A 72,089-nucleotide genomic window follows, 5' to 3' on the forward strand; every position below is an offset into this window, starting at 1 on the left:
ACCCGGTACGAGCTCCCAAATGGCTCAAATTTAAGAGTATAATACACGGTTTTCGAGATTCCAGAGTCCTAGAACAAAAAACGCCTGTCAATCATACAGACGGTTCATCGGGTCCGATAAAGTAGTCACACAAATTTTGAGAAGCAACAGAGGACATTTGAGGGTTCCGGTACACGATAAACGAGTCTCGGACGAAAATGAGATAATCCTTAAAAATAGATGAATACTGTTTAATTATGGTGAAAATCGAATACAGTGACTTATAAATCGACCCCTGACACGTGGTAGAAAAACTTGGAGGAAAAGAAACATGGCCAAATACGACCTTCGAAACGGCTTAAATATAATTGTATACACGGTTTCGGGATTTAAGAGTCCCGAAACAAAAATGTCTTTATATCATATGAATGGTTTTCTCGGGTTAGATAAAGTAGACACACACGTTTTAAAAAGCAACACGGGATATTTGATGGTGCATGTATTCGATAAACGAGTTTTGGAAGAAAATCAGGTATTTCTTAAAAATAGATGAATAGTTCTTATTTAGGGATGAAAATCGAATACGGTAACTCATGATCGACCCAGACACGTGGTGGAAAAACAGGGAGGAAAAGAAACATGACTCGGTTCGAGCTCCCAAACGGCTGAAATATATGTATATAATACACGTTTTTCGGGATTTCAAAGTCCCGGAACAAAAATGCCTGTAAATCATAGGATTGTTCCTCGAGTTAGATAAAGCGGTCACCCAAATTTTGAGAAGTTACAAAGGACATTTGAGGGTGCCGGTTCGCTATAAACGATTCTCGAACAAAATTGAGATACTCCCTAAAAATAGATGAATACTTCTTATTTAGGCCTGAAAATCGAATACGGTAACTCATGAAGCGACCCTAGACATGGGGTGGAAAAAACAAGGAGGAAAAGAAACATGGCCCGAGACGAGCTCCCAAAAGGCTCAAATCTAAGTGTATAATACACGATTTCTGGATTTTAGGGTCACAAAACAAAAATGTCCGTAAATCATAAGGATGGTTTCTAGGGTCAAATAAAGTAGCCACACAAGTTTTAAAAAGTAACAGAGGACATTTGAGGTTGCAAGTACGCGATAAACGAGTTTTGGAAGAAAATCAGGTATTTTCTAAAAATAGATGAATAGTTCTTATTTAGGGCTGAAAATCGAATACGGTAACTCATGAAGCGACCCAAACACGTGGTGTAAAAACAGGGAGGAAAAGAAACATGACTCAGTACGAGCTCCCAAACGGCTGAAATTTAAGTGTATAATACACGTTTTTCGGGATTTCAGAGTCCCGGAACAAAAATGTCTATAAATCATAGGATTGTTCATTGGGTCAGATAAAGCGGCCACATAAATTTTGAGAAGTAACAGAGGACATTTGAGGGTGCCGGTTCGCGATAAACGATTTTCTCGAACGAAATTGAGATACTCCTTAAAAATACATGAATACTTCTTATTTAGGGATGAAAATCGATTACGGTAACTCATAAAGCGACCCCAGACACGTGGTGGAAAAATAGGGAGGAAAAGAAACATGACCCGGTACGAGCTCCCAAACGGCTCAAATTTAAGTGTATAAAATACGGTTTTCGGGATTTCAGGGTCTTGGAACAAAACCATCTTAAATCATACGGAAGATCATCGGGTTAATAGCCACACAAATTTTGAGAAGCAACATAGAACATTTGAGGTTGCCGGTTTGAGATAAATGAGTTTTGGACGAAAATTAGGTACTCCTTAAAAATAGCTGATGTAACACCCTCATTTATTCAGGAGCCTTTAGCTAGACATCCCAAGTAAATGAGAGTGTTACCATCTCGGTTCTCGAGGTAGTGAATAACAAAGTCCAACTCACCAAAGTACTTTAAATTAAAACTTAACAATTACATGTTTATTACAACTTAACCAAACTAAACTTATTATAAATAAGATACAACTCGCAGCGAAAATAAATAAAGTAATCTATGTCGTCTAGACTTCTAGGTAGACTGGCCGAGTCCTCACACATCCCAAAAGCTCCCAAGTCAGCTAATATTTAGTACTTGTCAAATCTGCTCCCCATTATAGTTCATCACAGGTGTTCACGAATACACTGTCAACCACGAAGTTGAGTAGAAATAAACACTAACAATAAGAACATACGATAGGCAATCCAATTCAATTCACATTGCACAACTCCCTGAACAACGTGCTCCTTTCCATGACTTAGCACACCTTCCTTAACAACGTGCTCACATTATTTTGGTACCCCCCCCCCCCCCCCCCAACAATGTACCACCATTATGTAATAGTACCCCTCCCTCACAACGTACATATTACCATCACCCCAGAGTACAAACTCCCTCAATAATGTACATCTCACTGTAGCACAACTTATCACAATTCCCACATTCACAATCAACGATAACATCAATTAAATCCACCTCATCACAATTATTAATAATAACCAACACAATGCAATACAATTCTCCCTTCAAAACAATTATAATAATATCAGCGTATGAGCAATTCACTTCTTATTACATATGATCAATTCCACTTTAATATAAATTATCCATTATACCAAACATTAATGAACAAAAGTTGAGTAGGATTTATCCCTACTTGGTAAGCAATCCAATTAATGCAATCTACTAAAAGAATTCTTCAATAAATCCGTTCCACAAGTCCGTCACCCTTTATCCCTAATTGCTCCTTCCGTCTCTTAAATCTCCTTCTTCTTTCTTTGTGAATTATTTTTCAGATATCATGGTATTTATAGTCTAGAATTAGAGAGTATATTAGGCCAATTAGGAAACTATTGCCTTATTCTGATTATTATTAGGAATTACCATATTATTATTATACTTATTATACTATTATTAAATCCCGATACGAATCCCGACCAACACATACCTGGACAACAAAACCGACCTACTTAAATATAACACACGGCCCAAGGCCTTATTACTAGCTAAGCCCAATTCCAGACTTGCTTACTTACTTTATTATTTAATTAACGTCTTATTTGCATTTATTATTAGAAATGTCATTAATTAATTATTTAAATTAAATAAATTATTCTCATAAATTATTATTAAATTACGGGGTATTACAGCTGAATATTTCTTATTTATGGCTGATACTCATGAAGCGACCTAGACACGTGGTGGAAAAACAGGGAGGAAAAGAAACATGAATTGGGCAACCCAAAGGAGTAATAAACAACTTTATTATGGTTAAAACTTTGGTGAAATTCATACCCTAAAGATGGAGTCTAGTGGTTAAACTTTGGTGAAATTTCTAAAAGATTTAGGTTCAAGCTTCTACAAGAGTAATATGTGGAGTACTTATGGCTGAGTCAGGGCCGGCTGAATGGGTGTACAACCCGTGCGGTCGAACAGGGCCCCCAATTTAAGAGGGCCTAATAGTAGTCTGTGAGCTTGTTACATATAAATGTTAGCGAGATATAATGCCATAAAGTTGTTGGTGTCTTGGTGGTAATTGATCCAATTATTTCCACCAGAGACTCGAGTTCGACTCCTAGTAGAGTCCTTTTTTAACTTAAATTTTGCATTTATTTAAAATAAATAAATGAAAGGAACAATATCAGGAATCGAACCTGGGTTGTTTGTGAAAATGCAAATACTAACAATCAAGGCATTGTCATACACATGTTAATAGCAACAAACATTAATGTCTATATCTTTGGCTCAAATTGAAATCTTCTTTGATGCAGTGATGTGTTTTTTCATAGTTTTTTATTTTTAATTCTTGTAGGTAGCTTTACGGGGTAATTATATTATGGACAATTTTTTGAGTTAGTCTCTCTTTCCATGTCATTTTGGTCGGAAATAATAAAACGAAGTTTGATATTATTTTCTCATCAAATGTGAACACTTTTGAAAAACAAAATACAAAAAGTCAGAACACTAACTTGATCATTGTGATTACATTTGACCATAAAATAGTCACAAAATCTCGTCTTATTTATTTCAGGCGGACTAGATCGTCTAAAATAAGAATTTGCGCAAATTTGTCTGTTTTTGATAATTTATTTGTCGATCATGTGGTTTAACCATTACTCTTCAAACAATATTCCAAGTATTTTAGTAATGATTAAGGTCCCAATTTAATTTTTTTTTTTGTGTAATCGTGAAAAATATATATTCTTTTTTTTTTTAAAAAAAAGTAAGTATACGTATTAATAGTCGTATTAGTTAGGGCCCCTTTTCGGGGATTTCGCACAGGGCCACCGAAATCTCCCAGACGGCTCTGGGCTGAGTCTATGCCTTTTTTTTTTTGTTGGGAGAGTCTATGTCTTCTATATTTAGAGTTTATCACTCTCGAGTGACTTACATGATTTGGAGGCTAACACGTATACCTGAGGGTTTATTCAGCGAATCAAAACTAGCTAGCGACTGTGGATTCCTTGTTACCAAAAAAGAAAAACATAATCCACTATGAAACCGTCTTATGGTTTGGCGAATTTTATAAGAGAAAGTCCACTAAACGATAAATTTTATATTTGTGAGTTATTGAACTTAATTTTGATGATTCAATACATTAGAATGAAGACTGACATATTAAAATGTCGGGCGTTGTAAAACATGAGATCATCAAAATAAAATAAAATTTAATACTACTTATATACTCCATGTTTAGACTTATTGTTACAAGATTATTTTAATAATAAGACAGTCTTATATAACAATTTGTGAATATTAAATTATGTTAGTTTTCTGTGGCAGAATTTGAAATGAAAAATAGGGAGTCGGGATTTGAATACTTATTTTTGCATATGATTCCTACACTCAATTATCGAGCTGAGGTAGGCTAAAATAAAGATCATACTTATCCCCTAAAACGTAGTGTATGCATTTAAATGATGAGCAGGGGTTGGGTCCTTCCCCAATATAATCAAGGCCTAAATATTGATAATTGTTCAAAATTGTTTTATAATTCAGTTAATAACATTTTTTAAAAAAAATTCTTGTCTTGAGAGTACAAAATTCAATTTAAAATAGGGTTATTTCATAACAATAATTCATTCTATTGGTGGCATGCAATAATCACTCCATCCTATCAATAATCTCAATTAAATCCAACCTAAGCATCATACCTTCTAATAAGGAACTAGCTGGTATTTTTTATGTTCATGTGTATCAAATAAACTAAGTACTTGATTCATCACTTGAAAATATTACACATAAACATCACATATACCAACTAGGTTGTCCAAAAACTATCAAATCTTCCAACATAAACTTAAAAAAATATCAGTTGGTTCGTTATTAGAAGGTATGGTGCTAAGGTTAAATTTAATTGGGATTATTGATAGGATGGAGTAATTATTGCAAACCACCAATAGGATGGATTATTGTTATGAAATAACCCTTTAAAATATTCCTCTATTTTAGTATCCGATCCAAGAATTTATTTGGCTATTTTACGACAATAATAAGAATGTACAAATAAGTCTACAAGGATGAAGTCTAGTAATCGTCTCACGTTCAAGTCTCTTTAGGAGCAATCTTGTGGAGATAATTATGGCCTAAGACTATGTCATCAAAACTTCAAACCAGTCACCTTCGGGTGATTGACCTAAAACATGTGGTTTGCATGTTATTACGCATATTCAAAGATTTACTCGGTGCGAGTCAAATATCAATTAGTCTCACTTTAGACGGGTATATCCGTCTAAAGTGTAGACGGGTCAAATATGTCACCACTTACATAATAAGACAAAGTGGTGACATTCCACTTGTTGTTTGTCTTATTATGAAAGTGGTGTGATATTTGACCCGTCTACAACTTTAGACGGATAGTGTCCGTCTAAAGTGAGAATTTGTGCTCAAAGATAAATGAATGTGAGTTCACTCCGTCATCCAAATAAAATGTGTATTGTGCACGCAAAGTAAATAGGTAAACAACTTTTCAACGAGAGGGAGTAAGTATTACCGAGTCAATAAACCCGTGAAATCATATTAGTCGGATGGGTCATACATGCATGCACTAACAATGAAAACGACGAGTAAAAAGCAAATACATCACAGTCAAACAAAAACTTCTACTTTTTGGTAGAAGATATAGTTAAGTTCATTGCTCTTATTGGTTTTGAGTTTTGACATTAGTGGCGGAGCCAAAAATTGTATTTAGAGTCGGTGAAAAATTTCAACGAAACAAACAACTAAGGGTTTAAGTGAAACTCGAAAAAAGTTTGAAAATATTAAGTTATTAAGTAAGAACTTCGAAATTTCTGATTGTCAGTGGAGGCGAGCGTCCCTGTTAGCCCACCTAAATTCACCGTTGTTTAACATATTACGAAAGTGAGATATATATTTGGTCCCCTTTTGGGTCTAGAAGCCTTTTTCAGTCATAGTATATTTACGAAAAGTAAAGTCGCCTTTAAAAAAACAATTTTAGAAAAGGAGTAAAATTAAGCAGCCCGCCTTTCAAATTATTGCTTTCGTCATGTTAAACATTATTCCCTATTTCCCTTCAATTATATTTGTCTTTACCGAATTATCCTACCCATAATTACACACACAAAATTATAAAAAGGCCATGAACATATTAGCATTGAAATAATTCCCCGGTAAACAAATTAACAGAATAAAATAGATAGACAAATAATTAAAACTAAACCTGATAAACAGGCTTTGTCGTGTCATGTTTGTGTTGATGTCAACTTTAAATGAGTCATCATTACTGCATTTCAAAACCGATCCAATTACAAAAATAAGTCATTTGTTATGGTTGTAAACCTAACTTTTAATATAAAGAAATATATGATACGCATTTTAGGGTTGATTATCCAAAAATAATTGATTTTGAATGCATGTAACATATACTTTCTCTAAACGATTTTCCTAAATATCATCCTCCCCGACTCATCAAAGCATTTCTAAAATAAAAAGGTAAATATTGTACCAAATTGAATGGAAAAGATCAGTTCATCATAGCATTTCTAAAATAGAAAGATAAACAATTAACTAAGATAACCTAAAATGAAATAGGTAAACAAATGACCGGGACAAAGCGAGTATATATTAGGCAGACCTGGCAAAAACAACCCGACCCGAAATTGACCCGAACTACATCACCCGAATGTGACCCGAAACACGGATTGACCCGACCCGGCCCGAACATGACCGGGGCTTTCTTGACTCGAATTGAATTAACCGGATCCGAAAATGACCCGACAAAACATAAAAGACTTGAAATGACTTATCTCTTATTCGTTGATCCGAAAATGACCCGACCTGCTTGACCCGATCAACAAACCCGAAACCGATCCGAAATCGAAAATGACCCGACCAGGCTCAAATTAACCAGAAACCAATGAAAGACAAGACCTAACCCGGCCCGAATTGACCTGGCCTGCATCCAACCCGATTAACCTATTTACCAAATCTACCGGTAGCCACGTCTGTCCAACTATTATGGGAGATTCATGTACTTGAACTTGGATAACTCAACCTTTCGTTATCCATCTCAATTCTCTTACGAAAACAAGCAAGGCGCAATTGGTTATAATAAAATAATAAGTTATCCACTAACGTTGTCATTGCTAGAATCGGTGGTGAAGGGTCGCTTCCAATCTAGCATGTAAATTTTGACGATTTTGCATAAGGTAATTAACATTATCACTAACTTAGCTTGGCTGAGAATCTGAGATCCAGTTGATGTAATAATACTCCGTAATAGTTTTACTTCTTGTTTTGACCTAAAAGGGTAGCCATCTATCTAGAAAAACAGTAGATCGAATTTAATTCCTTAATTTTTTATTTTATTTTATAATGAGGGTCCGTAATCGCTAGTATGCAAACCATGTCAAGAAACCATCTCAAAATTAAATATACCCAAGTTATCATTGTATATAATTACTTAAATGATGATGTATAATGTATCGAAATACTTTGTATTAATATACGAGTCATGGGATGCTAGGTAGCACCGAAATGGATAGGAATACGTGATACGATAACCCATGAAATTTTGGAGGCAGGACACCTTATTTGAATATAATGAAATATATATTTTTTACTTATAAATGTACGATTTTATTTTTGTAAAAAACAATTGATATTAAATTTAAATAAGTGAAGGTAATATTTGATCTCGACCTTAACTATAACTCATTCTCATTACCCACCAAAATCCATCTTTTAATTAAGTTTTTTTGACATCTCATTCCTTGCATAAAGAACATCATTCACCCTCAACTCAACTCAACTCATTTCCGCACCAAGCACCACTATATAAACAACATAGACTATTCACCTTAAATTCAACTTGATACTATTTTAATGTATATCTAAAATGTGCCCAAATATCTTGGAGACATGTCCGAGACCGTATCCAAATATCATGGACACGTGCCAAAAAATGAAGGAGTAATACATTTAGGCGCGTGTTCCAGAGTGTCGGAGTCGAACATGGGTACGCTGGTTAAGAGGAGTGTCTGTGCTACCTAGATGAGATGTATTGATGTAATACCATTGTAAAACCGAGGATCTCAACCAAATATTTTTATAACACGTCTTGCTTGTGACAGCCCGTCTCCCAGTTGCCCTCTCAATTGTTCTCCCACTTGCTCCTTGTAAGTAGTCACAAGTTTATGACGGAATAATGTTGTTACAGAGAATAATTTGTGATATTTTTAAGTGCATGCATAATTTACCAAGCAAACAAATCACACAAGCTACCTCCAAAAAAAAAGCTTGAAAACAACATTTTACAAAAGCTACAAAGTGTAATTTTCCACATCCATAAAATGAAGAATTTTAGTCAAATACAAAATGCACGTTTGTGAACAAGTCACTTTGTAACCATTACTTTACTTAATCACATTATAATATTTTCACACTCTTCCAACTCATCAGTCAATACAAAAACAAAGCAGCCTCCCCCAATTCAAAACCCCCCAAACATGACCTCTCCACTCCCCTAATCTTCCTTAAATACACAAAAACATCAACTAACAAAAATATCATTTATGTTAAAATATATTTTTACAAAAATATGTTTACGTTCCAGGTCATCTGACTCGAGTGCTGGTTTAAGTTTCATATTAGAAGAAAGATATACAAAAAGTATATTTATATTTCAGGTCATCTGACTCGAGTGCAAAAAGTTTATTTCATTTCAGGTCATCTGACTCGAGTGCTGGTTTATGTTTATGTCATTGATGGGAATTCATAGTAATGGTGATATGGGTGAACAAAACGTGTCAAAAAGATGGGATACATATTTAGTATATGTATGTTCAATTTTAGTTAGTATAGTTGGAGGGGCACTTTTGGTATATTGGAGAATAAAATTTCATTCAAGAAATAAAGAGCTATGGATGGTTCCTTTTGGTTTAGTCATGTTTACTACTCCTATTCTTGTTTGGTTCATGTCCATTGCTGCTGATGTTTGTTGTCCTAAGGAAGAACAACCCGAAGACGGTTTTCGACACGGTCCTAGCTCGTCGACCCGTGACCCGGAACGACAATGATCATAGTTCATCATGTATGAAGTTGGTTGATTAGCAAATTGGTTTTGATCATGTGAGTTGTTCTATTGGTATATTAATATGTAGTTTTTGAATTTGTTACTTTTTTGGTGTAGTGTATATATCATTAAAAAAGTTTTTTGTTTTTCTTTCTTGTTTATATATATACACACAAAGAATTAACTTCTTTTCTATAATGAGTCGGAATTGTTGGTATCGTGATTTGAACGAAGTCAAACTTGAAACTTTTTTTTTTTTGGTGTTAAGGGAGTCACAAGGGCAATTTTGATGTTGATGGGTTTCGAACCCAGGTCATGAGTATTACCTCTCTTGACTTTACCAAATAAACTAGTTGATATCTGCTGTCAATTAGGCATTTTTTTATGGTAAGCTATTGAATTAAGACTAGGAGATTGCATCACTTGTGTTACAAAGAGTGTCTTGTTATAATTTGGTTAATGATGTTGAATCATTTAGTATTATAATATAAGGCTCATAGAAAACGTCAAAATGGTTGTTTTAGTATTTAGTAATGAAATTTACACAAACGGCCAATGTCTTGCAAGGAAGTGTTGCCATTATGTCAATGAACGTCATACATACGCATTGTACGTTAATTGGGTGGAATTTCAGCTTACAAGTGAGTCGGAAGTTGGTCGCTAAATCCAATTAGTCGTAAGTTGGTCGCTAAATCCAATTAGCGACCAATTTTTTGTCGTTTGCAACCAATTTAGTTGGTCGCTAAAGTCCAGATCACCATTTAAATCACCGTGATTTAATCGCTGAAGAGGACTTGCAATTGATCATCTCTAATTCATTCCGAAATGTGTCCATGGTGCCCCTATGCCCTGTTTTTCATCATTTTTTTTATTGCCAATTTGGCAAAGGGTTTCAAAAGAATACACAAATAACTAACCAAGCTTTAGTCTCTATTAACAAAAAGGAAAATGAAAGAGCGACATCGAGTGACACTCAATTTGGGCGCCGCCCTCTCACATGGGGTGAGTGGGGGCCCCTTCAATTAAAAATGCATGTGGGAGGGTTACGCTTAATTTAGGCGTTACCCAGTGACGCCTAATTACTATCCAAGGTGACGCCTAATCACTATCCAAAACGAAAAATCCCTCCAAAAAAGGAGAAAGTAGACTCCAAAAGAAAAGTAACGGCAAGTAGCCCAACTCAGTAGGGAACATTCATGGATTAAGGGACAAAAGAGGTGTTACTATCCCAGCCTTCCCCAGTAGAGTTATATCTAACTAATCTCAATCAGACGAAAACTACGTAATGAGACGTAGTATGATACGACCACATAAAAAGCAACCAGTCTATAATAAAAATGAACGTTTTATGTGAAAATGGTCACTTTTAACATACAGTTGTCACTATTTATTATAAATTGATTATTACGGCGATCGTAGACGATAATCCTCACAAAATTAATTAATTAAATTCACAAATTCTTGTTTGTGACGGCATATATCCGTCACTCTTGAGTGACGGATACCATTTTACCTCACAAAGTACCCACTTTTTCTCTCTCTGCAACACTATTCATGTGGTCCCCTTTCTCCACTAACCCATTTTGTTACCATTTTATCTCACAAAATATCCGCCACAAATGGTAACCCGTCACAAGGGAGACCAATTGAATTAAATTATAGGTTATAATCAATCTTTTAAGGGTCCCAAATTATGAGAGTGACACTAAAGACTGTGAAGACTGCAATTGTCAATTCTGGTAATTATGTAAAGCTATACTAATTCTGCATGTCTCACCCACCATTTTATCAACTAAGGTACAACTAGGGCAGCTTCATATAGTATACCTAGAGATTAGATTTTGATTTTTAGAATTGATATTTTTGTCGAATTATTGGTGGTGATCTAAGGCATGTGATATATAGGGAGTACCTATGCATAAGCGAAGCGACTACAGCCAAATCGTATTTGGTAGAGCCACGATATTAAACTCAACGGGTCAAAAATTCCAGCAAAAGCGAACAAGTACTAGTATAAGAAAAGGTCGGAAAAAAGCTTGAAAATTTCAACTAAAAGCATTGAAAATTTCATGCTCCAACAGGGCTAATAGGGTACTAGCCCTCTTCCAGCCCGAATCAATCAATAATCAATAAAATGTAACAATTTTACTTTATATTTAGAGGAACTAATAATCAAAATTAACATTACTTATTTACTTAACCACCGAAAATTAAATGAAATTAATACGAATTAGGTGGCACATGAACTAACACTCATGCTCGAAACTAGCAAGGTTAAACCTTGTACAAAAAGCTTACAACTACGAGTACAGTCAAATGTTATGGTGTCAAGCCAATAAGGACGCTCCTCCCAGAGAAAATAAGAATTTTTCTGACGGCCATATACATTAATTTTTTTTTTTGACAGCATACGGCCATATACATGATACATCTGTATTGTATAAGCCTCTTTTTTTTTTTTTCAAGAGAAGCTGTTGCAATCATTTTCTTCCTTTCATACGTGAGGAAAATGACTTGCAACCATTTTGTTTGCATGTTTTTATTTTTGGTGCACATATGACCACATAAGTACATATCTAGTTTTTATGTTATCGGATTTTGAAAATCGATTATGATTACGATACTTGAAATAAATTCAACATATATCGGAATAAAATTATGAGCATCATTTCTTGAATTTTAATGATAATGACTTTATCAGTTACGTAAGCTAACGACCTTCCTAAGCAACACGACGGCTTACATCTTCATTTGCAAGTTTTTCTTGACAAACTGGCATCTCAGAAATGAATCAAATGATCCAATATAGTATTATCAAGGATGTGAAATTAGACCTTCATTTTTTCGATGAAGTGATAATTAAACATTGCTTTCGTGAAGCCAATAAGGTTGCTGACTTTATGGCTTCTATTGGACATTCATGTCCAACTCTTTCGAGGTGGTTTGATAGCCGGTGGCTTCAACTTACCTCCCTCATTAGGTTGGTCCTACCCTAGAAGATCAACCTAGTTTTCTTTCCTAATAATAATAATAATAAAAAAAAAAAAAAAAAAAAAGATCCAATATAGTCTTCAGATCCAATGTGTCTTACCCACTCAAGTCATTCTCATAAACAAGGCAAACGTTGACTCTCAAGTTAGTTTACTTTGACTTTGACTTTACCATTGACTTAGTTTCTTTATACTTTTTGGTCTTTGAGTCAGGCTGGCATGGTAAAAGTGAAGACTGATAACAACAAAAGACAAGATTACAGGGAAGATCATGCATGTACTCACTCTGTTCGGATTATTTATTTACTTTTTATATTTTTGTCGAGATATTTTAACCAGTCCATATATGAACAAATGAGCGAGACAGATGGAGTAATGACTAATATCAAAGTTCAACCTCGAAGCTTGAAAAGATGAAAGAATAAAGTGAAGGAAGAAATCGAACTTTTCCTGATACGGAGTATAAGATAACAATCAATAAAATTACAGATTTTGGGGGAATATTACAAATTTCCTTGTAAAATATATAAACAGCTTCTACCGCCTAGCACAATTTACTTCAATTGTTTGTCAATTACAGATTTTGGAGTACTCTATAATATGGTACACTAGGAAACTTACCAATAGTTACGACTCTACATCATCACGCATCGGAAAATATGTGCCTTGCAATGAGTTTGAATTGTCTAAGTCATCCTTCGAGAGCAGTGGGAGAAACCACAACGCCTTTCTCGTGCCAAAAACCTGCAAATTTTTTAAACATCACCAGAAATCACATATTACCTTTTGCACAAGAAATAAGAAAACGATTTTAGACCACAGAAAACACACTACCCCACGTGCAAATGAATTTGGACCACACAAACCTTTCCAGAAAAGGAAAGAGGGAAGAAAAGCCGACTACCATGAAAAAGGAAAGAGGGAAGAAATGAGCGACTACGACAATTAAGTCGTTTTGCATGGGTCCTTCAGAAACTTGGAGTCGTGGAGTGTACAAATTTGACAATAAGGAGACAAGCGAAATGCATGCCGTACTGGGAGAAAAAAAATTGTTGGAACATATGGAATGATGGAAAGTGAAGCAAAACTGCTTTAATAAAATGAACGACGACTCAGCCAGTAGCGAACCTTGGAAACAATGATAAGGGGCCAAGTATTGAATGCTTCTCAAACCAAACAAAAACTAAGAAGGCGGAAACTCAAGGGTGTGTTGTCTAACCTGCTCGAAATTCCTTCTAAAACCCATGTCATACTTCGATCTGGCCGCTGTTTTATTTTTCTCCTTTCTCTTCACATAATGCTGTCAGTCAAATTATACCAAGTTACGCCATACAGCACACTTTTATTGGCTATCAAAGCAGGTTGACGTTTAGAATGATACGGAGTACATCATACAAGGTTAATTCAAATATTAAAAAAATATACGAAGTATTAAATTTGAAATCCGGATTTCATTAGAAAAATTATGGGGCAGTGAGTTACCTCTACAGAAGTTGTGTTGCTCCAGAGAAGAGTTGCATGCATAACAACGAAACAGAGGAGACTGAGGGCGAAGGCCAAATTAAGAACTGCACGAAGAAATGTGTGAGATAATCTGAAAGACAAGAGTGCACAACTCGGTAAACAATGACCAAATAGGCCATGATGAATGAGAAGAGAGTTACATACCAAATGCCAAAGCCATGACAGCGAGATTCCCTGGAGAGCCGGAATGCTTCTTTGCTTCTTTAAGCAGCGTAAGAATATTAGGAAGCAATACTAGAGTGTCCATAGTCGTCTCCAAGAATGTATAAAGCTGATAGCGATAAGCCGATAATAGGATTAGGCAATAGAGCGGGTTAATAGATCAATGATAATAGGATTGTACCATTGTTAGCCTTATGGTAAATTTCAAGATAACTTTCATTTTGCAACAGAGCCAGGTACTCACTATACTTTTGATTTGGAATCTATAGATACTGAGTAAAGCACAATGACCCGCTAAACTGTACGTGCCGCTTGTATTATGAGTTAGGAATCAACTCAATTTCTGATGCAACTTTAGTTATGGCCTATGGGACAATCGGAAATGGTCTCACAACTGAAGTAAGATTGGCTGTGTTTACCTTCTTGCCCCGCCATCAGTGAGAGGCTTAGAGGCACTGGTGTAATGGTGACGATGTTTTGTACTTTTGTTGTACCATAGTCAACCTTCACGAGATCAATTCTGATAAAGGCGCAAATTCATATTCCTTTTACAATTCTCCTATTTTCTGCTTTCTAACCCACCCATCTTAAGTAAATCACATGCTCTCGATAATGTAACTCAAGACAAAGCAGAACAGTTTTGGAAGAGTTTAAGCAAAGAGGGATAGTAGGATATACTACAGATCAGACATCCTGGAACTTAAGTATCCGTAGTTTCTTATTTTCATTGAAAGAAAGACCTAGAAACTCAGTTGGTAATTTCTGCATGCGCACCTTAGTTTGCTGAACACAGGTACAAGTTCTCATCGGTCTACAAAAATTTAAGGTTCACTGGCTGAAAATTAGTGGGAAATCGACATAGGAATACTATCGTCTAATTATTTCATAAATCATAATGCGTAACTCCCAACTATGAAAGTATCAAGTGTCTGATATCCCTCTAAATGTATTCTGCACCTACTCCTCCCTTTGCTTATAGTTTTAAGTGCAATACACTACTTCACCGTAGGGATACAGCATTAATACTGTGTTTCGAAAACATTAATAAGAATGTCAAGGAGATAGCACAGACTGTACCAGCCAACCTTTTCAAAATTGGGTTGTCTTTTAAGGAAATACATCGCCCTCCCACTCCCAACAGCTCAAAAGGCACTGTCATGTCCTAATATCAAGGTCCAGTAGCGTAGACCATAGGCCAGTAGTTTTAAAAAATGAGTGAAGAGTTAGAGAAGAAAGAGGAACAAGAATAACAAAAAAATGTGAACTTACAAGAAATAACAGGAAGAATTTGTAGTTACGAGCGCCAACACAATTTACCACCCAAATGCAATGGTGATCCATTTTAAGAACGCATCTCTGGCCTACAGAAAACCACAGGCATGTAATCAGCTAATTATTCATACAACCTGTCATAAAGAACCCTAAAAATGTCTATGATTGGTCCCATTTACGTATCCAAAATTGAAACTTCTATATACTAGGATAATCCATCTTTAATGCTCACCAAGAAAATAAATCTAGCAGAACTTCGAGATAGATATCCATCTTAAATGTCTTTTAAACCGATGTACTTCACAATTGGTAACTTTAACTGTCTTCAACTGTTGCTATTATTTTATTTTATTTTCAGTTGCCTGCAAACAATTACTAGTGCTTCAAGCATGTCGTAAACAAAAGGGAAACACAATATACAGCAGCGTAAATCAACAAGTCAACTAGAATGAGAAAAATGAAGTAAATCACTTCTGAGAATAGGAGTCGCTTACAGACGGAACAATGGTGGCAACGTGGTGGCTTAAAATTGTGACATCCATTACAATAAGTCACAGCTGGTCTTCCCTCTACACCACCTGAAGACGGCCATGGAGAAGCGAGCACCTCTAATGGAATGTTATCAGACTGCGAGGATGAAGTACCTTCCTCTAGGTTTGCTTCCGTTACTGGCCTCCAGTTTTGAGGAACAGAACCAGGGTCTTGAAATACAGTCATAAAGTAGCTCCAGGTTAACATTATAAGCTACAAATTAGTGGTCGAGATCACATTAGGAAAACAAAATGAGTGTTAAAAACTTATTGCATACTGAACACAGAATGACCCTTTGTAGACGAGCAACCCAAATGAGGAAAGCTGTGGAGGAGTATACAGAAAAAGGAGCTAGGCTTAATTTTAAAAAAAAGCGTGCCTCGAGTGCAGCTTAAAAGAAGTGATCACTTTGCTGAGGTTTTGAAGAGGCAGTACCCACAACGCCTTGGTCCATTTTAGGTGCGCTTTTTACACAAAGTTCACCTAACGAGGCTAACTAGTATGCAATTTCCATATCTTTTTCTTCTAGACCTTAATTATGCCATTTCTTTTCCCCATTATTCCTTGACATGTGTAGCCGACTTGAAAACTCCTAAATAGGGTATTAATTCCCGACATTTTATTTTGAAAAACAAAATTGTTATGAAAAAAAGGGCGCCTTGTGTCCAAAAGACATGCGCCATTACCTTGCGCTTTGCGCCTCGCCCCCTAGCAAAAGTCGCATTATAAGTAAAAAAATTAGCACATTTGTTTCGTCTTCTTTTTCTAATAATGTGGTATTAACTCTACACCTTTTCCATTTTCAATGAGTAAAAAACTCACTGCTATTCAATTCAGTTCACGATTGTGATGGAACAACGCAAAATGGTTTCCTAAACTAGTTCCACTGCTTTTATAGCAAAATAACAATTATTTGATGCAATTCTCGTCGCAATTTTCTCTTTATGTTGCTTAACAAATGGATGTGGCTCGTACCCCCGCTATCCCACAATTTACAGAAGCAGTTTAGACACTGGGGTAATGCTGTTGTTGTCGGTCTGAACTCCGAGTTGGGAAGCTAATTCATCTCACCCCAATCAACATACTTATACCACAACTTCTTCTATAAAATCAAACAGCCCAAGCATACAAATAAGTCTCAATCCTCCAATCAAATCACTAAATTGAACCGAAAATGTCTTAGCATAGTGGTTAAGAAGAAAGTATCGTGGACAATAAGTTCCATTTTCGAATCCTCCACCCCGATATTGTACTGCCCTCAGTGGCGGATTTAGGGGGACTAGAAAGGGCGCTCGCCCCCGCTGGCCAAGGAAAAATTCACAAGTTTTAATTAAAATTTCCGAATTTTTTTCAAGTTTCCGTTATGTCATTACTTATTCGCCCCTGCTGAATATATCCTGGTTCCGCCACGGATTGCCCTTATGGCTCATTTGACACCCAAAAAAGCACCACCATAGCCAAGCACATAAAATAACAAAATCCACAATTCAATAGAATCAACCATATTTCCTCCGTTCGGTCCAATTCACTATATTTAACCAAATACGAGACCGGAAATTTGAAAAATGTAGTGAATTGGACCGAACGGAGCGAAAAATAAACTCACCAAAATATGGAAGGCTATGACGATGAATGCAGCAGGCACACGGTCACCACCACCATGGATCAATTTGGGCCCCCAAGAAAGAACAACAACAGCCCAATAACTGATGACAATAATACCCACAACCATAAGGATCATCAAGTAACCCAAAGACCGTAACCCGGTACAGAGCTTAAACGGGTTGAAATCCATGGGTGGGTTAGCTCCTCGGGACAGCCGGAATTTGGGGAGTGCGAGGAGTGGTCGGGGTTTCCGGGTTCTGGTTTTGAACAGCGATTTCCAATTGTATACATCCAGTTTTGCTGACTACCAAAGGACTATGAAAATGTAGTGATGGTTGGGCAAGTAAAAAATTTGGGGATTTTGGGATTGTAGAAGCGAAGGTGTAGACAAGTTCAATTCAATACTTTGGACTATGTCAACTTTAATTAACAAGACTCCACAAATTCTAATTGAAAACGCACACTATCCGTTACAAGTTAAAGACGGATATTATTCCTCTCTTAATATGCAAATGGCACTATTTATAGGGCGCTTCATTTCCTCTCACTTGCCTTATTGTGATTGTGAAAAGGGCACTATCCATTTTCAGCTTTTGACGAATAGTGCTTGTCATAAGTAAGGCGCTTTGACAAGAGTATTGGGTTCCTCAAAAAAAAAAAAAAAAAAAAAAAAGTATTGGGTGAAGAATGAATGGGAATTGTGCAAGAAGTAAGATCTAATAATCTATAATCTATTAAATTAATTTCGCTAATAAGGCATTCGCAAACGTTATTTTTTGTGCGCATGTGAAATTCCTAGATATACGGTAAATCACCCAAAAGTGTGACAAAATCTAGAAAACGGAAAACATAGCATTTGGTTATAAACACTCCACAAGATTACTCTTGAACCTGAGTTCTTTGGGATTTCACCTAAGTTTTAACAAGTATACTCCATCTTTACAGGTTGGGATGACAATGGGTCGGATTGGATCGGAATTTACAAGTAGAGTCCACCTATGCGTAGATTTTTTAAAATTTTATTTGATTTCGGATGATTTGATATACATATGAACATATTGTATAATGCTACTCTACAATAGAGTTTAAGATCCTATTTGTGCACTGAGTCACTGACCCACGCAACCTTATACAGTTATACAATTAGTAAAATGATTGAAGTAACTAAATTTACTTTTAATGGGCCACTTTTACATTACTTTCGGCCTCTTGTACGAAACAGTCCAGCCTTTAATGAATGGGCCATCCCTTCATTGCACACAAATAACCCCATCAATAGTCATTTGAGAAAGTCCGCTAATCAAAAGCATCAAAATGAGCTTGTTGAAATAACTAAGTACAAATTCTAATTTCAGACAGACTATTTTGGTTTGAAATAATAAGACATGAATTTGTTACTATTTTATGATCAAATGTAACCACGATGGTTCAACCAGTGTTACCGCTAATGGTAACTTATTTTCCAGAAATGTTCACAAAACTCCGCTTTATTGTTTCAGATCAAAATGGTCCGTCTGAACTCTGAAGGGAGACCAACTCAATACAGAGCATCTTTGAGTGTGTTAGCTAGTCTCTTTTAAGATGGAACTTGGAAATATCCGTCTTAATATTAAAACGGGTTATCAATAATCATTGCAAAATTTCGTTGGTTGATAAAACTTAGCCTAATCTTACTACTTAAAATGTTCATACAAAGGATTGTGTATGTTCAAAACAACAGTCTATTTCCTTACTGCCATTCTCGAATCCTAATAAATGCAGAACATGGCGGAACCAAGTATGGTAAATCGGACAAGGGAAATTGCTAATAATTTTCTAATACAAAGGTTCCACAGTTTCAATTAAGCTTGTTTTGTAGTACAACTTCATATTGCATTCGTATTCCTATTCCTATTCCTATTCTAACAAAATTTTGGCCAAAGCGAGTGCATGCGCAGTTAATTTCGAATTCCTATTCCGAGTAGTACAATAAAAAGCTCATCATCTCCGACTAAAACTAAGATTGTGTCTTATTGTACAGTCTGATCTATATATATATATATATATATATATATATATATAGTATACTCGTTCTTTTCGTTACATATCAACAACTCTTCACATATTCCCTCAAAAAAAAAACAAACAACTCTTCACGTATCAGACGCCATGTTTTATTTTCATCATATTTTCGTCATTGTTATTGCGGTTTTGTCTAGTTTTCTTATTATTAAGGCTCAATCTAGGGAATTTCATCGCCTCCCATTAGCCCCTTATATGATCGGACCCGAGTCTATAGCCTTCGATTGTAAAGGCGAAGGTCCTTATGCCGGTATTTCCGATGGCCGTATTATTAAGTGGGAAGGTCGCGGATGGACGGAATTCGCCATAACTAACCCATACAGGTATGTTTCTTCTAATCCCGTAAAATCACTAAATCTTAAGGACGGACTTGAGCCACTCACAAGTAGATGTAAATTTAGTCGGTTAAATTCGAATCGTATTAATTCGGGTGTTTTACATATTTAGTTTTGGGTTGCACCAAAAAAACATACTGTATTTAATTTTGGGTTGGATCAAATCATGTCAAATCGTGTAATTTCAATTTACAAGTTTTACGTGTTTTATTATGTCATTCTTATTTAGATATGAGTCACTTAAAGAGCTATTATAATTAGTAAATGGTCACAAGAAATTTGTAGTAAATTTGAGATAAACTCGTATTTTGCGAAATCACCTTTACATAAGAGAGGGCACAACGCAAGAATTTGTCGTCCTTTATTTTAATGTGTAATAATAATATTTTAGCATGTAACCAAACCATGTTCTCATTTGATACTTTAGCAAATAACCAACCATATTTCAAGAGATTTGAGTATTTGGTAAATTATTGTAGGCCAAGACTCTGTGATGGACTTGATAATTCAAGAATTGAGCAATTTTGTGGGAGGCCCTTGGGATTGAAGTTTGATATGAGAACGTGTGACCTCTACATTGCTGATTCAAGCATGGGTTTGATGAGAGTGGGTAGTAGAGGTGGGGTTGCCACATCAGTTTCTACGGGTGTCGCCGGAGTTCCATTCCGATTTTTAAATGCATTGGATATTGACTCCAACTCTGGAGCTGTTTACTTCACTGATACTAGTACCAAGTATCATCGATGGTATTTATTTCTCATCATCTATTTTCCAACTCTTTTCATTATGTTTGATAATTAATACTGATACATTTTTGTTTATAGATTAAGAAAAACAAATTATTATTATTATGGCGAATTTTCAATGAAAAAAAAAATTAACTTATATATGTAATTTTTTGTGCTTTAGGGAATATGTACAAGCAATGAAGAACCTCGATCGCACAGGACGATTATTAAAGTATGATCCAAAGACTAAAGATGTCACCGTTTTACTAGATGGTTTAGCTTTTGCGAATGGGGTTGCTCTTAGCGAAAATAAAGACTTTGTCCTTGTTGCTGAGACAACCGCATCTCAAATTAAGAGGTTTTGGCTCACTGGGCCAAAAGCCGGAAGTTCTGAAATTTTCGCAAAACTTACCGGGAAGCCCGATAATATTAACCGGAACAATAAAGGTGAATTTTGGGTAGCCCAGAATCCCTCCAAGCCTGTTAAGTTGAATCAATTTGGTGAAATTATGGAAAGTTTGGACACGCCAATGATCACCGATTCAAGCGACGTCGTAGAATTTCGCGATAGGATTTGGATTGGATCGGTTATTCAACCTTATCTTCGTTATAGTTTATAGAAATTATTTGATATGGAGATTTTGTACACAAATATTTAAATTTTTAATAACCGTTATCATTTTCATTGTTCTTTAATAAAATCATCGATCAGATAGAGGAAATATGTCAATGGTGGTAAATTTCTAATTAACTTGGTGCCACTAATATACATCGTCTTATTATTCTCTTCTGAATGTAAATGTCAACTAACTTAGATAGTAAAGTTATGAGCGATGATATTCATAGTCTGGATTCAAAACCCGATTAATTATAGAATGGTAGAGTAATTAGGGTGTAATAAAACCGTGAACCCTATATAAAGACATGTAAAAGGATAATACTCCCTCCATCCCGGTCAATTGTTGTCCTTTCGTTTTGGCACAAAGACCAAGGAATGAGGAAAAGACCAATAACTAAATGACAAGTGGAACCAATTGAATGAGAATGATCAAATTGCTCATCAAGTTCATTCTTGAAATAGAAAGGACAACAAATGACTGAGACACCCAAAATAGAAAAAGACAACAAATAACCGGGACAGAGGGAGTACATAACATCAGTATCCAGTGTCCTTCAATGACGCCAAGCTATAATGGTAGCTGCCACTATGCTAGTTTCTACTGCACAAAAACCTCAGCTCTTATCTTATCATATCAACTGTTACTTTTTCATCACATTATCAATCACATATTCACATTACAATAAAATGGTGCTAGTATAATTTATAAACAATAAACACAAATAATACAGAGTAAATTAATACCGTCTTCAAGTGTGACATGACCCTTTAATTGGTTAAATACACATAAATTTCAACAAACGAGTTTTTTGTATGTATAAACGAATCATCTCACCCTATAAGATGAATTATTCACCCCAAGGAAAAAAAGAAAAAAAAAACAATTTACCAATGTTTTGAGACTATTTTAAAGTCAAATGTCACCACAATATCCAGCTAATGTTATAACTTATGATGACACGTTTAGTTATAAAATGTTTTCAAAATTCCACTTTATTATTTCAAACGGAAATGACCTTAGTAAGACTGACTCGCCAGGGAAGCGAATTACACGACAAATTACGTGATTTTTTCCTTATGTAATTCTTTCATTTCTGTTGTTTTCTCTTACGTTAGACGGGAGTCGAATAGTGTTGCGCATAATGTGGCACATTCGGTACCGTGGGAGTATGGTAGACGTGCTTGGGATGAGGATGTACCTCGTAATGTTCTTGATGCTATTTCTAGCGATCTTAATGATATGAATTAATCCCTTTTCGGGGGTTTTTCCGCAAAAAAAAAAAAAAAAATTCTCGAGGTTAACGATGCTCATTTATTGTTGTGCACTGATTCTCTTGCTTTTGTGTTGCTTTATTGGCTTATTGCATTTTAGTGAGTACTACGAGTATTATTTTATTCAACCATCAACAAATCAAATTTCAACGCAAAAATTCAAAAAATACAATATATTTTGAGTTTAGAATTTATACAAAGACGTTCAGATCCTTTTCCATAAAGCTCGTAAAATGTACATATATAATAAGCTCAAATCCTTTATTATAAAGCTCCAAATCTATACAACTATACTAGTTAGCAATTGAAAATTGAATTACAGCAAAATAGATAGACCAAGCATTATTCAATCAACAATCCAAAGAATTTCCAGGTCTAAAACCTAGACACATAAAAATGCGGATCTCTTATTAGTGGCAGAATTATATTACGTTCACAATAATTATTTGTTTACCTTTTATAAAAATATTATTTGGAGTATTTTATATAGCGTAAAAAGAATAAAAAGGGTATTTCATTTCAGAAATACAATTCAACATTCATACAATTATAAAGTATTAAATCTACTACTCCCTGTATCTCAATTGGGACAAAGAATCATCAAAAATCGACCGACTATTTCAGAAATACTCCTTAGTGAGTAACTAATTGATAGTTCTTACGTTATAATCATTTCTTTACGTTTGATTAAAATATTCATCATAAAAAATAATAAATGGAACGGGAGGAGTACTATTACGAGTTACGACTGCATTGTCTTAGATCCTTTTAGATCTTTCAAGAATAAATATAATTCATCTAACCATTAATTAGATCTATAAATTTACAAAAACTTCAACAACCTAGAATCAAATCAAAGAGACTAAAAGAAGGAAAACTAGGGTTTAATTTCAAATAAAAGTGGATCTGAATATTCCAAACAGATTCATATGCACTAAAAAAGATGATGAATTCATGATTACCAAATGATGATAAACTTTGAAAAAATAGAAAGAGTTAAAAAGTTTGTAGGGAAATTAGATTACTTTGAATTTCACTGACAAAAGTAGAATCCCCCAAAAAACATGCATTTCATCATCATTACCTAATAATATCAACAAATTTATTTTCAGTAGCACAAATTCTCATTATAGACAGACACTATTCGTCTATACATACCATTTCCCCTCACAAAATACTCATTTGCCATAAAGTGAGAAGCACATGGGGTTGCCCCACCTTGCCCCCCCTAACCATTTTATTAGAGGTCTTTACCCGTCTGTTCGCCCATCCATCTATACCAAGACCTATTGTTTCAGTAAAGTAATGATGATGAAATCTACAGTATACTCAGAACCCTAAAAAAAACAACATCAATTACACCAAAAATAAATTATTATAGTAATTACTAGCTACCTCCATCTATTCATTCCTGGATAAATATTAAATCAAATGTAAAGAATGAGTTAATACCTCAACGAGTAATTAAGTAAATAAAGGGTGTGTTTGGATGAAAGTAGATATAATTGGGGGGAATGAAGCCTGGTCCGGCGACCCGATCTAAGGTTAAACCGATTTATACCCAAATAAGTCCTCGAGCCAAACAACATTCCCCTCAACTCATGTACTTCCTTTCTCCTTATTCTTCCTCTCTAAAGTTTTTGTGTTCCTCGAAACTCGCATATTAGGGGGAGGTGAGAATTGAGAAGGAGATGAGAAGGGGAAAGAGATGAGAATGAGTGTGTAGCGGAATGTGAGGGGGCTGTTATTATAACTTCAAAGAAAGGGCAAATATTAAAGAATAAAATATTAAATAAATAAATTGGGTGAGTTGAATTTGGAATGAAATAAATTCGAATTTTATGTGGACTAATTAGTGTTTGTCAATATAGTTTGGCTTGTCGAGTCTTCGAAATTGGCTAGGTCAAAACTAGGTTAAATCGAGCTTGACTCAGCTGGTCCCACCAAGTAAGCCCCTCTTGGAATAGATGTAGTTTAGTATCTTTGCTAACACACTTCATTTTTTAAGATTTCTGAATAGCAGAAATCTATAATTTTAACTATTTTCTTTTCAGATAAGGGGAACGCGCAAGTGCCGCGCTCTCCCCTTTGCTACTAGATCACTATATGTAGCTCCCCGGCCCTTATTCTCTAGTAAGAATGCCTTGAATCATTTGTATGCAACATTCAACTACAAATATACACACTACATACTACTCCCTCACTGTGCCGGTCATTTGTTGTCATTTCCTATATAGGGGTGTCTGAGTTGTTGTCCTTTCTATTTTAAGAATAAATTTGATGAACAATTTGATCATTCACATTCAATTTGTTCCACTTGTCATTTAGTAACTGACTCATTCCTCGTTCTTTGGTCTTTGTGCCAAAACCAAAGAACAACAATTGACCGGGACGGAGGGAGTAACATACTTGTTGGTCTATTCCTTTGAGGTGTATTGAGAATCGTTGAGTTTCGTTGTTCTCCTCGATCTCTTGTTCGAGAGGATGAAATAATCTTATTTCAAAGGATCAATCTACTTATCTTCCTTATTTAAACCTAAAATAAGTCTAAATTAATGGTAGACTGGTAATATACATGGTAAAATCTCATTCAGTGTCACTCACTTTTCACACTAAATTGCTTTTGAATTTACCTGTGTTATTCATTCAATCAGCTCCAAACTAAAGTCCACTTGATTGACCAACAAAAGAGCAAAGGCATGCACCGTAAAAACTAAAAAGTAAAAAGGTAATTTGTCAACATGTTGCCTTTTGTGTTCAATGGAAAGGTAAAATGTACGTTACTGAGGACCAGCTAGAGTTTCCCAAAATTCCCAATCTAGGTTTTGAGTAAGTCTTACTTAAAACGGGTCGGATTTTAAGACGGGTCGTTGTGTGAGAGGAAATGGGTAGAGGGGACAAAGGTGGGACCCCCCATGTGCTTCTCCACTCACCCTAAATGGGTATTTTGTGAGAGAATATGGTATCCGTCTTATTAATAAGACGGATACCTTGGTCTGAAATAAGAATTGGGGCTAGGTTTTTACTCAGGTACTGTACCATATTCAAATTTTGTTATTAGTCCTTAATAACATCCACATAAAATATGCAATCCATTTGTACATTCAACAAATCCCAAAAGTCATCGAAAATGTCATAGCTTAGCTATCAAAGCGGCGGTATTATGAACAATAGGTCATAAGTTCGAATCCTCTTCACCTTAGATTGTAAGTCTGGAATGCACTAGTAATGCCCTTTTGGCTTAGCCGAACATTCAACGTCGTTACTTAAGGATTTATTTTGTTTGATTCTATAGGTTTTTATATCTCGCTAAATTTCACAAATTTTGTAAGTGTCATATGACTTTTTATAAGATGATTGTGTTAATTGAACAAATTAAACTCATATGATGATTTTAAATGAAGTTTTATGTTTTTTAAGAAACAAACGGAAATCAAACAATTTTTTTTTTTTTTTTTTTTGAAATGAAGAGCATAATTAATTTGAGACAAAGAAGTTGGGAATTGTACTATGATTGAAAAATAATGGGACCATAAAAAGAGGGGAATCAAAGTATAGTAAAGAGGGCAGCTGAAATTGAGTCAGTTGAGTGGTTGAATCATTTATCTGCCCCATAAAACAAGTAACATACCCCCATTTATTATTGGAATGTTTATACGTACTGCAACCTTTTTTTTTTTTATTTTTTTTTTAAGATGAGAAAATTAGATTGACTGGACTTTAGATAGAACCAAATTATCTTATCCTTTTGAATCAACGAGGTAAGTTGAAGTCACTAACTTCAAACTATGCAACCCTTATTCATTCCCAATTCCCATCTCAGCTTGGTGCGTTGTTTTTGACACCGGCAAATAACCGTAGAGATCCAACCATGCCGGACTCACTGATCCATTTGGATTTTGGGCATGACAAATTTACAATCTAAAAAGGAGATCCGAATTTTGGAATTAGGCCTTGTTCTTTTAGGCTGAATGAAGCTAAATTGAACTGAAATGAAATAAACTAAACTGAGCTAAATAGAAGTGAACTGAATTGAAGATTGTCGAGAATCTGAAATGAATAGAGGTGAAATAAGCTGAGATTAATAAAGCTGAATAAGCGGAGGTGAACTAAAGTGAGCTGCATGAGAACTAAAATTAAACCGAAAAAAACAGGGCCTTATTGTCTACAATACCTCTATCTAAGTCTAGGGCAGTTGGAGCTTTTGGAATGAAAGTCCATTCCAATGTTTGGTTGGAGCATCTACATAGTATAACCATCTCCAATGGTTTCCAAAAAGGACTTGCTTGCAAATAAAAAAAGTTTCAAGCTACTTGCTTGACCATTGGAGCACTTCCATTGAACTAGCTTAAATTAAGCTACTAGCTCCATGAAGCTAGTAGCTTAAATGGTCCTACAAAAAAAATCTACCTACTAAAATAATACATGTGGAAATAAAATTTTTAATAAATAAATGGGTGATATGAAAGGTAGTTGACATATGGGCCCATCTAAGCCACAATACTAGTAGCTTACCATTGTAGTAGTTTCTAGCCTAAAAATGTTGTAGCTTGAAAATCTTATGTGGCAAAGGTAAGCTAGTAACAACTAGCTTACCATTGTGTAAAAGCCAAGTTTTTTCTTGGCTTTTGATTGGCTGTTGAGTTTCTACATGTAGGTCCCTCCATGTTTCCTATTCTATTTAATTACCCTCTTTCTTCAACCCAATTACAATTCATATCTCTTATTCCTATTTTAATTTTTTATGTTAAAACATAAGTTAAAATATCACAATTTATATAAAATATTGCAATTTACATATATTCAACGGATCTGACATGTCAAATACCTTTAATATAATTCTAATAAAATACGGTTGTATATTATCTGATATTCAAATCTAATATTCATCAAATATGAATTTTCAAATATGTTCATATATCTAATGATAGCGCCTTCTTACGACCCGTGCATTTTTTGCACGGGTATAAAACTAGTTTTGGAATGAAGTTAGATACCTCCAACCCTTTGAATCCCATACCCAACTCTTTCCCCAAGTTTCCAACTTCATTCCACCCAACACATTATTATTCCCATTCCCGGATTGAATCAAACAACTTTAAACATGTATGGGGTTCTAACTTCATACCTCCTTGGAGTTAGAATCCATTCCATTTCATACCTAATATTTGAACCAAACAACCCCTTAGATGTCCTTGTCCCGCGAAGCTAAGTAGCACAATGATGACGAAGGTATTTATCGAGGTTTCCTTAGCAAGACCTTGTTCAAAAGGGTCGAGCTTTTAAGTCCATCTTGTTTGTTCTACGCAACAAAACTAATCTAAACCCGAAAACAATTCAATATTAGATAATTCGAAAATGATCCGAAACAATAATTAAATTTAGACGTGCCTAATATAGTGGACGACATTGGCTCCATATTTTAAAGACCCTCTTGTAGTGAGTTCCCTAGCTTCCCTTTATTTTTCGTGCATGAAATTATGGACATATATAAAGAAGAAGATGGCGAAAAAGTTTGTCTACCTTTTCTCACTTTGCTGCACATAAAGTAACCTCTTTTACACTTATTTATCCGTTAATTCGTCGTCATTAGCTCGAAATTAATAAAATCGATTTTTAAACTAGGACGTTATCGACTTTATCTTGTTACTTTTACATATTTGCGTCCTCCGGGGATTATATTATTGATTCATCTTTATTATAGTCTTTGTTTGACGTTTTAAGGTCAAAGTTTATTTATATACATTCGTAATAAATATATTAAAAATATACGGAGTACTGTATAATTTTGCAATGTCATAAACATATTTTTTAAGATTTTATCAAGAAATATTTTATTTCGTACAAAATTATATTTTTAACCATGAAAAGAAAAAGTTAATGTCACCTTAAAAAACCTCAAAACGTTTCATCGTAGTAGTTTAGTACTTGTACATCTAAATTTAAGGGAAAAAATCGAAGCCCATATAAAACACCATAAAAAGCTCATTCATTTTCAAATTTTTGCCTAAAGCCCCAACTTATACACCCCCATAAAGAACTTTGCTTTTCACACCCGAAAAAAAAAAACTTTGCTTAATAACACTATAATCAATAGTAATTGAACATCACTTATGAGCACTTAAATTAACTGACAATGAGTTGTTCTAACTTAACCAGATATCTTGTATTCGAGCCTTCGATATGCAGCCGTGTTAAAACTCATGAGAGGGAGCTTTACCGTCCGAGTAATCCTAACCGACTCGAATCCAGACTAAACCGTATGATCTACAACAACAACAAAAATTAGTAATTGAACATTAATGTGGCCAAACTTCTATACATGGGTTTTAAACTGCATACAGCCCATTATAGAATGGACTATGGAGATTTGTTTTACATCCAAGTGGGCTTTGTTGGATTCTTTAAGAACTTCTATTGTCCCATGTGATGACTCTATAATCAAACAATTAGTCTTGCTGAAGACGGGTCGGAGCAAGTGACGGGTAATGTCACTCACAAAACGAATAGGGGGACAAGGTGGGGGCACCTCCATGTGCTTCCCTCTCTCCTCTATTTGAATCATTTGTGAGAGAAAATGGTATCCGTCACTCCAAAGTGACGGATACATGCCGTCACAAATGAGATTTTGTAATAATCAAAATTGAATTTCGTAATTGATAAAATTTCGACACATTTGAAAAACCTTAAATTTTGTATTAGAGTTGGGTTTAGGTTCTTTACAATGTTAATCTAATCTAACTAAAAACTGAACTTCAAAAATTCCCACCTGAAATAGTTATTGCAATTCTACCACTATACGATCGCTTATCATTGACTTGTGTAATTTGTCGAGCCGCTGAGATGGCTTACCTGACACTCACATAGTCACATCATATAGAGCTAGTATATAGATTGGGTTGTGTCGAGTTCGTGTCGTATCAGCTCACTTATATAAATAGGTCATTAAATCTCCATCAAAACCTGTTAATTTCATATCGGATAAAACCCTAGAAAAAATCGGTCACTGAAACTCTATTGGAAAATTACAAACTCGAGACATAATGAAATTTATGATCCGTTCAATTGCTATCAAATATGGAGTATAGACAATATAATCTGGGTCCTCTATCTGCAGTCGCACGACTCGCACAGTTTCATTGGCACCACTCCCTTGCTAGCCAAGCTGATGTCCAACGCACAAGCCGTAAAGTTAATGGGCATAGGCTCGGTTTGACAATGCATTTTAGGTAACTTCTTTAATTAAAATAGTTTATTTGACCAAAATTTCTGTTTTCTTAATTTTCTTTGCAAGTGATTGGTAAGTAGCTATTAACCAAATAAACTACCTGATAACATTTGAGAAATAATTTACCTGATCCAATTTTATCTTCCTTTTTAACTCTTCATTATAACATCAAAATAATTACTATATCTTTTTTATATCATTTCACCAAAACCATCCAGTTTCTCAGTTAGTTTGTGTTAGAGTATAAAATCGATCTTGAGACTCCAACTATCAGCTTAGCCTTTTGGTTGAGATGATTTCTTGACATGGTATCAGAGCCATATAACTAAAAGGTCACGGATTCAAATCTTACGGGCCCCAATTTCTAAAGTGCATATTAAGTACCAGGTATGTGGAGGCCGGTAGTTGCATCCACACTTCAAGCTCAATGAGCATTCGTGTGAGGGGGCGTGTTAGTGTATAAAACCGATCTTGGACTCCAACTATCAGCTAATTAAGCTTTTGGTTGAAATGGTTTTTTGACAGTTTTTTAAGCATTTTTTATGTAATCAGTTATCTTATTAGCTCTTGATTTTCAGTTATCTTTACAAATGTTAGTTTTCAGTCCATACTTTTTAATTTTCAACTATATTTTTATCTAGTTTTACCAAATAGCTAGAATCAAATTTTAAAACAAAACCAAATATTCAAACACCATTTGCATTGCTACATATTCCTCCCCCACTAGCTAACCAAAGGTTCCCTTTAGGAGAAAAAAAAAGGTTCAATATGGTGAAATTCCTATGGAAAGGCCTTACTCTTTTTAGGTTATACTAGTTTAAAGAATAAAAAAAAAGCACAAAAAGTACAATATATTGTTTTTTTGAGTGGATTTTAACAATTAGTAGCATTTAGTCTTCATCAAGAAAGAATTTTAGATTCGGCTTATTGCGACTCCATTTAACAACACTTTCGAAAGAATATTTTTGCTTTGCTTTGAAAATTGAAAGTAAGGATACGTATCTTCAATTTCACTTTCAATACCAAAGTTGATGGGTATGAAGCACCCATATCTTAAACAAGTGGTCAAACATTCAATTCCTACTCTTGCGAATGAAAAATGTCAAATTTGAAAGAGGTTAACCCATTAAATTGCCTTCAGTATCCTGGAGGAGGTTGTCCCAACTGCCGGTAGAGATACTCCTAATCAACACACACAACAACAACAACAAAAAAAAAAAAAAGAAAAAAAAAAAAAAAACCACTTTGAATACCTCTGACCAGTCAACTCAAGTCAAATAGTCAATCAATAGGGCAAGTTGACTCTTAATACCAGGATGGACAAATATACTTATTTACGGAGTTGCAGTATAATTTTCATTCGAATCTATAAAGCCGGGTTTTATTTTCGCAACAGAAATTAAATAAGTTGAAATTTGTGAAAAGTTGCAACCCTTTCCTTCACAAATACATTCCCTTGTTCCTTCCCATTTCTATATAAATAGGACATGGATTCAAGATATCTGATAATATACCGAAAAATAGTCTCATTTTCTACATTGTTGAATGATATAAGAACTACGCATAAAAATATTTCTGTTGTACTCGAAAACAGAGGACATCATCTTATCTCAATAGGAAATTCGGCATAACCCTGACATTAATATAGAGTCGAATTGTTCTATTAGAAAAGCATAAGTCGATTCAATGTGATTTATTATAATCAAATTCTGTTTCGTGCCTACTCAATCTCTAACATGTCACATCGTCTTTTTAATACGGAGTATATAAAATCTCATTTATAAACAGTTATAACTGAACGTTTAACTAATATAAAAGGATAATTTTTTGTTATAAGATGACCTAATTTCATAATTGGTGTAAAAGAAAATGAGTAAATGAGAAATTGCCATCAAATCTTTCACTAGTTGTATCGAAAATCGAAAGATATTAGAGAAGCATGCAAGTCTTTGAAAAATAGACATTATTCTTTTACTTCACTTTTAATAAAAATGATTTTAGAGTTAATTATATACAACTATAAGAAGAAAAACCGACGAACTTGTGAAATACGTAATTTGTTTTTTCATAACGAATTGAGTAGATGAACATGAATCCAATACTCCGATACATCTACATAAAGCTAACAATATAATTTTAATTAATTTGCTAAATCCAAATCTCGATTAATTGATTGCGTATTCAAATTAGGTTTGATTTGTGCAATCATCTCCAGTCAAAAAGCCAAAAAAATAAATAATTTTCTCCTTTAAATATAGTTCTAATATACGTAAAAAAAGGTACCTCATGCATGGCCACCACAAACTAAAGCTTAGTGCATGACTGCATGTATGGGATGATTGGGATCTGATATTCTGATCGTACCATACCCAACTTAAATTGAACATATTCCATTCAAAATTTGTGATATTATTTCCCGTAAACAATCTTAATATTCTTCCCACATCAGAATAAATTACGCAAGCATATACAGTAGATAAAGGAGCAAGATCATATTCAATCGCGCTAAGGCTTTGTTTTACAAGCCTCGTTTGATAAACAATATATTAATATTCTATTTTCTAAAATTAGCGGAAAAATTATTAAATCATGCAACGGGCCTGGACCGCACCCAAATAGAGGAGAGAGAGTCCGCTTCATAAGGTCAAGGAGGTTCCACTCTAAAACCAATTGACAATAGACGGAGTAGCCCCTTAAGTGATAACTTTTCTTTTCTTTTATCAATGTGGGACACTCACATGTGGGAATATATGGGTGGTTTTCTTCACACTCCCCCCTCACATGTGAGGCCCATTTAAATCGGTCTGGGGGCAATTAGGCCTTCTCTTCCAGCCGTCAAAGCAAACCGTGTTATTTTCCAACGGCTGCGAATAATAGGCCCAGTTAATTCACCATACCCAGGATAATAATCGTGGGCTCTGATACCATGTTAAATCATACAACGGGCCTGGGCCGCACCCAAATGGAGGAGAGAATCCGCTTCATAAGGTTAAGGAGGTTCTACTCTAAAACCAATTGACAATAGAGGAAGTAGCCCCTTGCCTTATAAAGTGGTAACTTTTCTCCTCTTTTATCAATGTGGGACACTCACATGTGGGAATATATGGGTGGTTTTCTTCACAAAAATAGATGAAATTTGAAATGTAGATAAAAACTGAAAATTTAATTGAAATTTAAAAAGTAGTAGAAAATTATGAGCTGATAAAGTAACTAATTATATAAATAATTTTTGGTTAATTAGCTAAAGATTCATCTGATTTTTTGTGAATGACGTAAAAAATATAATAATCATTTTATATTATAAATTCTAGATTTGAACTTTGAAGGGTAAAAAAGAAAGATAAAATATAAACAGGTACCTTATTTCTTGAATGCTACCGTAGGTAGCATTTAATTCCAGATAACTTATTATTTGATTAAGGAGATGTTTGGTAAACAATAGACTATGAAATTTATACATAATTTCAATTTACAACATATTTAATCCATTACATTGTCATTTACGGAGTATACAATATCATATGATTCAAATCTTAAACAATGTTTGGCCTAATTTATTAAAAATGAGTTTTTGTTTATTAAGTTTAATTTTTTAAAAGTGTTTTAAAAGTTAGAAGCACGAAATTAGTTCTATTTTAAGGGCAAAATGATGGCTGTTGTGCTTTTGCAAAATTCTTTTTAGCTTTTGCAAAATTGTGTGTTTGGCCAATTTGTGCTGTTTTTGGTAAAAAAGCACTTTGAAAAGTTAGGCCAAACTGAATCCTATGCCTGTAATTAAACTAATAATTCTAATATACATTTAAAAAAAGAAAAACTGTAGATTTGAAACGAAATTTTGATCTTTAGATGAAAATGTATGCTTGTAATTAAACTGAATTTAATCTACTAAATTTGTGTGAGAAATTCAAACTACAATCTTGATTTTCACAATAATGTAAAGTTGTAAACTCGACAATACCATTTACCAAGTATTTTCTTAGCCCGTTGTTTCTTAAATTTTAGCAGGTGTTCTTTAACATGTTTTTGTTGCTCTTTGTCTGATTCTTGAATAATCTACAAAATCTTCCCAACATCACGTCAATATCTTAGTTGAGTGTGACTTGAATTATTCACATTTTCTATATCATTATTAGTTGCACTATTTATAACATAGCTTGAATTTTTCATATTGCAAATTGTAGTATATAATCAAGGAAAATCAACGAGTATGAACTCGGTTGTATGTCAGTAAGTAGACTATACAACTACTGGTTGTATAAAATAGAACATGAGCTTTATAATAATATATTTACTATTTTACTTGAGCTTAGACTTATAGATTACGAGCTTTATTTGAAAGAATCCGAGCTCCTTTATAAAAATACTAAACTTAAAAAATTATAATGAAACTCAAAAATATATAAATAAAAAATTATAGAAACTCGAAAAAAATACACATAAGCTCAATTAGATTGATTATGGTTGTACAATGCTCTTGTACAACTAGTTGTATAATGTAATATTTGTGGTTGTCTATGTAGCGTTTCTCTGATATATGTAACTATTATATGCAACTAATCAATATATATTAAACTTCATTAAATAGTTATTGAAAAGAGCATTTTAACTATTATATGCAACTAATCAATATATATATTAAACTTCTTTAAATAGTTATTGAAAAGAGCATTTAATTAAAGGAAAATGGTATATACAGCTCTAAAGATTGTATTTAAGGCTCTAAAAAAATAAATAAAAAAGATGCTTAAATCAAACATTAATGATATCAATATATACATATAGTTATCACTAAACTTCTTTAAATAGTTATTGAATTGAGCATATAATTAAAGGAAAATGATATATACAGCTCTAAGGACTGTATTTACAACTCTAAAAAAGAAAATAAAAGCTTAAATCAAACATTAATGATATCAATATATGTGTATAGTTATCATACCTTAGCTTTTTACTTTAATTCCACTTTCAAATGCTTTTAATTCCTAGTGGTTATTTAATACAACCAATAATATACATACTCGCGTCATATCTTTTCAAAAAAAATGAAAATATCTCCCCCATCTATTTGAGTCTTCGAAATTCCTCGTTGATAGTAGCACCACCATCATAAAATTAAAACAAATTAATAATTTTAGAAATCAAGAAGTTAAGAAGTCACCTCTTGTATATTTTTATTATTAGGGTTACTTTCGGATAATATTTAGAAGATTATTAGAATATATATATTTGGAAAGAAAAGGTAACTTGGTTAACATCCAAATAACAACATTCCGTGAAGTTTAAGGTAGATATATTCTACTAAGGCCGTCAGCATTGACCATGGAATTAAGTGTCCGACAACTATGAACTTTACCTACATTTTTAAGGTCGATCATGACGTGCTTCATTTGAAAAACACAAATAAAATTAACTAAATTTTGAAACATTCGTCCAAAATTTTGGGTGTGTTGTTCTTAGGAAACATCATTGAAAGATACCGTAAAAATGACTATGTAATTGAAAAAAGAAGAAAATTGTTGCACTCTTTTTATGGGATGCACCTAAGTTTTCTTCCTCGGACAGGGATAAGAGCTCTTTTACTCAAATTATAGGAGCTCTAATTTTTGTTAGAAGTTCGTGGACTAGAGTGGCCACGAGCGAGTCAGGGTTAGCATAACTAGGGGTGCTAACGAGCCGAGCCGAGCCCGAGCTTGGCCTTGCTCAGCTTGTGCTCAAGAACAAAAACTCGAGCTCGAGCCGATCTCGAGCTTACCCGAGCTTGAAAAAAATGTGCTCGTTATAAAGCTTGCGAGCTTTAACGCGAGCTCGAGCCACACTCGAGCCCAAATCGAGCCTATATAAAACTGTTTATTTTTTTATTTTTTTTCTTTCGATATTTTCAATAATAAGGCTCAAGGGTTATATGTAACAATATTTGGCAAATCAGCGAGACATTTGATATGTGTGATACAAAAATATAATTATGATAAAATATTTTTATAAAATATCAGTAATATCTTATGTAATCACACAAATTCGAGCTGCTCGCGAGCTTTTCGAGTCGAGCCAGCCTTTGCTCGGCTTGACTCGTTAAGCTCTCGAGCCGAATACGAGCCCGAGCCGAGCTTTGACCGAGCTTTGACCGAGCCGATCTCGAATAGCTCGAGAGTTGTCTCGTCTCATTAACACCCCTAAGCATAACTGACCATGAAATGCTTCGTGTGAAGAAGTAAGCCCAATTTAAAGATGTGTCACGGTAATGCACATACAGTTGTCAATTGATTTTAGAATAAAACTTTATTGGAACTTATGAAATGGAGACTCTTTCTTCATCGACTCTATGGGTGCGACCCTAACCCATGTGCAAATTTAAGAATTTAAGAATCATGGACTAGATTCTTTGTCCTCCTTGATGGGTGGAGCCCAAACCCAATAACAAAACTAAACATTGGTATTTGAGCCCTTGCAAAACTATTATTTGACGGGTTTTAAAAGCAAATTGAAGATAGAAACATCTAATGAAAGGTGAAAATGGGCCACTATTTTGCGGGTCTGAAAGGCGACGATATTCCCGCTCGACCAAATAGATTTGAAAAGAATGATGATGTTACTGTCGATCCATTGAAAATGGAACCTGACATGTGTGAGAGTGGGTGTGAATATATAACTAATCCCAACCTAAAGATGTGTCACATACAAGGAATTTGGGGACGTCTTAAAGTAAATGGAGGTCTGATGCACCATAAAAAAATAAGGTCCTAAATATAAATGTATAAGTGTACTACACGTCGAGGTTTGTATTGAATTTTATCAGTAAAGCTTACGAATTCAGTGGTCAAAACTGGAGGTTCGATTCCGCTGTCCGTGGTCGCCCGAGGTATTATAAGATGCCTCTACACATTGGAGAACGGAGGATGGAGTGATTGACTTTATAAATCAAGGAGATATTTCACCCATGTGTGACAGCGGGGGTGAATAACTATACTACGAGTACATTGTACATTATTTATTTGTACTATGACATTACGAAACTAAACAATTTGATGTTTGATGTTGAAAATAAAATTATGGTGATTAAGTAGAATAATATAATGTGTGACGAGATTGTTCAACACACGAAATTTAATTAGAACGATGAGGACATTATGTTTACATGTCTATAATTTGGCCTACCAAATTTACTTCTTATAAGGTGGACTTACGGTGTCATTTGCATATATTACGCAAACAAAACCTTGTACGTACACCATTTACACACATGTATTACGGTAAAATAACGAAGTAGCCAAACTGGACGGTCCAAATCTTCAATTGGTGTTGTAATGGGACCTTCAATTAAGGCTCAATTCTATTGGATTTAAAGTTAATTCAATTAAATTCAAAAAGTTTAACTCGTATAAGATTATTTCAATTAAAAAACATTCAGTTCTTGTAAATTCAGTTCAACTTATATAAGTTATATTCAGAAAAGTTTAGTTTAATTTACACCCATTTTTCTATAAGTTCAGCACCTGTAATAAGTTCAGTTCAGGCCCTATAAATTCAGTTTTAAAAAGTTCAGCTTATTAAGCTCAGTTCGAAAAAGTTCAGAAAAATTAAGTCTAAAAGAATAATATATGGACAATTTTTGGAATAAGAGAACCAAAGTACAATACAAATGTTCAAAAATCGGAATATATATCACAAATAAAGTGGAATTTCACAATGTGTTATCACATACCTAAAATAATAGGAATTTGTAGTTAGGGACTAACTTGTGTTCAAATTTTACCTAGGGCCAATATTTCGAATTATAGTTATCTTTTTCAAAAAAATTAGTAAGTGTTACTCCCTCCGATCCAGACAGATGGTAACACTTACCTAAAATGGATGAACCACACCAATGGTAACATACCATATTTGGCATTAAAAATAACTAAATTACCCTTACATCCACTACCTATTTACAACTTTATCATCCACTCACCCACTCACCAACTACTTATTTAATCCACCTAAACACATGTGGCCCCAATCAATATTTCCTACTTTACCCCTCACTTTTCTAATAGAAATACCTATAATAGTTGGGCCTCAACCATCATCTTAAGGTTTTGGTTGAGATGGTTCATCTATCATGGTATCAGAGCCAGTGTGATCGAAGGTCACGGGTTCAAATCCTGGCAACCTCAAAACCCCTCAAAAACTCGAAGTGGAAACCCAGCACACGGTACGGGGGAGCCGGTGCACAACCAACCACTCTTCAAGCCCAACGGGCATTTGAGCGAGAGAGCGTAATAGAAATAACTATAATAGTTGAACCTCAACCATCATCTTAAGGTTTTGGTTGAGATGGTTCATCTATCATTTTCCACCTTTTCTTAAATAACCACTTTTTACTTATGTTTACATCTGTCTGGATCGGAGGGAGTATAATTTTTTTCCAAGAAACTCGTCCGGACTGTTAGAACATACAAACGGGTCAGGCCACACCCAAATAGAGGAGAGACGGACCACTTGATAACACAAAGGATGTTCCATCCTAAAATTAATTGGCAATTGGAGGCTCTTTCTCCAACAATGTGAGACACCTCACATATGGGTGTTTTATATTTTAACAACGGACCATGACTTTAACTTTCATTTTTGTTTCATTTTTGTTTGTAGTGATTGACACTAAACTATATAGCGGTCATTCAATGTTTTTTTTTTTTTTTCCTAGATGTCAACTATCAAACAATCAAGACCAAGTATTAAAATGCAACAAGATTCGTTAGTCGTCAACGGCAATAATCGTTCCTAAATAATACAGTAAGTTGATCGGACGTATCATATGTACATTTGAGTTTTATTAGTAACATGAACCTATACCCATACAATGCATTTTAAATAATTAGTAACATTCACGTCCCTTATCTCATTAATTGGTGTTCATAAATGAATCCTTTTAATCTTCGATGATTAAGATTAAGATGACCTTTTTTTTTTATTAGGTAAGAAAACTATTAAGATTACCCATGGAAAAGCATATGATGATGAGTAGTAATTTTTCACCAAAAATATAATAAAACTAGTGACAAATTGGAAAAATCAGTTTTCGTCATATGACATTTAGAAATTGATGTAACATAACTTTAGAACAGGTAAACAAATCTCTCAAAAAAAAAATCGCTAATTTGAATATATAACGTTTCTGCAGTTAATGTATTATACAACTGGTTGTATATACAACTTATTTAATGTAGTTGAGCTTTATTATAAAGTTATTGAGCTCTACTAACAAAATTATCGAGCTATAATACAAAGTTATTGAGTTTAACAGAATAATTATTAAGCTCAATAACTTTGTAAAATAACTCAATAACTTGTAAAATAGCTCCACAACTTTGTGTAAGAGCTCAACAACTTTGAGGTAGTTGTATAATGCTACTATACAACTGGTTGTAGGATAGTATTTATGACGTTTCTGCATTACTTTCCGAAGTGCTATGTAGTTTTATTTCTTGTGAGAGATGTCTTTGCTAATATCGGTTTTACTATTTGACGTATAATTAGCACCCGACATTTAGCATGAGGCAACTCATTGTTAGATCTGATATAGTTGTAATAAGAAAGATGAATCTTGTTTATCGTATCATCTTGTATATATACAACAATCGGACGTCATCAACTGCATATTGAGAAATAAAACACGCAATAAATGAAAAGAGGGAACAATTGTTGAAACAAAGACTCTTGTTTAAGACCCTTTAGTTAAGACAACACTCACAAGTTACAACTGATTTAAATAAAATTTAAATGGAAAGGGGATTGTGAAAGGTCTTAACTTAGACCGTCTTAATCAAGACCCACCGTTATCGAAACTCAAAACATAAAATTATTTGATATTTGAGCTTAGATAAAAATAATTTCGAGCTTACTAGTCACATCTCTTACCCCATTGTCTTTTATCTTACGACACATCACGAATTGCATACAAAAAAATGATAAATCATTTTTATTAAACTAACTAATAATATGTCACAAAGAGAGACAATGAGATACAAAATGGAACATAAAATAAAGCAGTGAATCCGCTCTCTTACCATATAAGAATTTATCAGCAAATCTAAATTTTTTTGTGTTGACCAGGAGTATTCCTTACCGACAGTTGGGACAATCTCCTTCGAGATACTGAAGGCAATTTAATGAGTTGACCCCTTCCAAGTTTGGCTTTATCAGCAAACCTAAGTGAAATATATATTTTGTTCTCTCTCATTACTAATCAACAAATCTAATACTATCAAATTTTACGAATATCAAAAGTTGGAGCATTCAATCATCCCACAAAATATGCTTGACATCGACTTGTTAGATATCAAGTTAATTAGTTTTTTCATGATAAAAAATTATTTGTGTTATATTTCGTTTTTTCAATGGGTCTAAAGGTCACAATTTTTTGGACTTTTAAACATGACAAAAAAAAAATGTTTTAATAAAATTTTATTGCATCTAATTATGTCATGAATTATATAAGTGTAAAATGTCAATGCATTTTGTGACACAAGATACATCATGGATCTATCCTAATGTAATTTGTTGTATACGTCCTAATTATTCCTCTTCTTAGATCACCATGGATGGGACTTATTTAGGCATCAATGTTTTTTTTGGTGTGACGAGAGTTACAAAATCAATTTTAATGAATACGGAATTTAAACTCAGGTTTTAGTACACTTCTCGTAACTTTATTACAACATATGCTTGTTAACATCTGCATATTTTGGCCCTAATGTAATATGGATAAGAATAAATTACTCTTAATTAGTACTGTAACTAATCAATATTCTCTCTACTCATCGTTTATTTACGTATTTTACTTTTGTACTTCCTCCGTCCCGGTGAATTGTTATCTATTTCTATTTTGAGGTGTATCATTCATTTGTTATCTATTTCCTTTTTAGGTAAGTAATGAGCAAGTGGCTAGTGTAAGCAAGTGGACAATAATTCCTTTATTTTATTGGTTTGTTCACATGCATTGGTCTTTGTGTAAAAAACAGTAGATAAATAATTCACTGAGAGAGAGGGAGTATGTTATTTGTTTCATTATTTTCTATTTTGAGAGTGACTTAGACATAGAAAATAATCATACGTTTGGTTAAAAACACGATTTGATTTAGTTATCATCTTGTCATTATGTCAAAAGAAAAGATAATGATCGGCATGAAGGTGTATTTATTTGTTATGCTTGTATGATTTCCATAAAATTCACAAGGTGTTAATTCATTTCGCTAAGAATTGTTTAATTTACATGCATCATGAATTTCTCATTTTAGTTAATCTAGAGTTCGTGCTCTCAAATCTCACGTTCCAACCAAGCAAATAACCAATTGTCGGATTTTGGAGGTTCTCAGAATTTGGATTCAGAACCTTATGGTATGGTCATTTGACTCTGATACCATTTCAGAAGTCATATTATTTAAAAGTTAAAGTCGATAGTTAAAGTTCAATCAATGATCTAATACCTTAACATAATATATATTCCGAAGTTTCTGTTCCGATTGCCTCAAAGAAGTTAACATGACTCCTCATAACAACTAAGGGTTAGGTATAGTATTATAAAGCAACAAAATCACATACAACATCTAAACGGAGATTGAGGAACAGAATCCTTGTGCTGTCTTATAAACTGGATTTAGTAACAAGATTGTGTTATAATTGCCGGCAAAAATATTCACTAAACTATTTGACCACAAAACTAGTTTAATCATACTATTTTAAATGGAAAAAAAATACTTGGTATATTCCATTGACTTGGAGATTTCTATCAAAGAAAATAAAAGGAATAGAACAAACAATTGAACCAAGTAGGTCAGGTAAGTCTAAGCCATTGGACTATTGAAAAGACTTATTAGAGAAAGTCAAACTTTTAAGGGATTTTATGTCTTATCATTAATCCTCAATTGGCAAGGGGAGATAGTTAATTGTTGACTTATTATTTTCCAAATATAATTTATCGATCCACCTTCATTCTCCTTGAGGTTATTATGTCACGGGTTCAAATTCACCAATTATATACTATGAATATGTATAACTCATATATACATTTATGATTAATCCCATTTAACTCGACTCTTATAAATGCCAAAATGATTTATTTATTTTCGTTCGAAAGCGAAAATCCTAAAACTACGATCATTTAAACGATACTTTTTTGCTTATTTGTTTCTTGCTTTATTAAAGAGATAAGCGTACAAGTGTACAACATGTAAAACTCAGTTGTTTCTTATTTTATTATTATTAAAGAAATAAGCGTACAAGTATATAACTTGTACGCAATACTTGTACCGTGATACATAATAAATGACCACAAATTAGGGTAAGTTATTATCCCTCCTACCACCAAGGAGATATGTGTTTGAATTTTTCAAGTCTTTGTATATACAATAACATAACAAGAATATGTATACTTCATACGTCATCTATTTTTTCTAGTTTTTTCTAATCTTACCATATACAATAATGTCAATAATTCATTTTTTTCTAGTCTTTGTATAAACAATAATGTCAATAATACCTTTTTTTTTTCTCTAGTCTTAGTATATACAAATATAACTTAAGAACGTGCATGCTACACCATTGTTGAAAAAACATGTGAAAATTGACTTTTTTGCTACACCATTAATTATATTTTAACCCTTTATTAGTTTCCTAAACTAATGCATTGATATTCGTAATGTTGACTAATAATTTTACTGCACCATATTATAAATCCTAGATTCGTCCTTGAAATGTATACTTTCAATGAAGTCATATCTCAATATACATTTTTGACTAGGGATACAATGATGCTTAACTTCATTGATAACTCTTCACTGAATATGTAGTACAGTAATTTTTATTTTAAATACAAATACAAACTTTTGTATATGAGTAGGAATTTTTTTTTTTTTTTTTTGGAATTAGAACTAGTTTTGTTACCCGTGAAAATTACGGGTTATTTCCAGACCCGTCCAAGGTATAGTGCTCTATGTGCATTTGCATTGGGCCTCCAAATTTGGGACCCAAATCTTGATATTGCCCATTCAATTAGGAAAAAAAAAAGTTAAACAAGGAAATTAGAATGGAGCAACTGACGCTTTCACGCTACATCCTAATTCCTTAATCATAGCTAAAATAATTCTCCTTCCCCAAATAATTAATTTCTTTCCCTAAAAAAATTAAATTTGGTATTTAATTTCCTCAAAAATTTATCCAATTTTTCATTTGTAATCTATTTTTAAGTATTATTAGCCCAAATCAATTCCTCATAGAATCAAAACTTTGCAATACTGTCAATTTCAATTGTCTATAAAAATTTCAGATTTATACTCGAGTTTCAAAGAGATCGAAATAGGTAATGTTTCTTTTTAATTGTTATTGTTTACTTGCTTTATTTTTTGTGAACCCATAAACTTTATTAATTTCTTGTGAATCTCCTTGGAAAAAGTAGATTATGAAAGTTTGATGAATGAATTCGCTTTTAAGATAAACTATGCAAAAAAATCGTTTTTCAAATAATTTCTGATTTTTTAAATTTGAGACGTCATATTTTTTTGCACCGGGCCTCCGCTTTTCTTGAGACGGCCCTGGTTATTTATAGAAAAATTAAAAATTTAGATAGTTAATTTTTTTTTGTGAATATCAAATGAAATCGGAATTTATTTCATCATTGATACATATTTCTATTCTTTAGTTTTGATCATCATCTAATAAAAATTCTTAAATTTTAGAATTTGATTATGTACGAATTAGAAAACTTTAAAACCAAATTGATTTGAAGTTGTTAGTTGTATAAAAAGTAAATTTACATGTGGAGTGTGCATGACATCAAGAGTTAGCCGCTAACCATATGACTTCACCACAAGGTCTTCATTTCGTACCGCCTACAAAATAAAAGTACAACAAAAAACAATACACAAATTAGTAATTTGTCATTCCAAATTCAAGTTAAATAAAATACTGCAAATTTTTACCACCCCAAATGATTGTTTTGGAGGAAAACAAATGAGACGATCTTAAATAAGAGAGGCTAAATAATGCTAATTTGGAAGTGAAATGATGTACACTAAAATTAGTGTTCACAAACTTTAAATGACATAAATATTAATTAGGAAAAAAAAAACATTCAAAGGGTTGTATATAATGGGTTGTTTTATATAATCTTTATGGTGGTAGAAATTATTGCAAAATTAGTATGAGAGTTAAATGGAGTAACGGTTAGGGCTAGGGTAGGGAATTAGAAGAGACTTGTGAGAAAATTCGACGATGCCTTTAAGAAAATCATTGGACTTATGTGAAAATTATCGTGGATTGAACTTAAATAATGGTTGAATATAAAATGCCATAATTTTACGTTTAAGAATATATTAAGCTACTCATTTGTTTTTTTTTTCAAGTTTATGTAATTTTAAATAAATAAATAAATATATAACTTTTATGAGCTATATTACTATGAAAAATGTTAAATCGATTCACTAATATTTTCTTTTAATTGTAAAATGGGAATTTTAATTGTAAATTAAGAAATTTTGATGTGAATTTTTGTAAGTTACATTTTTTTTTGGAATTTTTTAATTCAACCATGAAATATAGTTTGTAATTTGGAAGGTCATGAGTAATAGTTATTAAATGGAGGATTAGTGAATGAAAACTATTGTAGGTTTAATAACCATTATAAACTATTGATTCCCATCTTTAATTTGCCTTTTCATTTATTTTTGAGTTATAAGTATTATTAAATAAGATAATTCATTAGTGAGGAGCTCAAGAGGTAAAACAAATAGGAAAAAATGTTAATGAAATTATTATTATTATTATTATTATTATTATTATTATTATTATTATTATAATTATTATTATTATTATTATTATTATTATTATTATTATTATTATTATTATTATTATTATTATTAATTATGGGATGCGCGCAGCTTTCATTAAAATAAAAATAAAAGTTTACATGAAATTGGTGGGGAACCGAGAAACAATCTGGGCCCCCACACCCTTAGCAATAGCAAAGCTAAGTCTAGTAAAAAAATACCTTTACTTTTAAGAATATTATTAAACTTCACAATTATTTTATAAAGGGTTTGTATAACGATCTTAAATAAATAGATGTAGGTGAAAATTTTAGGTGATACAATTTCAGGAAAGTTAAGTTTAATTTTTTACCAAAAAAAAAAAATACAACATTTTGATCAACCAATCTTTCATCATATGAAAATAAATTTTAAAAAAAAAACTATGAAAAACTTTAATCAATTCATTAACATGTTTTATTACAAAACATTCAATTAAAATGTTAATTTTATAAGTTAATGTTATGTTGTCAATTGTCATTAAACAAGTAAGCATTATAAATTAAAATTAATTAATATTAACCCATCTAAAACTGACATGTGGAATAAAATTAAATGGTATAACTGTATAAGTAACTTTTTTTTTTTTGAAGAAGATATAAGTAGACTTTTAACTATATAGTATAGATGTCTGCGTGGAGAATGGTTGGGTAAGCGTGTGTCAATCTTAATCAAGGTGGCAATGTGAATGTCTATATGGCTTTTTCACGTCCTACGTGGCTTTGTCTATTTGATATTTTTTAAGATGCCTTTTAATAGTATTTTATAGATATGAGTAGGTAGATGAAGGCACTAGTTCACTACTCGTATTGAATTAGAATTACCCCTCTAGCAAAGGGTTATGAGAATGGTTGTCCTTATTTCATATCAAGCAAAGGGCACTTTTAAAGCCACTAATAATGTTTATAAAGCTACCTACCTTTGACAAGTAGACCAATTGCAACACCAAGCAACTCTCAAAACAAATTGCAAAAAAAAAGGCAATTGCATCGAGATTTTGACTAAGTAGTAACATACTAATTGATCATAGATATTAGATTCGAATATAGAATTATTTTCTTCGTGTCAGTTATTTATATACGTTTATACTTAATTTAGTTATTATTTTTCAAGGATACTATGTTACGTATTATAAGTCTAGACCAAGTAATAATACAGTATATTATTCAATTACAAAGATTTGTATGTAGAATTATCCCTTTCGTTATCAATTATTTACATTGTAGACATTTTATATTTTGAGTATCTCAACTATTTAATTACCTTCTTATTTCAGGACATCAAATTATTCACGGACCATTCCTGATTATCCCCTACATCCAACCATGATAACAATTACGTTACCTTATATATATAATACAATACACCAGCCTTCGTGCAAGCTAAGGGATTAGGATATTTTTTCTTCAATTTGTTTATCAAGTAGCAATGTTATTATATGATGTATGGACAAAAGAGGGAGTAGATATGACTCACTTTAAATTATAAATTTGACAAATTTTTGAATTTTATCCCAGTCAAAATTAAATAAATAAATGAGACTATAACGGGCTAGGATATCGATTTTTCAGAAAATTAGATACTGTAATTTCTAAAAATGAGATAATAGGCTCTTAGATCCTCTATATACAGCCTAAATACCGTGTAGTGAATATTTCTAGGCTTATGGAAGAACTCTATATAAAGTTCTTCTCATTCCATATCATATTTGTCTATTTCCAATATTTAAGAACCTTAATTCACAATAGAGGAACTTTTTCTTCTTCTTAGAAATATACAAAGTTTAAAGACACTTCACATTTTCTATGTCATGGTCATTGGTAATCACATTTCCATATGCTTATAAACCTAGTTCTTATATTAGAACTCAATTCTTAAAATTAAGAACCAACTTTATGATTTAGTAGATCAACTCTTTAAATAAAGTCTAGGTGAGAATCTCAAGAATAAGAACTATTATTACTAATGCTCTTATTATTATTTTCCATACACTATCTACAAATTGCTACAAATGGACGTATCAAAATGGATAATTTGGATCCTCTTCATTTCCTCTCCAACACGCATATTTTTTTTATTAGTAAGAAGGGATAAAATCCCAGAGACCTTCAACGAGTAGTGTCCCAGAAAGTTCACAAGAAGCAGAAAAACAATAAAAGCGAATATAAAAACAATGTCCTTTCCAACGCGAAAAACTTGCTTACTAAGAGAGCCCTCCTTTGCATAGTCCTTTTCTTCTTCCGTGATCTTAATGTTTCCAATTGTTTAACCATTCCGCCAAAATGTAGGGTAAAGTGCCCTTCCATGGTTATCACCCAAACCCCAACTCTTATAAGCAGTTTATCCATTGTAAATGGCCAATAAGATATCTTGATATCAAAAATATCTTCCAAACCATTACGATAAAAGTTACGGCGGGTCATTCCCTTCCAAGTCATCGCATTCCATTCATATCATATCCCTTATGTTTACCCTTTTCCATAGTGTTACCCATAAAAGTATTGCATACCTTGGTGGTGCAAGCCCTTTCCAAATCTGTCTCTGCTACCAGCCCCTCAGTAAAGCTTACCTATGCTACCAGCCCCCCTCCTCTTCCATTCCATGCCATACACCAGAATTTGATGAACAAAACTACTTAAACAAATCGTTAAGGTCCAAACTTTCACCAACCCGAAAACCCAGCAGCCTTCCTAAATCTTTGGTCTTTCTTTCTTCCGCAATCCTATCATTATCGAAGTTATCGTCAGACCAAGGTTCAATGCTGTCTCCAATACACATATTATAACATATATTTGATTTTCATTCATTTACTTTTTCCTACTCAAGTGCATTTACAACTGCCATTTTTTTTTTGAGGAAATGGAGATGATCCTTACTCGTAAATGGATGCATAGAGTGGTGGATGCACTTGTTAGTTTTTTCAACAAAGATACTAGTTCTTATAATGGTTGTTTTGATTTGGATCATGCCCTCTTATAATGGTTGTTTTGATTTGGATCATGCCCTCTCTTTTGTAACTGAAATTTGTACTCTTAATTTTATTTTGACTAGCACGTCACTCACTCCCGGCCCGCCCCCTTGATGTAATTGAACTATTTTCCACTTAATTTAATATATGTCCTTTCTATCCAAAAAATAATAAAACGGATGCATAATGAATTAGCACAAAATCTCATTGAAGACGGCACGTATCCGTCACTTTGGAGTGACGGATACCATTTTCTCTCACAAATGACCCAAATAGAGGAGAGAGGGAAGCACATGGGGGTGCCCCCACCTTGTCCCCCATATCCGTTTTGTGAGTGGCATTACCCGTCACTTACTCCGATCCGTCTTCAGCAAGACTAATTGATGAATTAGTGATATACTCCGTATATATTCTTTTTTCTACCGGATACGGAGTATGATTAAATGGATTTGTTGTGGTGGTTGTTTATTTCTTCACTTAATAATTAACCATGTGTTTGAGGTTCAATCTCTACCATGGAAATGAATCAAACTTTTTTGGCAAAAACTTTACCTCTTCGTGAGAGCTCCATGCGAGATGATTACCCACTATTATCGACAGTGAACACCCTAATTTCCACCAAAAAATTTCTACCTATATACCGACACAAAGTAAAACATAACTTCAAAAATGTAAATAATATAGTCATTTTCCTTGTAGCGGCTAGAATCATTAAATAAACCAAATAGCACGAATAGTTATCGTCTTAGAGTTTAAGACGGTTTCAAATGAAATTACATAAGTAGACTATAAGACAAGTATTAATTATAATAAATTATTACTCCCTTAATTATAGTAATTATAATATTCTATATATCAATTCGTGCTCCTAAAATCTTATTCCTTAGAGATTCCATTGTAAATGATTCTTTTTCCGTTGCTTTCATTTCATTTGCCTTGGTCTTGTTCCTATATAAACACACCCTCCCCTTCTTCACTTTACAAGCCCACCTAAGTGTAACCAAAGCTTCATACCAACACTTTTGGCCTTCTATTTTCTCTCCACAGAAAAAAAGTAATTACAAGAAAAAAAACCCTACAAATTAAACTTTTCAAAGAAAAAAATGAGTACAAACATAGACAAAATTTGGGTCCTTGCCCTGTTCTCAAAATGCGACAAAATCTCAACTTTTAACGTGGGATGCACCTTTTTAGTCCTAGCCATAATATGGCTAGGCATGGCCATACTTCACTGGTCCCACTCTGGGGGACCAGCATGGGGCAAATACCGGTTCACTCATATATCTGGTTGGGCTAGGAAAACAATTCCTGGCCCTAGAGGCTGGCCCATTATAGGTAGCATGAACCTTATGATGGGCCTAGCTCATCGCAAAATTGCGAGTGAGGCTATATCACACAAGGCTAAACGTCTCATGGCGTTTAGCCTTGGTGAGACACGTGTGATTGTCACGTGCAATCATGAGGTTGCAAAAGAGATACTCCATAGTTCAAACTTTGCGGACCGTCCTATTAAGGAGTCCGCGTATAGTCTTTTGTTTAGTCGCGCCATAGGGTTTGCTCCCTATGGCGTGTACTGGAGGACCCTAAGACGTGTCGCCTCGACCCATTTATTTAGTCCTAAACAAATTAAAGCCTCCGAAACACAACGGTTTGACATCGCTTCAGAGATGTCCGCTGTGTTTGGGGCGAAATCGGGTGGGTTTCAGGTTAGGGAAGTACTAAGGCTTGCTAGCCTTAGTAACATGATGGGTTCGGTTTTCGGGAAAAATTACGGTTTAATTGGTGAACCGGATAGTGAAATTATGGAGCTAAAAGAAATGGTTTCTGAAGGTTATGACTTGCTTGGTATGCTTAATTGGGGTGACCATCTTTCTTGGCTCTCTGACTTTGACCTTCAAAAAATCCGGTTCAGGTGTTCTCAACTTGTTCCTAAAGTGAACCGGTTTGTTGGCCGTATTATTAAAGAGCACCGGGCTGATCCGGTTCATGCAAGTCGGGATTTTGTCGATGTTTTGTTGTCGCTTCAAGGGTCGGATAAGCTTCTTGATTCGGATATGATCGCCGTCTTATGGGTAAGTTTTTCTTATTTACTTACTTTGACAGACTGTCTTATATCGATATTTTTGTGTAAGACGACTTTAATCGAAAATACAATTAGACGAATAGATGCATGCATGGTAAAACGTCACGTTGCGATCCCGTAACATTAGTGCATTAATTGTTAATTGGATTAGTTTGATGATTAAATCAATCGTAACATCATCACAATTAATACAATTAATAATCCATTGCATGTAACGCATAAATTTAATGCACGTAAACATCTCAATTAATCATCACTAAGAAAAAAATAATGCTTATTTAATTTAATTGCGATTTATTACCTACTTATAGAGTAATTAAATTGACGGTTATACTATACGAAATCGTAACGGTAATTTTGTATTTTAACTAAATTATATTTTTGTGGTGTAAAATTTTGAAAGGGAGTTGACGAAAGAATTAAGTGCGTGTCACTAGAGTGAATAATAGAAACAGAATAATGGCAAGGAAAAGGATTATCATTTTAACAAAAAGGGCATTTCTAGGTTCCACATGTTGTACTTCCTCGGTCCATCCGTCCCGACCATTTATTTATCTATTTTATATTATATCTCAGTTAATTCTTTATCTTTCTATTTTAAGAAAAAAAAAATTGATAAATAATTTGATTCTCCATATTTAATTTGGTTCATTTTTCATCAAATAATTGGTTCTCTGCCAAAAAATAAATGAGGGAGAGTAAATAAATGCAATTAAGGGACAATTTAATATGGATCACTTTCAATATGGCCGGAGGGTATTAGATGCATCCAATATAATTTTGGATTGAAAATGTCCTATCAAATCAATTTGATTCTCTAAGATCTTTGATCTTTTCTCACTTTGAATAAAGTTGAACCATTATAATCCTAAATTTATATTGTTTGATATTGATTTATAACCGCAATAAGATATACCCAAATGTTATAACACGAGACATTCACGCTTCTGCATAATACCTAATCCTAAATTTATATTGTTTGATATTGATTTATAACCGCAATAAGATATACCCAAATGTTATAACACGAGACATTCACGCTTCTGCATAATACCAAAAAAAAAAAATATTCATCAAATCTTATTAAGTTATTACTTTTGTAATTCACTTTATTAAAGTGGATATACGAAAAACAAAATTCATTTTAAGATCTGTTAGTACATACAGTAATAGCAGTAAATTATAAATGGAATAATAATAATGAAAATTTATAACATTTATGTAAAACCGTCTTATATATGTGCTGACTCAAATTGTATCACGACTAAGACTCGGTATTAAGAGGAACCGATAAGGTGGTGATTTTAATCAAGTGGATCTTAATAGAAAAGCTAAATTATTTCTAAGATCGTATTAGTGCATAATAGTCGTAAATCATAAATAGAATAGTACCAATAGTAATAACTAATAATGATACTTTACAACAGTATTTATGTAAAATCGTCTTATATACATTAATATACACGTCGAGTCGTCGACTGAAAGTTATATCATGACTAAGACTCGATGTTATTTTAATAATATACAGGAAATGATATTCAGAGGAACCGACACGGTGGCGGTTTTAATCGAGTGGGTCCTAGCTAGGGTGGTCCTTCACCCTGAAGTGCAATCCAAGGTCCACCAAGAATTAGACAAGGTCATTGGAAGGTCACGTGCGGTTAATGAATCTGACGTCACATCATTGGTATATTTAACGGCTGTGATTAAAGAAGTCCTTAGATTACATCCTCCGGGCCCACTTCTTTCGTGGGCCCGCTTAGCTATTGAAGACACTACTGTTGATGGGTATCACGTGCCAGCCGGGACCACTGCCATGGTGGACATGTTTGCTATAGCCCGAGACCCGGAAGTCTGGCCCGAACCCGAGAAATTTGACCCGAGTCGGTTCTTGGTGTTGGGTTCTGAGGTTGACTTTTCGGTTCTTGGTTCTGATTTGAGGCTCGCTCCGTTTGGGTCAGGTAGGCGAGCATGCCCCGGGAAAGCTCTTGGGATGGCTACGGTTACCTTTTGGCTCGCCCATTTGTTGCATGAGTTTGAATGGATGGCCCACGGAGCAAGTGATGGTATGGTGGATTTATCGGAAATTTTAAAGTTATCATGTGAGATGGCTCATCCTCTTACTGTGGACGTGCGGTGTAGGCGTGCCTAAAAGAATTATCCCTATTGTTTTATCGTCATATCATATGTCTAGTGATGGATTTCGGTTTGATTTATATGTTTTTTTTCCGTTCCCCTACTAAATCTAGAGTGACTTGAGTGCCAAAGGAAAGTTCTTCTTAGATGAAGTTTTTATGTAAATATTTTTGACACGACTTTTGGTGTTGATCGAGTGTTGTACAGAAATGGAAAGTACATATACTAAATACAAGCTACTATTTATGTATATAATGATTTTAAAATTCTTTTGCTGATTATACACTTGTAATTCTCGGATTAAATGGAATCTCACAAAGACGGGTTTTAGTACTGAAATGATTATAGCTATCGAATATTGGATTGGTTATCGATTAATGGTCATACATGAAATACAAGTGAGCAAATCCCTTTAACGTAAGTCTGATATCTAAACTGTCCTTGAACTACAGGTCTAAAATTGATCCGAGTAGCCAATTACCCTACCACACATGTAATAATCAAAATATATGCATAAAAATAAACAATTTTTTTTGTGGAAAACATGATTTGTTTGAAAGTTTACACATGTACTATTATAGCTTAAACATGTTCCAAAGTTTGGGGATCTCATGAAATATTGAGGTAGACAGGGATTACTAAAGATCCTAAGAAATGGTATGACAAAACACGGTTTAGTCTTAAACAAATAAGTACATGTAAAAATGTGATAAGTTAGTTTAATTCAATAAGTGAATATAAAATCACACTTATTAACAAACTTGAGATTGACTGCTAAATTAATTTCATCTACAATTGTTTGAGATTTTTTTGCAAATAATTTTCGTTTTCATGATGCTATCAATTCACACATGTCGGCCAAGGAGTAGAGCCAAATGGAGATTTCTTAGCTTCTGCTGTCATCCTATGGGTTATGGCCTATGGTCATTCTTCGTATTGTACAGTATTTGCACAGTGATTGTATAAGCAATAGGTCTAGCTTAAGACGGAGATATCCGTATCGTTTTTAAAATGGATCCAGTTATTACTACGATATCACATGGTGGTGATAGTAGGGATGATAATGAGACGAAACAGTTTACGAGCAGTTTGAGCTTGGTTCGGTCTAAGCTCGGGCGCGGCTTGATAACTTAACGAGTTAACTTAACTAGTTAAGTCAAGCCGCGCCAAACATTCAACTACCAACCATGATGGATTATGTTGCACAAATGTGAGTATACATTGAAGGTTTCTTTGTCAAACAACACCTTATAAAAATGTGTTTTGCGAAACACCACATTTAAAAATTTTTTTGATTCTTTGTCACCTTTAAAAAAAAAATGTTTAGCAGTATCAAATGGTCAGAATCTGGGCAGGAATAAAAAACTCCGACATTGACTTGTTTTATTCTTTTCATTTCTCTCCAAATTTTCCCTCCATTTAGCAGATATTGAAGAGATATAACCCGCTTCACTCTTGCTTCTTTAGCTTTTGATAGATTAAACCTTACATGTAAGAAGTGGACTAGTGAATTATAAGATAAGATGAATAATTTAAACTTTTAGTATTGAATTAAGAAATTGGTAAAGATAATTAGGGCGGGGAAAAAGAAACATTAGATACCAACACAAACTCATAAGAAAAGAGAAAAAAGTGAAGACAAAGGAAGGAGGGTGAAGGAGTGTCGAGGAAGGAGGGTGATAATGGTGAGGAAGGAAAGTGACGGAGTGAGGAGGTAGTCGAATATGAAGTCAATGCCGAAATTATTTTAATTTTAGTCAATCTCCGGCCATTTGGTACTGTTTAACAAAAACAAAATTTAAAAGGTGGTAAAAACCAGAAATTTTTTTGAAGGTGATGTTTTACAAAATGCCCTATATTAAAGGTGGTGTTTGATAAAAAACCCTAAATTAAAACAATCATAAATTATCGAATAAGACCGTCTTATAGCATAAGAAGACTCTTTAATGTGTTGAATACTCTCGCTCTGGATTATCAATGATATTGAAAGCTTGCTGACATAATGAGGGTTAAAAACTGGAGACTGTATAAAAACTTAACATCACTAGAGAACAAATCCGTACTTCGCGCAAATTCTTGTTTCTGAGTACAATATTGATCGCAACAAAATTGCAATCAATATCGTGTTTGTTCGATTACTACTTTCGCGCTATAAAACAACGCAATTGCTAAATCTCGCACGCTAGTTTACTAAATCCTGCACATATTATCTTAATATTCCATAATTGCCCTTCTCAAAAAAAACAAGAACTAAAAAGATTTCTCTCTCTAACCCTCTAACCAATCTCTTAATTGTTCGTCATGTTCGATAATTGTGTATGTAATTCGTATATATCGGATGTAAATTCGTCGTAAGACCCATCTTTTAATCGATTTACTGGATGTTTTTTTAATTAAAGAGTTTTTTTAACAATTAAGTTTTGGATTGAGTTTGTTTGTTGAACGGGTGGTTGTGAGGACGTCAGACCGGAGAAGGGTGGTCGGAGGAGGCGGTGGCGAGTGCTAGTGTCAGGCGCGTGTCGAAGAGTGAGACGGTGGTTGTAGGTTGTAGGCGGGGGTTGGGTAGTTGGCTTCGGGGAGGGTAATCGACGCGGGTACGGGGGTTTGTAGTGGTGGTCGGTGCGAGTACGGTGGTGGGGAGGGATGGTAGGCCCGTGGAAACGGGTGGGGACAGGTGGTCGACGGCATGGGAGGGTGGTGCGGGATCGAAGGTTTGTCGGGGTTTGGGGTTTTGGGTAGGGTTTACAGGCATACGAGTCGGCGCGGCGAAGGGTATGTGGAGGGGAGATCGCCATCACGTGAATGGGTCTGTGGTGGGGTGGTCGCCGGCGCTGGGAGAGTGGTGGGGGAGGATGGCGGAACAGGGAGAGTGGTGGGAAGGTGCCTGTGTATTGATTTTTAGGGGTTTTAATTTCTCTGAGCTTCTCTCTTTTGTTTTTACTTTGGTAGGGTGAGAAATGAGAAGGGTACATTTGGAATAAGGGGGAAAAGTGTGTAGGATTGAGTAAAAAGATGTGCGGGATTTAGCACGTCCCTAAAACAATAGCTTCTCGCCAACATCATAGAATGTATTATTACAAATCAACCATGCCATGACAGTGAAAACGAAAACCAAACAGATAGAGTGTTTATGCAACTCTGTAGTAACATGTTCATCATTCTATGCACCACAACTCTGTAATATGATGTTAAGAAAAGCTTAATTATAACGCCGAGAAATCAAAGTTTGAAGGTGGTCGGTCTACCAATCGATTTGTCACAAGTACCCTAAAAAATAGTCCATAAACTGCGTAAAGAATACATCTAATCACACAAAAAATTGACATCTAATCTGTACCTTTTGTGTATTGACATACACCGAAATTTTTATGCAAAGATTGTCTCAAGGACAGCAGAATTGCTTCTGTAATCTGTATCGAGGTCATGAATACGATTTCTACTGACACTGGCAGTTAAGCTACCTTACTAACAGAGTCATTTATTTTTTCGCCTTTCCGGAAATAAAAAACTGAAAGATATGCCATGTTATTAAGACTGTAAAGCAAATCCAGACAATACATATAGGAAGTCCACAAGTATTCCACTCCAAGTCATCATCAGAGGGAAAAGATGGCATACTTTTGATCAACTTTCGAAGGCCACAAGTAGAGAAACTCCGAAAAGACATATACAAGTATCTTTCGAAGGCCTTTCTCACATTTTTTTTGTCCTCTTTGTGCTAAAGGCAACACGTAGGGCAGAGTTGAGCATCAAGGATGATCAAGTCTTACGTGTTAGGAAGCTAATTTGATTATCCATCTATTCATTTCCAATTGCTTTTACGGAAACTTCATTACTCATATAAGAATAGCTACAATGCTAACGGAATTCCAACCCAGATCGTTATTATCACCACTCAATAATTGAACGGGCAAAGTTCGCAAACATTTGCCAATTGTATACCCTCAATAATTTTTTTCCACTTTTGATTAACTAGCTACAATCAATATAGAGGGAAGTTGGTAATTCTTGACAAGCATATATCCTTCACAGTCACGACAACCATACCTTAAAATGTTTGAAATTCCGAACACACAATACAACATAATAACAATAACAGTTACCAAATCACTACGCGGCCTTAGAATAAGTTCAGTCAAGATTAGAGGCCTGGGATCGTATTCAAGTTTCATCAATTCACCAGTCAATTTCGAGTTTGACGTTAACTTATTCCTTCTTGAATTTTTTGAAAGCAAATGCCAAGCCCAGAATAATTAACGGAAGCAAGAATTGCAAAAGCTTAACTAGGAAACCTGAACTTTGATTGGCCTGAAGAGTAGCTGCCTGAGAAGTTTGCACCTTTCCGGGCTTTTGCTTCACCGGGATGGTGGAAACATCAATCTCGCCGACATAATAATCCTTGAGCATAGCTCTAGCGGTATCACTGTGGCCGACATCTTCAAAATCTTCAGTTGCATCCTTCCCTGCAATGGTTTTGTATAAATATTCACTGCTTTTCTAGACAGTTAACAGTGCTAGAATTATATGATTGTATAGCATGCTTACCAGTTGATGTCAGCAAGACTTCATCTCCACCAGGATGGTCATCGAGAAATGGAGTTATATTGTAAACCTAGCAAATTGGAATAAAGCATACAGAAAAAAGAAAAAACACATTAGTCCATCATAGCAACCAGGATTATTTTTCACTCCGTTCACTGGCAATTGGAGAAGGTTAAAACATTTCTGATTTTTCGTAGATTTGGAGGTACTCCGTATCAAATTGTTATTCTTATATGATATACTAACAGTTGGCTAGTCTTCTCCAGGATATGTAAGGCAAATCAATGTGTAGATCTCACCAAACATGGTTTTTTTCATTTACAAAAGCCAGAAATCGAACCCTCCAAAGGTAAAAACACAAGAAGCCAAATAAAAAACAAAAGAGAAAAAGAACACCGGGAAATACTGTTTGCCAAAGAGACGTCTAATTTACGCTTGAATGATGGTTCAGGTTAGCTCACCCCAAAATATTATCATATCATAAACGGAGAATGTTGTTCACTAGAACTAAGATGGAGCAGCAAAATATGAACCCATTAAAGGTAAGAGATTAATAGAAAGGAAAGGAAATCTCAAACTAGCGTAAATTTGGTCGGTCAAAGGTTCTTTCAGCTGCTAGACTACATTTTAGATTTTTACTCCGTCCGACACGGCTACGCAATTGAATCTACCGATATTTCAGAAATCCGACCACTTATTTTGCAGTATGGGTTGAATGGATTGGATACAACAACAACAACAACAACAACAACAACAACAACAACAACAACAACGTCAGAGCCTTAATCCCAAAATGATTTGGGGCCGGCTGACATGAATCATCCTTTAGAACCGTCCATGGGTGAACGCACATCTCAAAATGCGAAAAAAAAAAAGAAATAGTGAAAAACAAAAGGGGAGTGAAACATAATACAAAAGCCTCGATTAACAAATTTTACGAGATAAGATTTTTGCCATTCTAGCCTCCATTTCAATCTAGTCAATTAAGAAAACTCTACCAGATAGTCAGTTACTACCTTGGCAGCTTGGCTACTCTTCCCTACTAAAGAAAGACACAACACGCAATCCTGATATACGTGATTCACTTGCTGCACTAACAAACTCATATGAGGATGTTGTATGCATTTATAACAGTCTCATTTGATGCAGTGATACCCATTTTAAAATTTGGTAAGTCACTTGTATTCATACAACGGTGTCATTAAAGAGTAAAGACTACCTCCTTGCATCTAGAGTCTTCAAGCTACGGAAGTTAATGTTCAATTTTACATTATAACTTTTGCAAGTTGCGTTCTAATTTTACATTACTCTCTTTGTTTTAACGAGGAATGCAGTATACCATTCCACACCTTCAAAACTCGCCATTTGAGGCCTTGGTGCATTGGGTCAATATTGTAATTCACCTAGTCTATAAAGTATGACGGAAATTTTTAGGTTGGCTGCCACAAGCCTACCGCAACCCTCTTCTTTCATCCGGGCTTGGGACCGGAAATGACTATCACAAGACACTCACAGCCAGACTTATTGTAATTTACCTAGTACGACTAGATAAATAGACTAGCTTAGTAGCCGCACGTGTAAGTTGGTAAATATCAGTGGCGATACTCATGACTCGGGTGTGCCTTTGTGGCTCTTAAATAAATGCATTACCCCAATTAATGGAGGAATCAGGAAAGAACACTTCTTTATGCTATCACTCCTTATTGCTCCCCTAGAAAGTCCATAAGAAATCCCATGGTTCGGCATTTGTGCAGTCTAAACTCTAAACCTAAAACCGAAAAGGTCTTAGCTTAGTGGTTAAGATGGGGTTAGTTAAGATGGATGAATAATGGAAAACCGATCCCACGTTCAAATCCTCACACCCCTTACCCCCTTTATATTGTACTGGCCTTGTGGCTCATTAGAGTCGAAAAACAAAATTATTACTCCCTCCGTCCTGGTCAATTGTTGTCCTTTGGTTTTGGCACAAAGATCAAGGAAAGAGGAGGGAGTCAATTACTAAATGACAGGTGGAACAAATTTAGTGTGAATGATCAAATTGTTCATCAAATGCAATCCTAAAATAGAAATGACAACAATTGACTGAGACACCAAAATGGAAAAGGACAATAAATGACCGCGACAGAGGGAGTAATTCAATATCTTCAAAGATCTAATCTCCTATAACCAAATCTTACATGCATCAAGATCAGCGAAAAGGGGTATTAATTGATCTAAGTATCTAATCACAACTCCCTCCGTCTCAATCATTTGTTTACCAAAGTCGATTCTAACAAAAAAAGAGGAAATCAGAAATACTCTCTTTGTCTCAGTCATTTGTTACCTTTCATATTCCCCGTAAGACGTATTTTAATCAAAGTTAAACAAATGAATAAGACGGAATGAGTAAAAAAAATGAAGCAAACCTTGCCGCCGATAATCAACCAACAATCAGTTTTAGAGTTGTGCTTGGCAACTTCTTCGAACCCATGAACTTTAAGATCCGAACTCATTCTTACTTACCTAACATAATTTAACACACACATAAACAAAGTTATAAGCACAATTGTTTTTTCATATACGGATTTTACTCTTTCATATACACTTTTTCATTAAGTTTCCGTCTTTAAATCTGTATACGAGAAATCAATAGCCAATTAAAAAAAGAAGGAAAGATTGTAGGGAGAGTTGCATTGTCTGCATACATACCAGGAGGAGAGAAGAGAGTGTGGGTTGCTCAAGTTCTCCAGAGATGTGAAATTGTGAATCTATGTGATACGCTGAGTTTTGATTTTTGAACACCACTCTTGTGAGTTGTGTCTTGTCTACCATCGCATGGGTCACGTGGGATTTTTCGGAAAGTTATCGGATAAGACGGTCTTATTATGTACGGAGTTAGCTAACAAATTGGTTGGCGCGGTGGTAACGTAAGATTTGCGACTTGGTAGGGAGGTCATGATCGATCCCCCACAACTGCGATTGGGAGGGGTTTAAATACCGTAATCCTTGGACACGCCCCAAAATCCGGATTAGTCGGCCCAATGTGGTTCGAATTACCGGATGGTTTAGACCAAAAAAAAAAAAAATTATGTACGGAGTTAGGGTTGTTCACTCGGTGGTCCGGACTAAAGACCAGACCGAACCGAACTATTTGGTCTGGACTAGACCGGACCGAATTTTATTTGGTCCGATCCACGGTCTACCTATTTACTCTACTTTGGTTTTCGATCTGGTCTGGACCAAACCAAATGGAACGTAGACCGGACCATGGACCGAACTTATATGAGAAAATAATCTTTAAAATTGTAATATTATTAATTTTATTTTTTACTTTGTTTATATGTATTATAAGATGTGTAATTATGTACTCAAATCTAGTAAGAAGAAAATGTTGCTTATTTTTATCGTTATGAACTTTTCAAGTTCTAATTTATATGCTAAACCATGTCAAAGACAGGTTAACGAAAGTCTCCAACCTGCCGCTCTCTCTCTAAACTCCTCCCTCTCTTAAAAAAACAAACCCTAATCTTCTTCTTTGCGTCGCCGCCTCCCCTAGCCACACACTACCCCTCGTTCTTCCCCTACCTTTCGCCGGAGATAGGCTCATTCCTTGGCCTGTCTCCGGCGATCTATCATGCTTCAGTTCGTTTGCTGCCCTTTTGCTTGAGTTCTCTCCGATCCCTTTGACGGTTCATGGTACGGTTTCGATGGTCCTCTGGCTGCGAGGGTCTAGTGTCGGCCGACTTTCCGATCCCCTGTCCTGTCGTCGAAGCCTTGCATGCTTCCCCCTTCCCCTGGTAAGATCCGGTTGTCTGTGTGTGTCGGTCTTGCTGATGGTTTTGATGGCCTTCGGCTGTCCGGGATAGTGTCTCACTGACGTTCCCGTCCCTCCGTCCCCTTGTCCTGTCACCGTCGTCCTTTGTTTCCAACCTAGGGGTGATCCCCCCATTTCCCCCATCTCTGGGTTGGTTTTCTTGTTTGTTTGTCTGTCTGGGCTGATGGGTTTAGCTCTTCCGTTGTGTTTTGGGTCTGTTTTGGTGATCCCCCCATTCCCCCCACCAATCGGTCCCATGCCTCTTCCTCTTTTTCTGTCGGTTTTGTTCTTCTTTTGGTCTTTTTGCTGGTGAATGGTGGTCCTGGGAGGAGTCGCTTGGTGAATCGGGTATCGTTGTAGTGTTTGTCTGGTGTGTCTGTGTCGTCCTCTGGGTTGGGGTGGTGTTTCCTTCATGCTTGCCGACGGTCCTGGGGGGGTTTCGTTTGTTTGTCGGGTGTCTCTGTGTCCTCTTCGGGTGTGACCTTCGTTGGGCCGGTTGTGACATCTGTGGAATGTATGGTGTGACCGTCCTGTTCTGTTGTCGGTGTGAGAACGCGGCAGCTTGGGCTTTTCTTTTGTTGATTTGAAGCGTGATGGGTAGGGTGGAGTCGGGAATTTGGGAGTGTCGTTGGTTGGGTCGGATGTGGTGGTTCCTGCTTCTTGATGATGCTTCATTTTTCTTGGTGCTGGTTTTTTCCTCAGTTTATTTCAATAATTTTCTCCCTGTGGTTATGGGTGTCCTGTCCCGTAATCATTGAGGTGTCTCGTAGGGTCGTGTTTTTAGTCTATGTAGGGGTTATGGTGTCCTTTCCCAGCCTCTTTATGATTCCAGTCTCAATAAATCTCCTTATGGAGGCTCTTAGCAGTGATTTGTGGGTTGGAACTGGTGGCCTTCTGGCCTCCTTTATCCGGATTTTGGTTCATAGACTGCCTTTGTCCCTTCTTCCTTGCATGGTGGACTTCTTGAGGTGTTGGCCCTTTGGTCAAAGGGTTCAATCGCTTAGGTGTAGGAGATTTATCTCCACCGATGACGGACTTCGTTGTCTCGCTCATCTCTTCTTATTTCTTCGTTCTTTTCGCAAGAGCGGAAGTACACCTAGTCTTTGTCACTCTACGGCTCGGTGGCGTCGACGTCTTCTGGAAGTCATGAATGCCTTTGAAGCTGGTTCGGTTGTTCGTGGCCATTCCTCCGTCATTATCCATCCTATCATCGCGGATCTAGTGTTTCTTAATGCTGTTGTTTTAACTTTAATTAATTTTCATGTATCTCTTAGGTATGGCTTTGTAGTGCTAGTTTTAGCTTTCGGGTCCCTGGTGCTACCTAGTCGAGTAGATTACGTTGTTGCGTGTAAAACATTGTAAGTTATTCCCCTACCGCTGTCAAAAAAAAAAAAAACATGTCAAAGACAATCATATTTGGTTCACTTTGATCTATTCGGTCCGGTCCCCACGTTTTTCTAGTCCAGATCGGACCGGACCAATATTAATATGGTCCGGTCCTCGGTCCACCTTTTAGCCTTTATTTAATCTTAGGTCCAAAGAGTTTGGTCTGATCCGGTCCGATCCCGGACTAATGAACACCCCTATACGGAGTGGTATATAGACGACTAAAATGTGATATGTTTAGCTATAGTTAGTTATTTACTCTCTTTAAAAATTGAATTTTATTTTTATATATTTAATTTAATATATGTGAGAGATATTTTAATTAAATATATGTAAATGAAATAAACAGGGAGAATAAAATTATTTAATTTAATGTAAAGTTTTGACAATTTAATATTCTTATAATGATAAATATATTCAAATATGTTAGGTATGAGATAGTGCACCACTTTTTTTTCATCTCCACTTTCAAAAATATAAAAAAAGAGACAATAAAAAAGTAGTTATAGATTAGTTACATAATACTTATTATATCACCGTTTTCAGGAGATTTTCAGTTTAAAATTTAATCCCCCTAAAACTAAAAGATTAAGGATTCCTAAAAGTTTTCCCGCTCAGTTAATTGACAACTAAAGTGGGATCCAATTAAAAATATTTTTTTATTATTGATTGACAGATCATTAATAGAGGCGAAATCTCTTTACGTATGAGGCGGGCCTTATAATTATTCTTATATTGATTTCATACAATTAATAGAGGCAAAATTTATGTAAAGGCCCTATTGAAAATATTTCAATCAACTTCTTATTTTAGTAGAGGATTAACTCATCTATAAATTTTTCCTATAATTAACTAAAACTAAAAGATTATGTCATTTATAAATTTTTACGATCAATTCAATAACATAGGAGTGACTCTATATTACATTATGTTATTCTATAATAGTCCGCTATCATTATTTTTAACAATAAAAATAGGTTCACAAAAAAATAACTTAAGCTAAAAGTTCTTTGAATAGTAAACTTTTTTTAAAAAAATAATACTAACCTTATAAGCCGTACATTTCAACAATCTATTAAAAGTGCAACTCATTTATATAAACATTTAAAATTTACCAACGCTCTATATGCACAACTCTCGCAACTGCCGTACTTTAGCACGGGATCTCAACTAGTTAAAACTAAACAACTGCTCTGACAGACCAACAGAAGCAGTAGAAGAAATAAAAAAGAGTAGTGTTCATATTGGGCCTACACATTATTACTAATGGGCCCTTTCTACAAAATGTACGATTGCAAGCCCAATTATATGTCTGATGTGCTACACTATTTGTATTTTTTCGGAAAAAAAATTCATTTGCGCTAGGAAATGAGATAGTGTCATCCGATAATTACAACGTATTTTGTTGAGATCGAGGGAACAAGTCTTTACTCAATTGATACTCTTACCGTAAGCCCTAGTTAACTTTAGTCATCGGTTCAGATAAGCATCTCCGAAACCTCATAGATCATCAAAGTTAAAATAAGGTTTCGGAAATAAGATAAGCATATCCGCTGTCAAAGACTTTCTTTTACGAGTAAGTAACTTGAAAAATCGTTTTTCTAATAAAACATTGTAGAATCATCTACAAAATACTTAAATTTCATTTTCACCCAAACATGGAAGTTGGTGGAAATTATTGTACTAGAATTAGTTTTTTTTTTTTTTTTTTTTTGACAGGTGAACAAAGAAACGAGATTTAACAAAGGTAAAGCCATTACAATAACGGGATTTAACAAAACAAACGCACAAATTCCGTCAGTACGACCTGATTTAGACAATAATTTCGTTTTTTTTTTTTTTTTCCGACAACACCACAAGAAGTTATTTCAATCCGAAAACAAGTTTTGCCCATTTGCATGATCCTTAAGATGATCATTGTCCGGCTTTCTAGAGAGACGGAAATGTATCCCCGGATCATGGAACGACATGGTACTGTTGAACACGACGGAGCTGTTAATTCCCTGAACATTGTTGTTCATGAATGCATGCATAGACTGTGAAGGTATCGCCTTTGCGTTATGATTAGACCTTCCTTCATTTCTGCTCGAATTACCTTGAGATGATTCGCCATTACTTCTGAGATGGTGTGGGGTAGAATGTGTTCCAGAAGAGGAGCCGAGTTCCATTACCGCTCCTCTGTTTTCACCGGAGATAGTTATTACTGTCATCCCGATATCCTCGGGATTAGAACCCCTTTTAGTCTCTCGCTCCTTAGATTTGACGTTTATTCCAGCTGAAGAGTTCTTGGGAATATCACGGTGTGGTTTCGGAAATGACCTCGGCTTAACTGTTTTCTGCTCAGCTATAGTAGGGATCTCTCTTTCGTATGCTCCTTCAGAGCGTAATTGAGAAGGGGGAAGGGAAAACGAAGGAGGAGAACGAGGAGCGGGTTTGATGTTTGCTGACTCGGGAAGAGTTTCCGGAAGACGCTTAGTTGCTTTAGGTACCGAGGGAGATTTCCGAGTGATAGGAGATTCGAGAGTATTGTGAGAGACCGGAGACGAGGCCGGGGATCTCCGAGCAATGGGTGTTGCAGGAAGAGGAGATTTCTGAGTGGCCGGAAATGCAGGAAAAGATTCCTGAGTGACGGGAGATGATAGCCGGGATTTTCGAGTATCTGGTGGTGCAGGAAGAGGAGACTTACGAGGGGCAGGAGATGCATGAGGAGAGTTTTGAGTGGCAGATGATGTAGGAGGAGATTTCCGGGTGCCAGTAGATGTATCGGCAATTCTAGTAAGCAGTCGAGGTGGCGCAGCAGCATCTTGAGCTAGTTGAGGCGGAGCAGCAACAGGAGGCCTAAATGGGGGCCGTAACATAGACGGTCTAGGCAATGGAGCCAATAAAGGAGGCTGAGGAGCAGGAGCAGAGGAAGGAGGTGGACCCGGTGGTTGGATCGGCCGAATCATGGGACCAAAACGGAACCTTGGACGAGGCTGAGACTGGTTTGCCATTATGTGATCGAAATTGTGCACATGTGATATATGCATGATAGATAATATATCAACTTCATATATTCTTAGGGAAACTAACAAGCAAACTTTCAGGGCCCACAATAAAACGAAAACCGGCGAAGAAGAGAAGAATAAAGCATCAAATTCAAACTCCAACCAGCAGCAATCAAAAGTTCATTAACCAGAATTGCCATCAAATGTTCTCGGTTCGCTCCAAGTCAAGTTTTCGCATGAAACACTGTAGGTAGTAAGAAAATAAATACAGAAAAGAATATTCTGTAATCGGCCGACTGTAATCAGTTCACAGCCGCTCTTACTTCAATGGTCGAAACAAAAAATGCACAGAAATTAGAATCTTCCTAGTTAGTAACTGTTGCCCTAACGAAAACCACCTGAATACGTGAACTAACGAACATAAGCCTGAGATTTGGCTTGCATTCATGATGCCATAAGACTAATATAAAACAGGTTCTGTGAGGTTCAGCAAAGAGGGTTCCGCCGTTAAACTGTCCACATACTATGGGGACAATGGGGCCCCTAGAAAACATACACTTAACGTTCAACGCACACAATTTAACAAACAAGGGGTTTTCACAAGAGAAACCTACTAATATACTAAATTTATGCATTTAGTTGGACATAATGAGTACTTATATGTATACATTTTACAAGGACCTCAACCAAGCCGAAATGAGTGAAAAAATGTGAAAAAAAGGGACATTATAACTGATACAAGTAACTAGAATAGATTGACACAGTACGAGTGAGAAAGTGCCAGACCTGAATAAGAAACGCCTTAAGGCCATGTAGTGAATTCAAATACTTTAAGGACAATATCGAATCCAGTGGGGATCTGCCATATGAACAATGCAACGTTCACGGCATTCAGAGCTATGTGCAAACTTCTGGCTGTTTCATTTCCTTTCTGCATTGCAGGTACCAGGGCCGCAGCGGCTGCCCAGAGCACAGTAATGGCTGTTTCCCAAAAAGGAATGTAAATTGTTAATTTGTTGATTACATTGTGTTTCAATTTGGAAGCGTAAGCTTGTTAGACGAATAACAGGTTATTATATGTGATGATCGAATGATAAGATGTTTCTATTTAAATTCGGTAATAAGGATAGGGATTAGGGATGGTCTCGCAGTTTATTAGTTTGAGATGGTCTTACAAGAAATTTATTGGAAGAATTACAAGAACAATAGTAGCATTCAGTAATTTCTTTCAGTCTTTCGCCAATAACGATTCATTTGCTCATAAGTCATACCTGCTCCAGCAAATAGGTGAGGACCCGGAAATAGCTTTCCAGTTCGAAGCCAAGTATTGACTCCTCCACCAATTGCCTCGAAGACGCCAAACCCAAGCAAAATTGACCCGGCATTGAAGTGTCGGTCCCTAAAGTTGCCTTTCAACAATTCTTTCCTTTCCTGAATAATTCCATGTTTAAAAAAAACAGAACGATAGGAGTTAGGACAATTACTGTACAGGCATCAACATAACAGCGATGAATAACACAAAACTACGACTATGAAATACATATACCAATTCATTCATGGATTCTTTAGGACCATGAAGTTGGTGTTGCATTGTTGCTTCATGTTTTAGTACTATCGACATAATTAGAGACAATATGCCATATCACAAAACCATGTCTTCGAAAGAGAAAACTTCACATATCATTGCTAGAGGTCAAGGTAGGAAACCAAATATGCCTTCTTGTTAGATAAGATTGTCTCCCTTTTCTCACTTGAAGAATCCCGTCATCTGTATTCTTACTCGGCTCCACTCCGCTCTCATTGGGTCTATGACCAGATTTACATAATAATACTCTCCAGTGATGAACAATCCGATTCAGAAATCCACATCCACGCAGTCATTAACCCATTACTCCCTCTGTCCCGGTCAATTGTTGTCCTTTGGTTTTGGCACAAAGACCAAGGAAAGAGGAGATGACCAATAACTAAATGACAAGTGGAACAAATTGAATGAGTATGATCAAATTACTCATCAAGTTCATTCTTAAAATAGAAAGGACAACAAATGACTGAGACACCCAAAAATGGAAAAGGACAACAAATGACCGGGACAGAGGGAGTATAATAAAAATAAGTGCCTCATAATATGGATCAGTATTGTGATAAACTTATCAAGAGACGAGAACTTGTGTACCCAAAGGATCATTTTATTGTTATGGCTCTAGCTCTCCACTTAAAGGTAACAACGCAAACATCATCAACTACGAATTCAAATTGTACTCCATATTTAAGTATTTTACACTTCACTAAGATCGACAGCACTCAGCAGACAATCAACATTCAATAATCATACTTACTTACACATACATAACACGGATACGTATCAACAGCAGTCAGCAGAAAATCAACATTCAATACAGAAAGACGAAATAGTAAAATACCTCGGTAAGCTGCTGAATTTGGGTTTCGACAGGAGAAGGGGGAGCCTTAACAGGTGTACCATCAGACGCAACAGCAACAGGTTTAACTTGCTTCTTAAGCTCAGTAATCTCATTCTGAATCGTTCTCACTCTCCGCCATTGCCAACCCAAATACCCGGCCCATAATGTGTACGCAAATAACCCACCCATCACTATTGGGTGTATCAGCGCCAATGATCTCCCTTCCAATAGCCCAAATTCACCTCCAGCCGCCAATGCATCCTGACAAATTACTTATAAATTAAAACGATTCAAGTATTAATCTCTTTTTGCCGACAAAAGAGACTACTCTCCTCGCCACAAGATGCTCTTTTAAGAGGTAAACAGTTGGTCAAGAGGTCTACTCTATTCCCGTGGGTAGGGATCAAACCCGCGAACTGTGACATCATCGTTAAGGGACAATAATAACTCGTACACTAAACACATTACATTACATAAACATGGGGATTTCCTGAATCCCAAGAATTACAAAATTAGAAGTTGTTGGGTAGTCATTTTGCTCGAATAATGGCAGAGTTGACAATTTACAAATGAACTATTGACATGTTTGGGAACGTAGAATTGGAATTGAATTCCATAATTAGATACATTTCAAGCGTTCGGGAAGCCTTGGAATTTGGAATTGGAATTGAGCTCAATTCCTTATCAATTCCAAAAATTTGGGGTGATCAAATTCATACCCAATAGTAGTCATTTCAATTCCGTCATTATTCAATAATCTTAAATAGTCAATGGGTTCCCAACATGTTTGGGAACGTAGAATTGGAATTGAATTCCATAATTAGATACATTTCAAGCGTTCGGAAGCCTTAGAATTTGGAATTGGAATTGAGCTCAATTCGTTATTAATTCCAAAATTTTGGGGGTTATCAAATTCGTACCCAATACTCCAATAGTAGTCATTTCAATTCCGTCACTGCAATAATCTTAAATAGTCAATGGGTTCCCAACATGTTTGGGAACGTAGAATTGGAATTGAATTCCGTAATTGATACATTTCAAGCGTTCGGGAAGCCTTAGATTTTAAAATTGGAATTCAGCCCAATTCCTTATCAATTCCAACGAAATTAAAATTTGGGGTTAGAAAATTCCTAACCAAACACCCAATCAATAGGTCTTGGTATAGACGGGTGGGGCGTATAAACGGGTAAAGACCTCTAATAAAATGGGTATGGAGGACAAGGTGGGGCACCACCCATGTGCTTCCCACTTTATGGCAAATGGGTATTTTGTGAGGGGAAATGGTATCCGTCTATACGTATAGACGGATAGTGTCCGTCTATAATGAGAATTTGTGATACCCAATAGTAGTCATTTCAATTCCGTCATTATTCAATAATCTTAAATAGTCAATGGGTTCTCAACATGTTTGGGAACGTAGAATTGGAATTGAATTCCGTAATTGATACATTTCAAGCGTTCGGGAAGCCTTAGATTTTAAAATTGGAATTCAGCCCAATTCCTTATCAATTCCAACGAAATTAAAATTTGGGGTTAGAAAATTCCTAACCAAATACCCAATAGTAGTCATTTCAATTCCGTAACAGTATAATATAAAACGATCATCTCATACGGTAAGACGGTCTCATACAAAAATTGAGGAATCACACAATATAATCATAACTAACTCACATTACTATTAAAAGAAAAAAATATTAAAGAAATAAAATACCTGTGCATCAAAAAGGAAGGGTAAAGAAAGGGTGGTAAGAGTGAGGGGGGTAAATTTCAAGGGGTTAAAAGAATGATCAAGGGTTAAAATTTGATGGGTATTTTTATTATTATTACTAGTAGTGTAATTAGGATTAGCAGAATTAACGGGAATAATGTGGGATTTTTGGGATTTTGGAAGTGGGGTCAGTTGAAGTTTCAAAGCAGAGAGTGTGGCAGCCATGAGTATTGTGTTACTGTTTACTCTGCAAAATGGAAATGCCTGCGTGTTTGTGAAGGAGAAGTGAGTAGAAGAAGCAAATATGTGGACACAACCAAAATAAGGTGTGATTGTGATGATGTTTGGTGTTTTGACACTTGGTCACATTGCATTCCCCCTTATCATTGTCTCGGGTAGAGGTGGTAATCGGGTCACTCGAATTGGTTACGGATTGGGTCAAAGCGGGTCGGGTTATATCTGGTCTGAGTTGTGTCAGGTCAATGACGGATTTGGGTCGGTTACAGTTCATTCGGGTCATCTTCGGGTTGGGTCATCAGCGGGTGGCAAGTCGGGTCGTTAGCGGGCAGTATCGGGTCAGGTTATCTGCATATATTTTCTCATATATATTTAGTTTTAGAGGGTAATTTTATGCTTGACAACTCATAGGAGTATTAAATGTAATTTTAAGTGAAAATAATTAAGATGAATGTCAATTTGATCTTATTTACACCATTATTAAGCTAATTTATTATCGTGTCGTCTATCGGATTGAGTCAATATCGGGTCACAGATCGGGTTGGTCGGGTTCGGGTTGAAAAAATAAGGATGTTATCGGTTATCGGGTTTCGGATCACCCAATTTTCAGGCTGTATCGGGTCGGGTTTCAGGCGGGTCGGGTCAACTTTTGCCAGCTCTAGTCTTGGGTCATACTAATTCCACCCTTAATCTTAGATTAAGATGATGCAATAAGGTCATAACCTTCTTCATAACTTTGCTTGAGAGTGGTCCTATTGAATTTCGCCGATTATAGAATAAGACGGTCACACGATAATCTTTTTTATTTTTGTAAGAAAATTACTCACTTAATAATAACTAATGAGCTGTCTTTTTACGCCATAAAACCGTCTTATACAATGTAGGATTATTGATTCATCTCCCGTCGATTGAATGAATTTTGGTTTAAACTTTCGTAGGTGACAATTTGACATTTTAGTATTGTCCTAACAAATACAAAGTCTTAATTAATATGAAATATTTTTTATGTAAAATTTATAACAAGGTAAACATATTGAAGGGACAAGTGAATAATGTATGGGAACTAACAAATTGTTGGTTTCATCTATTTAAATAGGGTATACTAGTTGGAAAACCCGTGCGATGCACGGGGCTCTTATTAGGATCATCTTTAAAATATATGCTTAAGTTGATAAAAAAAAAGGTCTAACTATATTGAATCATTTGATGAAACAAAAGTTCGTGGTTTGTTGTAGTTGATCACCTATGTTGCTTTTAGCACGAAAGGTGTGCTGTTTAATTAGTAGTAATCATATCATTTCTAAAACATCAAGCGACATAGTTATAGTACGTCGCTACTACAGGTACCATCAATTTTTATTTAAATACAAAACCATGTCCATAAACATGGTGCAAATTACCTAAATGAACCCTATATAACTGAAACATACCTTTATGAATTTTCCAAATTATTTTAACCTTCAACAACTAAGTAAAACTAAACGGTGTTACATAAAACAATAGGTGTCATAATTATACTCCTTGTATCTATCATATGTGACAACATTAGTTATTAGTTTATAACTTCATTAAAATCGTTGGGTGATTGAATAATTATAGTGTTACCGTTCTTATCGCACTCACTATTTGTTTTTAAGCGAAGTAGTCTTTGATTATTTACAATAAGACTACTTATCCTTAAAAACTCTACGCAAAATATATAATATGAAATATAGTTTAATAAATTTGTGATTTTTTTTTTTTGTAAATAATGTTTTTCGTGTGGCTTTGATACGTGGGCAAAAAACATTAAAATGAAATAAGTTTGATATTAGAAAGGTTAGGGGATCATATATAAAAAAAATCTAATATTTAAGCCTTGTTTGCAAAGCAAATAAGCTTAAGCTCATTCTTACCAAAAAAAAATCATTTACTTTATTTTTTTATAAGTATTTGTCATTTGGTAAGTAACTTATTTACCAGATTAAAAGTAGCATGTGAGAAGAAATAAACTTAACTGTCTTTTTTTTCTACCCTTCAATTTATAATATTTCTTTAATTATTTCTTTATTTAGACTCTTAATGTGTGCCCTTAGGGAAGACATTAGAAAAAACCGATATTAAATATAGAGTACTTATTATGTCTTTCTATGCTATTTACCAATAATCAGTTACCTGTTAGTTTGCCAAACATTTTTTAGTGAACCAACTAATTTATCAGATCCTAATTTTCAGTTCCTTATAAACTACTCACTTTATCCCGGTCATTTGTTTACCTTTTTCATTTATGGGCGTTGTCTCATTCATTGTCTTACCTTTATAAACTGGGACTATTTTTTAAGGGTAATTTCATCATCTACATAACCTATTGTCCACTTGTAGATGTGAAATGTATTTTTGAGTGAATTATGGTCAAACTCTGATCTAGAAAAAGCAAATGAGGAGTTTTGTGTGAATTGGAGGGAGTAGGATATTAGGATACTACTCTTAAACTCGATTAGTTTAAGATTAATTTTATTAAAATTATAACTCAATTTTGTTTATTTGAAATGTCATTTATTAACAAAATCAAGTCTCATTATCTTACATTGTTATTCAGCTCTTTATTTATAATAACAAAATAAGCAAATTCTAAGAAAAGAAAAGAGTTTCAATTTTAAGAAACTGACTTCAAATTACTAAATATATATGTACAATCGTTTCACTTCTTAACCAATATATAAGCAATTAGTTGTTTTTATCGTAACGTCAAACTTATAAGTTTGACCTAATTTATTACACAAAGGAGTACCTTATATTCAACTAATTAAATCTATATGAGATACCCTTTTTTTTTTTGAAGGTATATGAGATACCTCATGGTTAACCATTTACAAAAAAGATGTATTTTCACTTTGGTGGCCTGAGGTTTAGCCTAATTCCACTTTAGTGCCTCGAGGTTTGCATAACTACACTTTGGTGCCTTGAGATTTTGACGATCCACTTTAGTGACCTATACATAACATTCTTAGTATTTTATATGGAATACTTAAAAAATATGTTGAACATAAGAAATCAACCTTTTTTTTTTGCAATATTATGTTGATTATTCTATTTTGTATGTAGTTTAATCTCCAATTTTGCACTTTATTTCACCGAAAATGTAATTAATTAAGATTAAAGTTGACTATTAAATATTTTAGGT

General features: G+C 34.8%; 5 protein-coding genes across 5 annotated transcripts; 2 read left to right on the forward strand and 3 right to left on the reverse strand.

Annotated features, from left to right (window-relative positions):
* Nucleotides 1-12,914: 12,914 nt before the first annotated feature.
* LOC141604942 (putative protein S-acyltransferase 12) lies at nucleotides 12,915-18,034 on the reverse strand. The gene is made up of 7 exons (XM_074423535.1): nucleotides 17,588-18,034; nucleotides 15,945-16,194; nucleotides 15,448-15,539; nucleotides 14,161-14,287; nucleotides 13,975-14,060; nucleotides 13,712-13,792; nucleotides 12,915-13,236 (listed from the first exon to the last, which is right to left on the reverse strand). The coding sequence occupies exons 1-7, from the start codon at nucleotides 17,774-17,776 to the stop codon at nucleotides 13,120-13,122; spliced, it is 942 nt and encodes a 313-aa protein (XP_074279636.1). The 5' UTR covers nucleotides 17,777-18,034; the 3' UTR covers nucleotides 12,915-13,119.
* Nucleotides 18,035-19,708: 1,674 nt separating this feature from the next.
* LOC141604944 (protein STRICTOSIDINE SYNTHASE-LIKE 10-like) lies at nucleotides 19,709-22,896 on the forward strand. The gene is made up of 3 exons (XM_074423537.1): nucleotides 19,709-19,970; nucleotides 20,462-20,728; nucleotides 20,892-22,896. The coding sequence occupies exons 1-3, from the start codon at nucleotides 19,735-19,737 to the stop codon at nucleotides 21,328-21,330; spliced, it is 942 nt and encodes a 313-aa protein (XP_074279638.1). The 5' UTR covers nucleotides 19,709-19,734; the 3' UTR covers nucleotides 21,331-22,896.
* Nucleotides 22,897-48,516: 25,620 nt separating this feature from the next.
* On the forward strand, nucleotides 48,517-52,129 carry LOC141604943 (cytochrome P450 78A9-like). Its single transcript, XM_074423536.1, has 2 exons — nucleotides 48,517-49,706; nucleotides 51,246-52,129. The coding sequence occupies exons 1-2, from the start codon at nucleotides 48,738-48,740 to the stop codon at nucleotides 51,867-51,869; spliced, it is 1,593 nt and encodes a 530-aa protein (XP_074279637.1). The 5' UTR covers nucleotides 48,517-48,737; the 3' UTR covers nucleotides 51,870-52,129.
* Nucleotides 52,130-55,815: 3,686 nt separating this feature from the next.
* LOC141604945 (cytochrome B5-like) lies at nucleotides 55,816-59,216 on the reverse strand. Its single transcript, XM_074423539.1, has 4 exons — nucleotides 59,084-59,216; nucleotides 58,801-58,897; nucleotides 56,399-56,465; nucleotides 55,816-56,316 (listed from the first exon to the last, which is right to left on the reverse strand). The coding sequence occupies exons 2-4, from the start codon at nucleotides 58,885-58,887 to the stop codon at nucleotides 56,060-56,062; spliced, it is 411 nt and encodes a 136-aa protein (XP_074279640.1). The 5' UTR covers nucleotides 58,888-58,897; nucleotides 59,084-59,216; the 3' UTR covers nucleotides 55,816-56,059.
* Nucleotides 59,217-65,155: 5,939 nt separating this feature from the next.
* On the reverse strand, nucleotides 65,156-69,037 carry LOC141604946 (uncharacterized). Its single transcript, XM_074423540.1, has 4 exons — nucleotides 68,693-69,037; nucleotides 66,982-67,242; nucleotides 65,833-65,992; nucleotides 65,156-65,542 (listed from the first exon to the last, which is right to left on the reverse strand). The coding sequence occupies exons 1-4, from the start codon at nucleotides 68,912-68,914 to the stop codon at nucleotides 65,364-65,366; spliced, it is 822 nt and encodes a 273-aa protein (XP_074279641.1). The 5' UTR covers nucleotides 68,915-69,037; the 3' UTR covers nucleotides 65,156-65,363.
* Nucleotides 69,038-72,089: the final 3,052 nt, after the last annotated feature.

Source organism: Silene latifolia, chromosome 10 (genome assembly GCF_048544455.1).
Source record: "Silene latifolia isolate original U9 population chromosome 10, ASM4854445v1, whole genome shotgun sequence".
NCBI lineage: Eukaryota > Viridiplantae > Streptophyta > Magnoliopsida > Caryophyllales > Caryophyllaceae > Silene > Silene latifolia.

What these genes read in the sequence shown, in the direction of transcription:
- LOC141604942 (XM_074423535.1), bottom strand. Translation starts at nt 17,776, where the DNA reads ATGGATTTCAACCCGTTTAAGCTCTGTACCGGGTTACGGTCTTTGGGT. An exon ending in TGTCATGGCTTTGGCATTTG is followed by an intron (nt 14,061 to 14,160) that starts GTATGTAACTCT and finishes TTCTTCGTGCAG; the next exon opens with TTCTTAATTTGGCCTTCGCC. An exon ending in TTAGAAGGAATTTCGAGCAG is followed by an intron (nt 13,237 to 13,711) that starts GTTAGACAACAC and finishes AAAAATTTGCAG; the next exon opens with GTTTTTGGCACGAGAAAGGC.
- LOC141604944 (XM_074423537.1), top strand. Translation starts at nt 19,735, where the DNA reads ATGTTTTATTTTCATCATATTTTCGTCATTGTTATTGCGGTTTTGTCT. An exon ending in GCCATAACTAACCCATACAG is followed by an intron (nt 19,971 to 20,461) that starts GTATGTTTCTTC and finishes AAATTATTGTAG; the next exon opens with GCCAAGACTCTGTGATGGAC. An exon ending in AGTACCAAGTATCATCGATG is followed by an intron (nt 20,729 to 20,891) that starts GTATTTATTTCT and finishes TTTGTGCTTTAG; the next exon opens with GGAATATGTACAAGCAATGA.
- LOC141604943 (XM_074423536.1), top strand. Translation starts at nt 48,738, where the DNA reads ATGAGTACAAACATAGACAAAATTTGGGTCCTTGCCCTGTTCTCAAAA. An exon ending in ATATGATCGCCGTCTTATGG is followed by an intron (nt 49,707 to 51,245) that starts GTAAGTTTTTCT and finishes AATAATATACAG; the next exon opens with GAAATGATATTCAGAGGAAC.
- LOC141604945 (XM_074423539.1), bottom strand. Translation starts at nt 58,887, where the DNA reads ATGAGTTCGGATCTTAAAGTTCATGGGTTCGAAGAAGTTGCCAAGCAC. An exon ending in GGTTGATTATCGGCGGCAAG is followed by an intron (nt 56,466 to 58,800) that starts GTTTGCTTCATT and finishes CCAATTTGCTAG; the next exon opens with GTTTACAATATAACTCCATT. An exon ending in AGTCTTGCTGACATCAACTG is followed by an intron (nt 56,317 to 56,398) that starts GTAAGCATGCTA and finishes AAACCATTGCAG; the next exon opens with GGAAGGATGCAACTGAAGAT.
- LOC141604946 (XM_074423540.1), bottom strand. Translation starts at nt 68,914, where the DNA reads ATGGCTGCCACACTCTCTGCTTTGAAACTTCAACTGACCCCACTTCCA. An exon ending in AAATTCAGCAGCTTACCGAG is followed by an intron (nt 65,993 to 66,981) that starts GTATTTTACTAT and finishes GGAATTATTCAG; the next exon opens with GAAAGGAAAGAATTGTTGAA. An exon ending in TCACCTATTTGCTGGAGCAG is followed by an intron (nt 65,543 to 65,832) that starts GTATGACTTATG and finishes TTTGGGAAACAG; the next exon opens with CCATTACTGTGCTCTGGGCA.